General features: G+C 41.5%; 4 protein-coding genes and 1 long non-coding RNA gene across 9 annotated transcripts in view; 2 read left to right on the top strand and 3 right to left on the bottom strand.

Annotated features, from left to right (window-relative positions):
• The window catches only part of LOC143110200 (pleckstrin homology domain-containing family G member 3-like), a 72,226-nt gene extending 71,910 nt beyond the window's left edge, over nt 1–316 (bottom strand). The window contains exon 1 of the mRNA XM_076273083.1: nt 53–316. The gene's annotated coding sequence lies outside the window, so the exon portion shown is untranslated. The remainder of the gene's footprint in view (nt 1–52) is intronic.
• An 8,707-nt stretch (nt 317–9,023) lies between these two features.
• Nucleotides 9,024–13,223, top strand: LOC143109436 (retinol-binding protein 2-like). Of its 2 annotated transcripts, XM_076272170.1 has the most exons (4): nt 9,024–9,173; nt 11,334–11,512; nt 12,186–12,287; nt 12,668–13,223. In XM_076272170.1, exons 1-4 carry the CDS (start codon nt 9,101–9,103, stop codon nt 12,719–12,721), a joined length of 408 nt encoding a protein of 135 aa, XP_076128285.1. In that variant the 5' UTR covers nt 9,024–9,100; the 3' UTR covers nt 12,722–13,223. The 2 variants fall into 2 exon arrangements, with proteins under 2 accessions (XP_076128285.1, XP_076128284.1); XM_076272169.1 differs by lacking the exon at nt 9,024–9,173 and having other exon boundaries at nt 11,026–11,512.
• A 1,546-nt stretch (nt 13,224–14,769) lies between these two features.
• Nucleotides 14,770–26,597, bottom strand: LOC143109374 (kunitz-type protease inhibitor 1-like). Of its 2 annotated transcripts, none has more exons than XM_076272087.1 (10): nt 25,872–26,597; nt 25,499–25,656; nt 24,968–25,109; nt 20,669–20,830; nt 19,555–19,593; nt 19,233–19,358; nt 18,975–19,025; nt 18,556–18,726; nt 17,963–18,022; nt 14,770–17,273 (listed from the first exon to the last, which is right to left on the bottom strand). In XM_076272087.1, exons 1-10 carry the CDS (start codon nt 26,269–26,271, stop codon nt 17,086–17,088), a joined length of 1,497 nt encoding a protein of 498 aa, XP_076128202.1. In that variant the 5' UTR covers nt 26,272–26,597; the 3' UTR covers nt 14,770–17,085. The 2 variants fall into 2 exon arrangements, with proteins under 2 accessions (XP_076128202.1, XP_076128201.1); XM_076272086.1 differs by having other exon boundaries at nt 20,660–20,830.
• Nucleotides 26,598–28,690: 2,093 nt separating this feature from the next.
• LOC143109616 (uncharacterized) lies at nt 28,691–32,036 on the bottom strand. Of its 2 annotated transcripts, none has more exons than XR_012983916.1 (4): nt 31,427–32,036; nt 31,292–31,348; nt 30,723–30,781; nt 28,691–29,547 (listed from the first exon to the last, which is right to left on the bottom strand). It is a non-coding gene; the product is annotated as an uncharacterized LOC143109616 (long non-coding RNA). The 2 variants fall into 2 exon arrangements; XR_012983915.1 differs by having other exon boundaries at nt 31,476–32,035.
• Nucleotides 32,037–47,880: 15,844 nt separating this feature from the next.
• The window catches only part of kidins220b (kinase D-interacting substrate 220b), a 38,609-nt gene continuing 14,596 nt past the window's right edge, over nt 47,881–71,893 (top strand). For both annotated transcript variants that reach the window (XM_076273028.1, XM_076273029.1), the window contains exons 1-18: nt 47,881–48,043; nt 58,563–58,718; nt 59,275–59,373; nt 60,008–60,106; nt 60,792–60,890; nt 61,641–61,742; nt 61,921–62,019; nt 62,156–62,353; nt 62,721–62,819; nt 63,090–63,188; nt 63,492–63,590; nt 63,896–64,073; nt 64,507–64,671; nt 65,029–65,208; nt 68,313–68,478; nt 68,673–68,824; nt 69,340–69,629; nt 69,956–70,096. In XM_076273028.1, coding sequence (XP_076129143.1) covers nt 58,587–58,718; nt 59,275–59,373; nt 60,008–60,106; nt 60,792–60,890; nt 61,641–61,742; nt 61,921–62,019; nt 62,156–62,353; nt 62,721–62,819; nt 63,090–63,188; nt 63,492–63,590; nt 63,896–64,073; nt 64,507–64,671; nt 65,029–65,208; nt 68,313–68,478; nt 68,673–68,824; nt 69,340–69,629; nt 69,956–70,096 — 2,397 coding nt within the window. In that variant the 5' untranslated portion in view covers nt 47,881–48,043; nt 58,563–58,586. The remainder of the gene's footprint in view (nt 48,044–58,562; nt 58,719–59,274; nt 59,374–60,007; nt 60,107–60,791; nt 60,891–61,640; nt 61,743–61,920; nt 62,020–62,155; nt 62,354–62,720; nt 62,820–63,089; nt 63,189–63,491; nt 63,591–63,895; nt 64,074–64,506; nt 64,672–65,028; nt 65,209–68,312; nt 68,479–68,672; nt 68,825–69,339; nt 69,630–69,955; nt 70,097–71,893) is intronic.

Genomic DNA, 71,893 nt, shown 5'->3' on the forward strand with positions numbered 1-71,893 from the left:
AACTAAGTGGATAGACGTTAACGTTAGTCACGTCAGATACTTTGTTACTCACCAAACAATGGTTCGAAGTTTACCGATGACAGCCCCCGATGAAACTCCAAAAAATAACTGTTGCATTTATATTGCCGACTCGATAATTCCACGCGTCGGCCCGTCAAGGATCACAAAGTTACGTGTAGAATCCTAGCAGTGATAGCTCTTTTACTTGGGCTAAATGACAGTCATACTCATCTAAGCACCCTCTCAAAAATGCACGGCTTTTTTCAAATGTTCCCACTGCGCATGCCCACAGAGACTGTGGCTGGAGCGTCCGGTTTCGTACCTTCGTACCTTCGTAACTTTCTGTGTAGTTGAATTCGCGCAACAGAGAGTAAAGTAATAACCTAACCTCTAAGTTGTATTATATGCCATGCGTAATGACGAGAAACTACTGTAGCCTATATTGCAACCAATGCATGTAGTCTTGGAGCTTATTTTAAATGAAAGGAGAGGGTGGGTCAAATCTCCCTCTTTTCTGTGGAAGACCATTTTTTGGATCTCTCTCTCTTTCTCTCTCAATCTCTCTTTGCGTGTGTAATCTGCTTTAAATTGACTCATGGAACTTCTCTCCGCAGCCTTGCAGTGAACAACTCAAGTGATTTAGAGATGCCAGTACATGACAGCAGTCAAAAGCGTATTTTATTTCCACTTTTACATATGTGTCTGTTACTGTTCCTGTCTCTGTTGATGTTTCAAACTTTTACACACAGTACAATTTATATGGTATGCTTAAATAAAATCACACATAAACTGCAAAGTTGCAGAATAAATACTTTATTGCATACCAAATGTCCATCACCACAGCAATCTGAAACAGTGCATTATTGCCCGATGAGTCACACTTAATTCAAGAATGCACACAATACAGTCAGTCTCGCATCCTGCAACACACTTGCAATAATGGCAGTGTTGTTTACGGGGTAACACTATTTGTAAGATCTAATTTAGGATTAATTGATTAATTAATAAGATCAGGGCACATGTTTACACTCAATCTTGTTAGTATTATTTTTTCCGGTGGTAGTCCAACAAATAAACTTGACTATAGTGATCACAGTAGAAACACACCTTTCAGTGGTTAACACCGAAAATAATTTTGGAAAAAATAGTGAAAAGCTTTGAGTATAGTTCTTACCGCTGCGCTAGCCTCTCCACAGAAATCAGTCTTGAATTGGTCTTAGTTTGCATGTTGTGTGTTTTCCCAATGTCTTATTTACATGAGTGGTAAACCATGCACAGATCCATTAATCATAGGGCCACAAGTGGAAAGTTTTAGCCTTGGCGTCCCCATGCTTTTGTCCAGGTCATGGCTGTGACAGTCATACATCACAAATTATATTTGATTAGCCAAAATTGCCTGCATTTGGTTGTGGGGTTTACAGAGAGCTGACAGCTGGTATGTTGCTAGTCAACACACATAAAGCAGGCTGGCAGGCAGGCAGCACTCTCTGCAGTGTGTGTGCTTTGTGTCTGCTGACCACTAGCGAAACAGAAGCAGATGGAACGACTTGACTTTGTGAGGACAGTATACTTCTGAGGGGAAAAATGGTGGTAAATGTTAGTTACAACAATGCTTGCTTTTTTGTCTGAAACCTTCTCAGAGGTTGACCATACCTGCTTTCATAATTTGACATCTGAATCAATGCCCCTAGGCCTGATAAGCTTTTTTAACCACATTTTCTTGTTTCCAAGTGTTACATGCAGCAAGAAACCTCTTTCCAAAAATGTAAATCCCATTCCTGTACATTTACTCCTGATACTGATATAAAATGCATATATTGCATCAGCCAAATGTAATGTAATGTAATGTAATGTTATATTGTAGTCCCACATACTTGACACAGTAACAATAGGTCTTTCTTGTACAAAATGATTTTATAATAGAAAATGAGTTACCTTAGCTATGTTTATGCTATGCTCTGATACACTGGAAATCATTACACTGGTCATAATTAAGAATGTCTACGTCATTCAAAGTATTTGATGATGGATGGGAACCAGACACCAAACCACAGCTCCATCAGTCCTACATCGCCCTCTAGAGTATGGAATGAGTCATTACACTCTGACCTCCATTTCAGACCGTGAAACAGGCGCTTTTGTTCTGACACCAGCCAACGCTCTCAAGACTCCAAGTTTGTCATCAGTAACATGATCCTCCTAGAGAGTGAAGAATTGCTTGTTCAGAGTTAAACAGATAACTACTAATAAAAAGATGATGCAGTACACAAATTCATGATCAAAAGAGTTCAACTACATGCAAAAGTTACTTACTTACTTACAATTTCCACACAGGGGTGGCGCTATGTTGGACCCTATGAAAGAAAATAATTTTGGGCCTCCCCAAAACCTAAACCACCCACAAATCTAAAGCACCCATTTAATGACCCACCATTTGGTGATATAGCTCTAAGCTTAGTGATGTAGCTGAATAGTCAGAAGTAGGCCTATGCATAAGTGTCATCTCTCATATTTAGCAGAACATGTGCAAGACATAGCAAGACAATTTTGAGAAAATCCTCAAAGTTCAGTGGCATTTGACATTTTGGTCAACGTGTTTTCAAACACCAGTAATGTCCCTCCTACTCTGCAAAATGTCATCACACAAAAGACAAAGATCTACCATATGCTAATGCTATTACCTTTCACTACTGAAGTCCATTAGTATAAGAATTAAGTAACTTAATTAAGTAATTAAAACAGTGATCATTTCAAAATCCAAGCAGCATATGCAGGACAAGGGAGGACTTGGGCCCAGTTGTTCAAAAGTTATTTGATCGGATCTCGGCTATCGGATTGGATCCAATTTTGAAAATGGGTTGTTCAAAGGGAAAAAAAAATTCCTCAAATCGGATTGGATCACATAATCTAATCTTGTTTTTTTTTTTACCTGGATAAAATCTTTACTTTGTGTTGTTCAAAACTTTGAGTTGGATTGGGATACATTTGATCCAAAAAAATCAGATAGCCGAGATCTGATCAAATTACTTTTGAACAACTGGGCCCAAAAGTTTTTATACCTGTTTTTAGTCAACTTTACCAAAGGTGACAATAATTCTGGAGAGTACTGGTATGTCAGAAATTGCTGACAGCTGCCTTCCAGTGTGAGCAGTAAGGCCTACATTGTGAGCAGGGGTGTAGTGGTAAAATAAGAGTTGGGCAAACTATGAAATCCGTGATCACGGTAAGGTGGACTGTGCCATGCGATACCTTTTTTTAAAAAAGGCATTCAGAACATTTTTGATGACGGTGGAGGTTATTGTCCAATGTTTATATCAATACCAGTGGTATTATGGTTCCTAGAGTGTTGATGAGTCTACATATTGTGAATGTGGATAATACAGTGTGATTTTTGAAAGTTAAAAGTTGCAATTGGTGAATAAACTCTTTTGAGAGGTGGATAAACTCTAATAAGAGGTGGATAAAGTCTGTTTCTGAAATTTCAGAGGTGGATAAATTGTGTTTACTTGCGTTTAGCCTCCACTACACTCCTGATTGTGAGCCCAGCAATCATGATCCGAATTGAAATGTGTAGTGTGAGTTACCATGTTGTATGCAACAGACAAAAAATACACAGTGTTTGCCTGGCTTAGGTGGGACTTGCTGTCGAAACAGTATCTCCTAATTAAGCATGTTTGTGTGATTTAACACAATCATTTGGTTCTCTGCTCCAGTGGCATACATTTACTTTCCTTTGATGGATTGATCAACAGGCTTCATCGACAACGTCTAAATGGCGGACTTGTGGTTGTGTTGTGAATGTGGTTATGCTCAAAGGTATCAAGCTAAAGAGATCCATGCAGAGCACACACTCACACATGCATGCACATGCGCGCGCGCACACACACACGCGCACACACACACACACACACACACACACACACACACACACACACACACACACACACACACACACACACACACACACACACACACACACACACACACACACACACACACACACACACACACACACACACACACACACACAAGCGCACACAAGCGCACACACACACACACACACACACACACACAGTCTCTTTCTCTTCTCCTCCACATCACTCATTAACTCATTAATCAGTAACTTGTTCACCCACACTCTTTGCCTGTTTTGATGTGTGGTGTTCTCTGCAGCCTGAGTTGAGTTTTGATAGGCTAAATGTTTGAGATAAAACAGCGGATCTATGAAAGGTTGGCAGAAGGATTTCATGCTGTCTTGAAAAAAAGTATTTTGAGTGTGTACAAAAATACAGTATTTTATTTTGATGCATGGGCGTGAATATTTTGTAGTTTATTTTGATACATTGTATTTGGTATTTTTTTTTTAAAATGCATTTTGATTTATTTTTGCCAATCCCTGGTCTCCAGGTAAAGGCACACTTCTTATACACTGATTATACACTGCAAGATCTAATACATTTGCACTCAAATATACCCTTTGACATAATCTTTTCACTGTAGTTTTGGACCCAGCCCATCTTGAATGCTGCCAGCTGATCTATTGGAAAGAAGTGATATACTTCAAATGTGTGTAACTGTCAGATAAGATACTAAGATAAACATTATATAAGATGCAAATGTAATCACTCCTGATAGCTACTGGCCTGGACTCCCTTTTCTAATTGAATTTGTATTCTTTGAAAACCACATCACTCCTCACCAATTGATAGTGTATGTATGAATGAATGAATTAATGAAAACTTTATTGAACAACAATCCACAAGAAGTGCTCAAAAGGATAAAAAAAAAAACACCATAAAGCTCAAATGCTTGTTTCCACTGTGGTCCTTAAGATGGAAGGAGTGTAACAACACATGGACTAAAACATTGAGGACAAAGGGGAAAGGGGTCAACTAATAATCAAGACAAACAAATACAAAAAACAATAAATACAAGTCAAGCAGACACACAAACAGACAGTACAACATTCCTAGTACTTCAAGGATCTTTTGATTTTGTTTATGAGTTTAATAACCATTTTTTAATTGAAGATTTAAAATTAAAGTAGGAGGAGCTCGACAGTTTAAGGTAAGTCATTCCACAAGACAGCTGCCGAGTACAGGAAAGAGTACTTTCCCATACGGCTGTATGACTGTATTCTGTGGAACTCCCCCTGGTGGAGTAGTTGTGCGTGTCACTAATTTTAGAAAAGTAATTATGACCGCCGCACAGCGAAGTGGCAGTCTTAAAGGTTTAGTCAGAGTCTTTTCTCTTCCGAAAAAGATTCCCAGGACACTGAAAGACGGGGGTGCATGAAACTGGGTGGGCATGTAGCCCCACAAGGATGACACGGAACCATTGTTTTTTTTATCCGTTACCCCCACACACACACACCCGCAAGACTGGACCCCCTGAAGGAGGGTAGGGCGGACACAGTTTTCTGTGAATATCTCGAGAACCGTAGGGGCTAGGAGGACCACATTTTTTTTTCTATGTTGGTCTTAAGGGGTCAACCTATCCCATAACCACTCATTTGATGTATAGTGCCACCTAGTTACAAATGAAAAAGCAAAAATGAGGTGTTGTAATCGCAGGTATCTCTGGCTGACAAGTGTAGGATCATTATGAATGATCGCAAAGTTTCATGGAATTCCTTTCATGGTGGACAATACAATAAAAGAATATATGTGTACATTTAGTGACTGTACACTACACATGCAGATACATAAAGAGCTAAAGCAGATACATTTTAACACATAAAGATACATGCACACACATGCAGGCACACATAAACACACACACACACACACACACAAACACATACTGACACATACAGGTATGCACACACTCACACACATGCACACATGCACACACATAAACACACACACGGATAAACACACACACACACACACACATACATAAAGACATACGCACACACATACACACACAGTAGACATGCAGGCATACGCATGCACATACGCACATGCACACACACAGGTACGCACTCACATGCACACACACAGGTATGCATGCACAGACTCACACACACACACACACAAAGACGCACACACACATAAAAACACACACACACACACATGCAGGCAAGCAGACACACGCACGCACGCACACACACACACACACACACACACACACACACACACACACACACACACACACTCACACACACACACACACTCACACACACACACCATTACCCTAACACACACACTCACAAGCAAACATACACACACACACACACACACACATGACATGCAGGCAAGCAGACACATGCACACACACACACACACACACACAAACACACACACACACACACACACGTGCAGGCAAGTAGACACACACACACACACACACACACACACACACACACACACACACACACACATGCAGGCAAGTAGCCACACACACACACACACACACACACACATCCCATTACAAAAGCAAACGCACACATACACACAGAGTAGTGTGTAGTATATTGGAGTAGGAGATGGAGACAAATTGACAAGCGTGATTTATTTTTGCGGAGAGAATGTGCAGGACTGAGCGGCGGTCATATTTTGTACCACTTTGAGGTACATCTAGTTACATAAATACTTGAGTGCCAGGTTATTTTTTATCTTATAAACTAAACACAGTTTAGGTTGGGGAACTCTCCTCCACTCTGCAGGGTTGTGCACAATTCGAATTGCAATTCTGCTTCCTGTTCGCTACCTCAATTGAAATGCAAGTGAAATTCAAGAATTGAATTGGAATTTAAGAACCAGTTTCAATTCAATTCTGGAATTTTGCACAAGCCTGCCACTCTGAGCCACCTAAGACTGGAGAAATGGTCAAGATGTACAGGCATAGTCAAAATGGCATTGAACAAGAGCATCGGCCAGGATTTTTAATGTGTTACTATCTAAGAGGCTGGATATTCTTGCCGGGAACTTAATCCTTTGGCTTACTTTTGAGATAACTCTTTGGGCCATAAACTCCCCTGATAGTGTGATGTCCAGTATACAGCCGAAGTAGGTGACCGCTTCCTTGGCCGTGATTTCAACATCACCTACGACTACCCTAAACCCCAAAGTCCATATGTTGTCCCTTCCACATCCACCACCTGTTCTCTGCCAACAGGTATGACCTCACCCACTGAAGAGATGTAGGAGCAAAACCCAGAGCTTTGAGTTTGATCAAAACCGTATCAAAGGCCTTTTGATACTGAACCGTATCAAAGGCCTTTTGAAGGTCTATTAACACCATGCCACAAAGTGTAGTCTTGTGGCTGATAGGTATCACGGAGATATGATTAAATAGTGACTACACTTAAGGTACCATCTACTGTACATGTTTGCAGTTGCTATGTTTGGTGATGAGAGCACCTGTTTATGTGGGCTTACTTTGAGTTAAGAAATGCCTGAAATTATTAAATACCTTAGCTAGCAAATCAGAGGCTATCAAAAGCTCTCTATGAAGAATGATTGTTCCCTGTTGTCAGTACAACGTATTTACTTGATTCTGTGATTTCTTCCTTTTGTTTATGCGGCTGACATCTTTGCTCTTTTATTCTTTATCTGTATGGGAAGCACATCTGGGAAGCAACCACGGGGATAATGCACCTGGCAGTCTACCACAGTCTGTGTTAATATAATCTTGCGCAATGTGCACACTGCTCTTCTGTGTCTAGTCATCGGTGGAAGTGAACTTTGATTCAATTCTTGGATTACCGGTTGTTTGAGGTAATCGGTTCCATGACCAACAGGTGCATCTGGGTATCATTGTCCGATTTTGTGTAGGTAAAGCTGGCATATTAAGACCTAATGCCTAACACCTATAACTAACCTTTGATTAGAAATTAAATTTTTGTTTTATACCAATGCCATAATTACTTCAGGTTTCTTCACAATTTAAATGCTTTTATGTTTAGAAGTACCACATTTTTGTTTTATCTTATTATAATGGTTTAATGTGTAAATGTTCATATATTTCTCCTGAATCAAATTTTTCCTTTATGGAATGTTTTCTATGTTCTACTGGTCCAATAGTTCTGGTATTGCTGTGCTTACATTATTCTCCCAGAAGTCCTGTCCTGGGATGTTTGACATTGGTGTAGAAATTTGTCTTAATTTATCTGCTTTTTGTTATAATATATATTTATAGTCAATGGTTCAAGACCTGCAACAGTCTTTTGTGTGGCTATGTTGTCAGGCTGTGTTTGCATTTGAACAGCAGCCTCCCCTCTAATCTAGCTACCTCCATTAAGTGGGTTCAAAGTTCAGTTGAGGTGTGCTAGTTAATTAGCACCAATCTAAATATCTATATCTGTAAATATATTTGGGAGAGTTGGGGCTGCTTGTTGTGGTGTTGGTTTGTGAGTGGTGAAGAGGAAACTGATTGAAGACACCTTTTTTATTATTACACCTTTTCTTAATTTCAGATTTCCTGATATTTATAGAACGTTGTTCTTCAGAATACTTGAATTTTAATAAAAGTAATGTATGGAGCATATTTGTATGATTAGCAATGAATGTCACGTGGATTAATGTCTCACTATGTCTCTATGTTGCTGATTTGTGTCTGTTATACAGGCTGTGAGAACAAATATCCTGGACATTAAAGACAATATTACTATATCTAAATGTTCTAAGTTTACAAGTAATGTTCATAGAATTAGATAATTTGTCTGTTTGACTGATTTATAGATTCCCCTCACTATCCTCTGTCTTTTTTACGCCTCAGCCTTTCTCAATTATGTGATCATTAGTAGACATAAATAAATCTCTGTTCTTTCAGAGGGCAATAACAGTGCTATCAAAAGAACTCTGATCCATAGTTCAAGCACAAAAGCACCGACACCCAGACACACACCCAGACACACACACACACACACACACACACACACACACACACACACACACACACACACACACACACACACACACACACACACACACACACACACACACACACACACACACACACACACACACACACACACACACACACACACACACAATCTTATAAATAGCTGAAACCACGAACCTTACCCTACTATCTTCAAGCCGAGACCAGGGACCTTCTCACTCTCAGACTCAACCACACACACACAGAAGCAAAAATGCCTGCAGATTACAATGGGCGCTGGGAGATGGTCAAGAATGAGAACTTTGAGGGGGTAATGAAAGCCATCGGTGAGTTCGTTTTCTCTATTACACACACACACACACACACTTACTTACTGAGGCATGTTTCTAGAGTCTGGACATACATTCGTAAAGGGAGAGTAAAGGATAGAGAGAGAGCAATAGACTGACAGAGAAAGACAGAGAGAGAAACAGAGGGCTGGTATTTTAAAAGTTAAAAAGTTTAGTCTACAGCTGATTTGGTAGATATGTATGGGGCTAGTGATGGAAACCACCATGAGAGTAAAAAACCTTGAGTGTTGAGAAATAAGACCACGCCAGTTCAAAGGTGATAGGTCAGTGTCTCGTCAGAATCTTGTGACATCTAAAACTCTTATCACTGAGATAGTGTGTGTGTGTGTGTGTGTGTGTGTGTGTTGAAAGAAAGAGAGAGAGATTAAATAGGGCCTTGCAACACATATAGCCACATATTAAAAAAAGGACAACCCAAAAAAGAAATACTGTGCATTGGCAAAGGTTAAGATAGTGTCTGTAAATGAAGGACTTTTTAGTGCAATTGAAATGCTCTATTTGGTCTTTGGTATTTTTACATTTGGTCATTTGGCATTGATTATCCGTTATGACAGAGGGGGGAAAAGTACAAAAATATTGTACTCAAGTAAAGTACCAATACTTTGATGAAATATTACTCAAGTAGGCCTACAAGTTAAAGTACCGTTCTGAAAACATACTCAAGTAAAAGTAAAAAGTAGTTCATTTAAAATGTTAAAATGCTGCAGCAACTCGAGCTAGATAAAACTCGATTGTTTCAGTTTTTGTTCGTACCAACAGTACTCGGTGACCTTGAGAAATGGAGATCTATGTGGAAAAATCACCAGAGTTCTCCTTTAAGTTTGAACAGTAGTTGATTTTCAAAGTTAGCTGCACTCATCCTTCGTCGCTTTGCAGTGAACAGTAATCCAGCACAACTGAAAAGCTGCTCACAGGCAGCTGAGGCAGGCAGGCCCATGTTGAGTTGCAGCATTTCAAAACTTCAAAATCTTCCAGGAAACGGCATGGGGGCCATTATCTGGAAGTGAAAGGAACATCACTGCATACTCAACTGGCCATGCACAGGATCTCCTCACAAGATTTCTGACCAGAAAATCAGAAGGATAGTCAAAAGAGTAGTCCAAGAGCTAAGGACCACTTGGAGAAAGCTCCAGAAAGACTTGGAAGCTTACAATTGTTATAGAGAAAATTATAGGTAATGCATTCCAACTCCATACACGCTTACCCGCCACGACTCCATTACTGACCCCATTAAGATCAGGGGATCAAGACTGGGCGCCAGCTTGATTCATACCTGTTGTAGGCTACATGCTGATCATTGTCACTGTAGTGGTTTCGGGCGTGATTTTTTTCTCTCCCTTTCTGTTTTCGATAGTCTTAAAGTTAACTTTTTTTTTTTTTACTCAAGCAATGGATGGGATTTGCGATGTAGCAAAGTACAATACTTCACTCAAAATGTAATCAAGTAAAATTTAAAATATCGATTTTATGAACTACTTAAAAAATACAAAATACAGAGAAAACCTACTCAATACAGTAACGTGAGTAAATGTATTTCGTTACTTTCCACCTCTGCATTACGGATGTGTTTTTCATATGGTATGGATACCATTCATTGCTACTCTCACTCTTATTAATTTTCCAGTATTCAGCAACATCTAGTGTCTGGGTCAGTGTGTGTGTGTGTGTGTGTGTGTGTGTGTGTGTGTGTGTGTGTGTGTGTGTGTGTGTGTGTGTGTGTGTGTGTGTGTGTGTGTGTGATTCAATAACAATGTTTCACTAGTTCGCCCATTGGATTGCTTAGACTGAGTGCAGAGAATAGAAAGTTTGGCTTGGTAGCTGGCCATGGTCCTAGGATACCAATAGCGGAGATCACATGTGAGTAATGTGCGCTAACAATGGATGAAGGGTAATTTAGAGCTTAGAGCTAATAATGAAATCCAGGAGCAGGGGAGGAGGTGGGAGGCTTTGCAACTCCAGTGTGACATAATGGGCAGTAAGGAGGGTTTTATTCCCTACAAACTTAAACTTAAGTGGGTTGAGTGATGGCTGTCTATCAACCCTATATGGGCTCCTCCCGAACTTTGTTCAGAAAACATAATTTATTTATGGATGGGGCTTTTTTTATAGGTGTATTAACACATTTCTTTTTTGCAGACATCGACTTTGCAACACGCAAAATAGCAGCTCATCTGACACAGACTAAAGTACTTGTCCAGAATGGAGACCGTTTCGAGACCAAGACACTCAGCACCTTCCGCAACTATGAGGTCAACTTCACCGTTGGAGAGGAGTTTGAGGAACAAACCAAAGGCCTGGACAACAGGACGGTCAAGGTGCAATACCATGTGCTGAATCTATCATTGTGTATATCCATACTGTTTAGTTACTTTTACAAGTGCTGCCTTATGTAAGGGATAATGTATAGAACGCCAGTCATTATCCGAAAATAAGTCCCTTCAGGGCGAAGCAAGACTTTTTCCCCGATAATGACAGCATTCTATACATCTATTCCGTATAACAGGACACCTTGGCGGCCATTATCCCTTACTTAATCACAAAAAAGGGAACAATCAAGGTACAGTTCTATTAGGACATGTTAGTGCAGCAATAGGTACTATTCGCATAGAATAAAGTGCCAGTTCAAGTGAAGTTCAGTCAAGAAAAGGAGGTATAGTCAGAATAGAGAAGGTTGTGCTAAGTGCTACTTTAAACATGTAGTAGCCTAATACTAGGAGATTGATTGAGAGGGACGTCCCTACTCTGGTAGGAGATGGTAGCACAATCACATAAGTCACATAAGCACATATCCTTGTCTAATCAGTGTCTACATCATTAGATTAGATTAAGATACATGAGATTAGATGATAAACGCACACCATATGATCTCAGATAATAGATATTACAAACAATTCACATAGAACCGTATCTAAAATAAGTAAGTGCATATATGCGGATATGTTGTGGAGTATTTTGTTTCTTGAGTTGTCTGTGTCTGTGTGTGTGCAGACACTGGTGAAGTGGGATGGGGATAAGCTTGTGGCCGTGCAGAAGGGAGAGAAGGCCAATCGCGGCTGGACGCATTGGATTGAGGGAGACATGCTATACCTGGTAGGTCAACGCATCTGTCAATCACTCTGAGCAGCCATTCATTACCACAGACCACACACCAGATGGGAACATCCTCACAGAACTTGCAAATATGCAAACATGCATCCACATGGTAACACACACACACACACACACACACACACACCATACAAACATAAATATACCTAAATATCCATAGAAACAATAGAAATGCATAAATAAACAAAGCAAGCAACTACGCTCCGATTGAAACGTTCCAACCATGTATGAAACCACATAAACTAAGAATAAGTGTCTGAATAAAAAAAATGGCCTCCCAGATACACACTCATGGGGGCGTAGATATTTTCTATCAATCATGCTTATGTGTACATGTGTGCGTGCATCTGTGTGTGTTACAGGACATCACAGTGGAGGATCAAGTGTGTCACCAAGCCTTCAAGAAGAAAGAGTGATACCTAGGCCTTGCATCATCCAATCCAGCCATCTTGATGATGAAACCCATTGTACATTTAATTAAACTGAATTCATATTAAACTGGGTTCATGTGACTATGTACTTGCATAGCTGTGTATACAGAATATGGACTATATTTACATAGCTGTGCTGGGAAATGAATGTTAAGCTGTGTGCTGAAATGTGAATAGATCAGAGTCCTTAAGTCAGAATCAGAAACACATCTGCACATACTGATATTAATTTACTGTGAAACATCACACCAAGGGCCCTATTTTGGCGATCAGAAATGGATGGTCAGAGGCGCAAAGTTTAAAGACATTGAAGGCGTGGCCAGTCCACCATCACATATTTAATGGTGTAATTTTATGATCAAATGCTGGGCGCAAAAGGGTTGTTCTTATGTTTCTTAACCAGTCATGGGTGTGTTTTGGGTGTAACATCCTTTAAACCAGTGTTTCCCAAACGTTTTTTCTGGCGACCCACTTTTTAAAAATGACAGACCATCGCGACCCATTACCCTGCAACCACATATATTGTTTTAGGCCACAGGTTCTCCAACTTTTCTATGCCTCCCCCAACCATACATTGCTATAGGATCCCTGCTTTGAACACGGTTGTGTTGCATTTTGAGCACCATCAGCGTGAAAAGTTGGAAATGACTACTGAAAAGATACGTTTTAATGCGCATCCGAGAGTAGGGGAAATTCTCGCATGTTGCGCAGTCCTCATTCGTCAGCATAGTAAGCTGTTCCTGTATTTCTAAAAAAAAAAATTGTAGGCTACGTTGCGTTGCAGACAAATGGGTCCATAACACTGTGGACGTCAATTCCAATGTAAACAGCAAATAACTAAAGTCGTTATATTGTATTGTTGTATTATATTATATTGTATAGTCGTTATATCAGAACAAGAGGCGTTTGCGCAATAGCCGGAAGAATGCGCCTTTACTTTGGAGTTAGCGAGGTAGAAAACGAGAGGAATAGTGTTTAAAATGCCCATTTAAATTGTAGGCTAATATAATGCACTGTTGTGCATTTTAAATCAGAAATAAGAATGTGAGGAGGTTATTAACTTTAAAGATTGCATCTGCAATCGAAACTGTATGCAAATTGAATGGCCTTATGTCCGGTCTATGGATGTCTGCTTTAGTTGACAGCACGGTCACTAGATTTTAATCGGTAAAGTTGAGGAGCTGGTATCTACTAATGTTCGTGCAAATAGGCGGATTCATGTCCCTTGCAGTTTGCAACTGCGAGGTACATGGCAGGCGCCCCATAGAACGGTTTCATTTTGAGAGGTAGATATCCATGTCCCCTCTGCGATGCGTTCGTCCCCCAGTTTCATGCGCCAGTTTCATGAGCTTTTATGACAAAACCGTGACTGTGGTAGTTAACAATCTACATCCTAATAGAAAACTGTTAGCTTTCCTGGTATCAAATGACAAATGGTATCAGTTAGGCCTATAACACAACATAAATTGTGCTGGCGACCCAAATAAAATCTCCTGCGACCCACCCGTGGGTCGCGACCCAGACTTTGGGAAACACTGCTTTAAACCAATGAGAATGACATCAGTCATTCCCTTTAACAGTAAGCAGCACAACTTCAAACAGCACATCGGTACTTGCACGCGAGACCATATGGAACAGGGATTCCACTGAACCATGCTTTACTAAAAACCTGTATGTGACTAGCAGAGTATAACCTACATGCATCTGCACTCACCTATTATTTAAACTTATAGGCAAAGTGGGCACAAAGTTTAATAAAAGTGGAGCGCATGGCAAAAAATTCCCCACTTTATTGAGTGTAGATATAAGAAGATAAGAATAAGCCTTAAGTCGTGCTTTGCGCCACCTTGCGTCGGGTGCACGATAGGGCCCCAAGTCAAACACTGAAAGGATATAAATAATGATCAGGCTGGGCTCTACTGCCCCCTTCAGGACACCTGTTAATCATGTGAGATGCCACCTTTCTCCACAGAGTATTCAAAACGTGCATTAGCTGACTATAGGCAAAATAAGCGGAAAAAAAAATATGCTGATTGTATTTGATCATAATTAATTTATTGATGAATTCATGTGTGATATTATTTACAATTATAAATCAGATATTTGATGTACTATATAAATATTTCACCATACCTCCTTTAAAAGGAGGAGGAATAATTGTTCATATTCACCAAATGTATCATAACACAAATAATTCAATCACAAACTTAGTGAGAAAATAATGGAGCTCTCTAAATGAAAACACAGCAGTAAAAACATCAGTGTAAAAATGAAACTCTGGTGTGTGTGTGTGGTAACATGGTGTACACACATCATGACAACAAACCAGATTAAGTGGAAAATCTATGTTTTGTTTTTTTTTACCAGTATTCTCAAAGATAAAAACATATGGCTTGGTGTTGAATCGCAGTACTTCATATTTGCCCGAAATGTTTTTTACTACATAAGAAAATGTGTGTGATATACAATATGTTATGTACAGTTGTGAGTTCCCTTATCCTGAGCAAACAGAAACTGATGAAAGCAATGACAAACATTGCCCTGAAAGTCAGTGCACACTATCCCCTCTTACATTATCCCTTCAGCAGTGAGAGAGAGAGAGAGAGAGAGAGAGAGGGAGAGAGGGAGAGAGGGGGAGAGAGATGCCTGATGCTGACTAACCTTGGCACCATATGCAAAACATGGAAATTTTCATTTCTGTGCACAGGTAGCCATTGTAGGAATGAGGAAGTTGCTGCCATCAGATTATTAAATTGGAGCAACAGCGCTTCTTAGAAAGACTTCTAGTTAAAAACTTGCACCCACTCACACAGCTGCATACACTCAAACACACAAAACCATATAGATGCTTATATATGTGTGTATATTCCTCTAGTCCAGGGGTGTCAAACATACAGCCCTCGGGCCGGATGCGGCCCGCTAGATGGTTTAATCCGGCCCAGACTTGTAGAGAATACATTTCTGACGATGTCAAAAAAAAAAATCTCTAGCCCATTCCTGTGAGGAGTTATGAATTTTCAAAAAAATAACCGAAATGCTCAATTCAGCCGCTAGGCGCAGCCAAAAAACAAAAAAAAAGTTCGGAGTTGACTGGTCCTGTGCTGTCAGTTTGGCTACATTGTCGGGAGAAAAGCAGGCGTTGCGACAAAATTCAGAGACAAAGTGCAGCCTGCAAACGGAGGACAAGATGTTTGGGCATTTTATTGTATTTTGCACCAGGAAGTGTTGTGTTGTAAAACACTAAACTTGGATCATGTTAAAGTGTGGTTGTGCAAACTGTCAATTTAATCAGGTCGCGAGGTCTGACTCACCGTCAGTTTGACTGTTTTCTTAGTGATAATGGCATTCTGTCTGGCTTACCATACCACGCTGTAGTACGGTGGTTAAGCCGAGGTGCCGTACTCAAGCGTTTCTTTGAACTACGAGAGGAAATTGGACAGTTCTTGGAGAAAAAAGGCAGACCAGTAGCAATTTAAATGCCCGGAATGGGTGCAGGATCTGGCCTTTACTCAAGCGTTTCTTTGAACTACGAGAGGAAATTGGACATTTCTTGGAGAAAAAAGGCAGACCAGTAGCAATTTAAATGCCCGGAATGGGTGCAGGATCTGGCCTTTATGGTGGATAGCCTATTACACAGCACCGCCACCTAGCCTACAAAATTATTTGATCTGATGTAACCTAATCATATCAGTTGATCGTATTGCTCATGCACTGCTAACTTATGTTTGTTAAATTCATTTTATTTTTCATACATTTGCACATTTACATTTTTAAGGCAGGATGTTAACTTTCTTCATAGCTCCCACTTGAGTTTAGTGTGGTGAGTTGGTTCAGGTGGTCAGATGTAAAAATGTAGGCCTATCCACTCAACTATAAAAATAAACCAGTTGTTTATGAGAGTGAAATGCATTTTATTTCAATTTCATTGGCCTCTCTGAATAAATGTGTAATAATCTAATATATCCCTTGTGATTATGTAGGCTACAAATGTAGGCTGAAGGGTAAAGCATAGCCTACTGAAAAAAACTAAGCTGGAGATTTGGAGTTGTCAAAGAATGTTTTGCAATTATTTCACTGGTCCGACCCACTTGAGATCAAATGGGCTGTATGTGGCCCCTGAACCAAAATGAGTTTGACACCCCTGCTCTAGTCCAATTCAAAACTAATGAGCACACACAGAGTGAGAAGAATCAGACAGCCAGCACAAATCGTGCTACAACTATTGTGCATTTACTTGCGTGGATGACACACACTTTCTCTCTCTCGCTCTCACACACACACACACACACACACACACACACACACACACACACACACTTAACATTTGAGTCCCAAACCAATGTAGCCTCTCAGACAGGCTTGGTAGTAGCCTTGTAGACCAGGTGTTCGGAGTCATCCGTCAGTGGGAGCTGGGCACCGTTGGTGGCCACACGCATGTGCTGACCCTTCTTCCTGCGCTCCTTCAGGAAGCAGTAGCCCAGCAAGGCCAGGATGGCCAGGATGCACACACCCAGCACCACTGCTATGGCAACGGACCCTAAACACAGCCAGCCATCACAGAGATGTCGTTGGTACAGTTAATACACAGAGACCCATTCAACTGAATACAGCTAACAATGGTATTAAATTGCAATAGCCTATGATTAAATGTAATGGAATATTCAACTAAGGTAGACTGCTGTTGTTCACACTAAGCTATTTATGGTTACTGATATACTCTGAGTCTCTGGCCCTCTCTTAGTGCCAGGCATAGTGAGCTGGCCCTAGGAAGAAAAAGTTTGGGGACCACTGGTTAAGACATACAGTCCCGACTAAGCCTTTAAATAGATTACCAAGATGTTAATTACTGAAGACTTCTATTCTAGACAACTAGTCTAGAATAGGAGTCTTCAGAAATTCCAGTCAATTACTCATGTTGCGTTACACTGGTGACTCGTTTGCCTAGACGTGATAAGCAAGGTAGCCCCACTGACAAAGCAAACACAAAAGTGTTAAGAAAGTGGGTTAAGGGTTTTTTAAGAAACGCACACACAAAGGTAAATATTTCCTTCCCCCTAAAGATTACTTATTTCACCACCAGTGTCAGTCAGTTGACTTAATATTAGGCAAATATGCTGGGTTGTCTGAACTCAACTAGGATATTTGATACAAACCAAAATAAGTGGGTTTCATAAATCCCACATTGGCAAGAAAAGCAAATCAGTGTCAGATAAAAATGGCTCTTACCTGACTGGGTTTCTTCTTGCTCATGACGCTCAAACAGCCCTCGAGCAAAGACATCAGTTTCTGGAAGAAAGTAGAATAAGAACGCATGGTAATAACAAAATTGGATTCTTTAGCAGTATGTGACAGTTTGTAGACTTATATCATGTCATCATGTTAACACCAATATGGTACATTTGTTGATGCTGAGTTGGATGTGAAAGATGTATTTAAATTGAGAGTAAAATATTTTGCAACAATATTGATGGATCAATCATCTACTTCAATCAAACATTCAGATGAAACACACATTTGGGTTTGATCTTCACACAGTTTGTAGGATTCATAACTTGGGACTTTCCGTTGAGTTTGATGGCTTTTATTTGACTCTGACAAAAATGACCTTCTAACCTTAGCCTATAAAGAATAGGGGTGTCCCACTATTTTAACTCTAAGGGGAATGAGTGAGAATGCAAAACAAAATCTAACTTGGGTGTTTTTCAGTGGGAATTAAACAGGACTTGTGTGAGAATGAGACTCAGTAGAAGGGTCTGTAATTCTACTTGCATGCCTTGGAGTAGATGACTTCATTTGTCCAGGTGTGTCCAGTGGCCTACCTGTGACAGATTTGCAGCGGTCCATGCAGTCATCCTCTTGCTCAAAGTTGTTGTCATTGCCGCTGCAGCCCCCGTAGTTGAAACGATGGCACTTGCGGCTGAGAGGGTCGTAGTACCATCGGGTCATACTTGCTCGACACGGGCCAGTGACCGGAGGTTCCGTGCAACGAGCTAGGGAGATCCAAACATGAGATGCATAATAGGAAATCCAATCTTCACACAGTTATTTACTTGCATTAGGATTTCATTTAGGACATTAGAATTTGATACAATGTCTGTGTGTGTCTGTGTGTGTCCGAATGTGTGTGTGTGTGTATGTGTGTGTGTAAGCTGTTTTGGAGCTTATGGTGTTAAGTCAAAGTTAAAAAAGCAGCACAATGAACCAGGTGAATAAAGTTAGTGGAACTTCATAAACACACCTTTCCATTTGTTCAAATCCACGTCCAACAGCCGGGTAAGAGTGTTATTCACTGGAGATGAAAGACAAAAGACAAAATCAATCAATATCAAGATTTAGTCGATTCAATCATTGTGATTCAGACCAATACAGCAATTAATTTTAGTGATTGATGGAGTGTGTGAGTGTGTGAGTATGTGAGTGTGTGAGTGTGAGAGAGTGTTTTTGAGAGAGTGTTTTTTTTGTTTGTGTATGTGGTGTAGTGTGTGCGTTTCCTCACACTCCCTGCAGTCAGCCTCGTCTGAGCCATCACTGCACTGGGCCACTTCGTCACACTCCAGAGTCTTGTCCAGACAGCAGCCGTTATCACACCTGAACTGCTCCGCCTGGCACATCTTCCCACACACTTCACACAGGGTCAAAGTAAAAGAAGGGGTACGTTGAGTTTGTGTGTGTGTGTGTGTGTGTGTGTGTGTGTGTGTGTGTGTAGATGTCACCATTCACGATATACATGCACTTCAGAGATCCGGTGAACAGTGAATTTATATTCCACGGTTAATTCAATCTTGTGTCTGAATATTGTGTCTGCTTTTTGAGCTCACCTTCAGTTGCTGGAGCGATACCCCTTCCAGATGCAACAGCTGTAGAGAGAGACAGAGAGAAAGAGAAGCCATACAGCTTCATATTAAATAGTTTAAATAACTCAGTGCTTCAGCAAGACAATGACGCATACCCATATCAAACCTGACCTAACTCTATTTCTGCCTGTTACAAACATACACATCAAACAGACGGTTCAAAGCCTGAGAATGGTCTGACATTTATGCTCCTGCCGTTGTAGCGGATGACAATCCAGTTAGGCGGGGATCACATTGGAAATAACAAAGCAGCAGCAGCAGTAATGCGTGACGCAATGCTCCGACCATAATAGTGCAAACGCAGTTCTATTTCCTTCCTAAGTTACACAAACGGTCTACGGTCGCGTTATGCTTTGAAAGCTGAATGGAGTTCAACCACAGTTTATGCCAGCCTTTTAATGATAGAAAAGAAAGATGAAAAAAAGAGTTGGATTGCAACTGCATAGCTTTGTTTGGCTGTCTGTGTATCTGTATTGTGTGTGAATGGGCTGTGTTTAGTTCAAATACATGCAAAAAACGGTGGCAATTCATTTACTGTATTGCATGTGTATTACATTATCTATGGGATAGAAAGAGAATACGCTGTTTTAGTTAGAGTCAGAAAAAGAGAGTGAGTGAATGAGTGAGTGAGTGGTTGGTTAAATGAGTGAGTGAGTGAGTGGTTGGTTAAATGAGTGAGTGATTGAGTGGTTGGTTAAATGAGTGAGTGAGTGAGTGAGTGAGTGGTTGGTTGGTTGGTTAAATGAGTGAGTGAGTGAGTGAGTGAGTGGTTGGTTAAATGAATGAGTGGTTGGTTAAATGAACAAGTGAGTGAGTGAGTGAGTGAGTGGTTGGTTAAATGAATGAGTAAGTGAGTGAGTGAGTGAGTGGTTGGTTAAATGAGTGAGTGAGTGAGTGAGAGTGGTTAAATGAGTGAGTGAGTGGTTGGTTAAATGAGTGAGTGAATGAGTGGTTGGTTAAATGAGTGAGTGAATGAGAGGTTGGTTAAATGAGTGAGTGAGTGAGTGGTTGGTTAAATGAGTGAGTGAGTGAGTGAGTGAGTGAGTGAGTGACAGAGAGAGGGAGGTACCTGAGGCACCTTTGCAGGCATCAGTGCACTCCTTCTCGGACAGGTAATTGTTGCGGTTGGCCTTGCATCCACCAAACATGAACTCCTCACACTGGTCAGTCACAGCATTGTAGTTCCAGCGGGGGAAGGACCCGCGACAGGGGCCCACTTTCTTAGGGGCCAGACACTGACCTAGAGACAAACACATAAAATATACAATTAAGAACAAATAAGCACACATTTAGAATACATTGCACACAGTCACACACACAGACACATACCAGTGAAAGCATATAAATACACAACATGCCCAAGCAAAGTCCTTTTAGACAAGTCCCCCCACTGGGCGGCCATCTTGGAATGCACTTTGGCCAGTTATCGGGCAGCTATTTTTCTATGTCACATGAATGGGGAGGCATACAGGATGGGGTGGGATAGGTGTAGACAACAGCCATACAACTGCATTACAAACTAACCCCATGCATTTCTATGGACGATTCTTTGAGGGCTGTGTCTCCTCATTAAAAAGTCTCTGGCCAAAGAACCAGGATGTTGTTACATCAAATGCAATTATTGTATTTCAACCTTAAAGTAAAACCCATACAATTTTAACTCTGAAAAACAATGGAAAGAGCCCCTCCCCCCCCCTCCTCCCCACATCATTACCAAAATGCCAACAATCAATCTGGATCATTGACACTATTGATTAATGATTGATGATTGTTATACTGCTACTCTACTCCGTCATATCCCTGAATGCCCTCATTACGCAACACAAACAACAGAATCTCCACTTTCAAACTGAACAAGTTAAGCCTATTATGAAGTCAGGGCCATAAAACACTACCACATGGACAAGGTAAATTATGTTAGCATTGCCACACACACACACACCCACACCACACCCAGTCCAGGAGAGGTACACCGTGCCAATGTCAGTGCCACGTGAGGGAGACATGACATGGGTGTGGCTAAAGACGCAAGGTGCCATTTGACAGAGATATGACAAGCGCCATGGCAACCTGAGCAGGTAACAAACATGTCCATCCATACGGCTTTGCTCCTGGACAGCTCTCTGCTTACACAGCCTGTGCAATGCGTGGCCACCTACACCCAGCCTGGTCTTCGGAACATCTACATTTGCACTATACTGACTATGTAGTGAATAAACACCATATGGTTATTCACTAGTGCAATATGTAGTGAATAAACACCATATGGTTATTCACTAGTGCAATATTTAGTGAATAAACACCATATGGTTATACACAGTGCACTACGTAATGAATAAACACCATATGGTTATTCACTAGTGCAATATGTAGTGAATAAACACCATATGGTTATTCACTAGTGCAATATGTAGTGAATAAACAGCATATGGTTATTCACTGGTGCACTATGTAGTGAATAAACACCATATGGTTATTCACTAGTGCAATATGTAGTGAATAAACACCATATGGTTATTCACTAGTGCAATATGTAGTGAATAAACACCATGTGGTTATTCACTAGTGCAATATGTAGTGAATAAACACCATATGGTTATTCACTAGTGCACTATGTAGTGAATAAGTGGATGTTTTGAACACAGGGCTGTTCTCACCGGTGAAACTGTAGGAAACATCCGACAATGGCTAGACAATGAGTCTGTCTGATTACCTGAACACCTGCACACATCTGAACATGACACCAGACACCTGACACAACTGAGCTAAGCCAGGTTTGAGTCATGTCATGGATGAGCACAATCCCACATGCAGCAAGGGATCTGCGGGCAAAACCAAATTAAAATGCAAAACCAACCTGATTTGAGTCCATGGAAACAAACCATTCCCATGACATTAACACTAAGTTTCTGAATTCCAAGGTATAGATCATTGCAGTTTCTGTCAAGCAAGGGGCCTTACAAATCTGCCCGCTTGTTATTTTTGATAAGCAGAATTGAACCCATATCTAAGAAGAAGCATTACACCTATGAAAATACTTCTTTAAGTGTTTCAATTCCATGGTATAAGGTTGGTCATAACACAATAACCTTGTCAAGCAAGGAAGCATTGCAAGCCTGTTGCTTGTTTGCTGATGTGTGTCACTTCATGCCGCTAGCCATGTTTGTTCATAACATGAAACAAAAGAAGAAATGCAATTCATATACACTTTAGCACCATGAAAAACTGACTACATGACTAGCAGATATTTGTTTATCAAAGTGAAAATGAAGGTGGATTTAAAAGTGATCAACAGCAACCATACTTTTAATGTTGTACATTTACATTTGCATTATGTAATCCTAATAGTAAAATCTACCTAATGAATAAAAAGATGATAAATGTTTGCATTTAAGGTTGTATCAGCGATTTCAGGCCCAAAAAAGGCCCAAACATAACTGATCACATTAATCTAATCTTTTCTAACAATCCAGTTGTCTGCCCCGTAACCAGGCCATCAAAAAAACGCTACAATTGCTACCAACAAGGCAAACTCAAAAGCAAAATAAAGTATTTCAACCAATAACGAGATGCGTGTTTAGGAGAGTTTTAATTGCACTGGAGTTAGGGGGAGGGAGTAGCGAACTAGCTCTCTGTTTTGTTTGAACATCAACAGAAGTGACGTATACTCGCTATCACTAATACAATCTTTAACATTCAAGCAAGCTGGCCATCCTGGCTGACTTCAGAGGAATAACTGCCCCTCTCTATATTCAAGCTACACTATATATAAACACCTGGCTCTAGTGATCCACTATGGTGTCTCATGATAAGAGTTTTGAAAGCGTGCCGTCCTTCACAAAAAATAATATTTGTTTATTCATTTTTCAATCCTAAGTATGTATTTCCTTTATAATTGTATGTATTGTTAATACTTTCTTATTCGGTCCAGTCGGGGTGGGATGGGGTGGGCCAGGAGGGGGGGACGTTTTGTGTGTAAGAAAAATAAAAACTCATGTAACTGTACTGATGTGTCTCTGTTTAAAATCTATATTTCTCAACATTCCAGCGAGCTATGTGGTCATTAACCTTTACAGTAAGAAACCCCTTTAATACTTGTACACCATATGAACCTGGGACCACCAATGAACTTTGCCTTCCTCTCCCAAATCTTCTCTGGTGTCCTTTCACACATCTTCCTTCCTTCTCTCTACCTTCTTCTAATCTCTATCCCTCTCTCTATCGTTCTCTTTAGCTTTACCTTTATCTCAATCCATCATTCTCTTCCTTGTATATCCACATACAGGATACCCTTACCAAAAGAAAACACTCTAAGAGACTTCCTTGCATTTCTGGCAGGAATGTCCATCGTTCTAACACACACACACACACACACACACACACACACACACACACACACACACACACACACACACACACACACACACACACACACACACACACACACACACACACACACACACACACACACACACACACACACACACACACACACACACACACACACACACACACACACCCCTTCCTCAGCCGAGACTCCTCCCACAACTAAGCAAAGGTGCTCAGCCTCCCACAAGACAACATGGCAGCTCCAGATCTATCAAAACAAGTTAAACCTGTTCCTACAGCGGCTGAGGTGTGGGAAAACTACCGGAAAGGGTGGGGAACCTCCCTACGCAATCACAGAGCGAGAGAGAGGGACAAACACAAACACACACACTCTCTCTGAGTCAGTGACCCACCTTCTCTCTTACATGTGAGGTCTAGGTGTGTGGAAAATTTTAACCTCGGTATTGGGGACTTTTACAGACTGATGGTGTTCACCTACAGACTGACCTCCACCGGTCAGCATCAACTGCCATGTGTGCACGTCTGTAGACCGTAACAAACACAAGAAATCCTCCCACGCTACAACCACCACAACAATCTGGAGACATGTCCACAACATGCCCAGAGTAGACTTCTTTTGTAGACATAACATGTTATCCAAACAGTCAAGCAAAAGTCACGCTAAATATGTTAATTCATCTTAAACAGGGAATTGTAGTGCCCTTCATTAGAAAATGTGGTGTATTCAGACAACCCCTTGCATTGATTATTTTAACACTCCTGATTTAGTCAATAAAGGGTGTTAATTAGGGTGTTAAGAGTGATTTGATTCAGTCAACTGGGTGTGAAGGTGCAGGGAGGGACTGAAACCCTTAAGACAGATAGGCCAGACCTAGACACTCGATTGGGAAAGAGCATTCTAGAACATTACATTCATTCTAGAATATTACATAATTTGAATTAGAACCTTAGAATTAGTTGTACGTTCTGGAGTTCTGGAATAGGCCTACTGAGAACTCAAATATATTTTAAAGCGGAATGTACTCACCCTCAGACTGCTCAGGGGTCAAGACTAGAACAGTGACCTGTGCAGTATCTGTCTGATCACTGGTGTCGGTGACCTTCAGCTCAAACGTATACACACCGGGCTTCAGGTTGGACAGCTCGATTTGGTCCTTTAATTTAGTTTTCTTTATGAAGGGGGTGGATTGGGGTGGAGAAAAGACAAACACTAAATGAAAACATCACCCAAAATGATACAATGATGGTCATGGTTCTCAATCCCATCATTACCTACACAGATGTTATTCAGGTAAACTACCACAACCATGACAACATAACCAAAATGATACAGTCCTGACTTCATGAGTGACCCCAAAAATATGTAGCATGGCCGGTGACACTTCTCCAATGAGTAAATGAGAATCAAAACATTACACAGTGGTGGTGAAAAATTATGTCACTACAGTGTCACACAATGTAAAACAACAACTCCCACTATAGTTATGCACCTTACCTCACCTCCTAAATCACCAGTTATGAAATAAGATAAGGCTTCCATCTACCATAGCCAACTCACCTGCATCTTCACAGAAGGGTCTCCTGACACCTGGCTCCACATGTAACTGATGATGTTATCGTCATCCCAGCTCTGGTGTCCATTTAGGGTGACTATTTCATTGGGCTGGACCACCATGTCCTGCCCCGCGTCAGCGATGGGATGCTTGTCATCTTCACCTGCAGGCATGATAGAACTGCGTTTTTGTTTCTGAGACAGTCTGATTCTGATACTAATAAACCCAATTCTGAGTCAGCTGACAGGACAGAAATAACTAAATAAAATAATCTTAACCCAGTAAACAATTCAGACCACTACACGTTCTGATAAAAACAAGTTGAGATAAACCACTAGTCACAATAACTAGTGTTGCACTATCAGTTCGTTCACTAACCTGGGTCAGTTGTTGGTCCATCCAGGTAGTTGTCATAGACGGAGTCAAGGATGTAATTGATGAAGCCATCCTTTCTCACAAATCTGCACACATACCTCTGCTTGTACAAGCAATCAAAGAGGAAACAATCTGGAAGATCCTGCTCGACGCCAGTTTTGTTGATCAATGCCAGGTTACAGTTCAGATCTCGACAACAGGCAGCGACACATTCCTTGGGGCTCACCTTCAGCGCATCAATATATGTTGCTCCCTCCTTCACGGAGTCGACCGTATTTAGGACAAAGTTGTCTTGGCCTTTCTCAAATGTCTTGGTACAGCTCTGGTCTGTGACGTCTGCGAGACTTTTCTGCAAACATAGTAGGAAACAGCTCCATATCACCACAAGACGCGTGGAGACCATTTTAAAGTCTTTGAATATGCCCAAATAATTCCAATATCCCGTCTTAACCAGACGCAGCACAGTTTGTAGGTTAAAATATTACTCTTTGTTGAGAAGCGCTTCAAGATGATACTTCAAACGTTTTCACTAGTAGCAGGCGCTTTAGTTTTCTGTTTTACACTGGATTGTACAGGTCCAGAAAGTTGATCGACAGTCTGTAGGTCTAGCCTACTTCCAGGCAGCCCGATTAAAATGTCTGTTAAAATGTTGGTTCGTTCAAGTGAAATTCTGTGAAACTGGTCGGTTTCAACTTCCACACTGGTGTGATTCACTCGGCTCACGAGTTTCTGTACATATGACGGGGGCGGAGATTAAAGCACTTTAACCAGCTGTTAAAAGCGCAGGTGTGCCGGGCATACCTTCAACCAGGAAGTCACCTGCCCAGAGTCCCAGACGCAGTGCATGACGCACAATCGAGAGAGCAAACACGTCTGAAATCCAACGTGAAAAGGGTTTTATTTGTCCTTTTACTGTCAGTATCTGTCCACAGAGGGGTTCATGTCAATGAATTATGTGGGAGGTGAACCTGTCTCTACAATTAATTAAGGCTTCCCACAAATGTCTAGACTTGATCTGTAGCGTATAGCCAGCCTTTCATGTTGCGGACCCTTTGGTGATCTGAAAGAAAGATACATTTATGATGAAAGTTGTTCCCAGTTAACCACTGTCAGGTCGGGTTACAAAGATTGTCTTTCTAAGACAGCCTCTTTTCTTCTCACACAGACAGGTCTATTATTGAACTGTGGTCTAAATCTAGACTAATGACGGTATCCTTGTTGGGTTGGGGTTTTTTTTCACAGTTAGTATACGGGAGATGTTGCAAGTTCTAAATCACGATTTAATTCCATCAATTTTGAATCAATTCATTGATCAGGTCATTGTGTCATTTTGACAATCAATGTTATTATTCAGAGGGAATGGAAACTCTGCCATCGCCTTTGGATTTCTGAATACTGCATCATTTGCCTAATGAAGATGCACATGTTAGCTCATATAGGCCTACACAGACATCCTTAAAATGTGTGTGCCAACCCAACACCCTCATTTCAAAGTTGTCAGGTTTCGCTAATGACTTTCACCAAAGACTTTCACTCTCACTGCCTTGTAATTTGCCTACTGAAAACTGAAAACAGCAATATTGATTGTGTCATGTATTTCTGATGCCATATTCATATTTGTCTGAAAATAATGTTTGATGCATTACCACAGACAAGTAAGGTGTCATGATCTTGTGTTATGCTGTTGGAGAAATATAAACCATATATATATATATATATATATATATATATCTGCTGACTTATGCTGACAATTAAGAAAAGTTATTGCACTGCTTTTAAACCTAGGCCTTTAAGTGTTTTGTCTATTGATTTAGTTTAGATTCACATGCATGCTTATTGTATACTGTTTTGGCTCGCATGTATGAATCTTCTGTTCTGTCTGTTTTGCTGTTTTGGTTCACATAAATTTAGTTATAAATCTCATGTTCTGTATATTATTGTGTCTTAATCTACCCGGAGGCCCGGAGTGTGTAATCGGGAGAATCGGGAGAATTTCCGGTGGGCCGCTTCACTTTTGGGCCAGTCGAGGGGAAAATATTGACATTTGTCACGTTAATCTAAAGTTGGCTACACACGTTCGCATTCTATGCCTAACACCGCAGCCTCTGCATGGGTTGTTCTCCCCTCCCACACTGTAAACCCCAACAGGTTCAATGAACTCAAAATATTTGATGAAACTGATTAGGCCTACCTCAAAATATTTAGCTATGTTAAAAAATATTTTAAGTAATTTCTACTTAAAATGAGACTTTTTTTAATGCTCAAAATCTTTAAGGACAAGGATAAAATTAAAAAGAATAATGTGAAATAGATGTTTTAAGTTATTGTTACATTAGTCAGACAAGCTCTTAAGACTCCAAATCTTTGAGAAAATGAACAACATTAAAACAAATAATTTCAACAAACAAACATTTTAAGGTAATTACTACTCTAAACTAGAAGTTATTCACACTCATTGTTTTAGGAAGTTGATGAACTGAAACATAATAATTTGACAAACAAACATTTTAAGTAATCACTACTTAAATCGTTGATAAGATCAATGAACCTGATCATTTTGAAACCATTGTTAAAACTAACAAAATTGACACTGGAAATGGAGTTGATGTTTTTAAGTTATCACTCCTAATATTATATTCATGTTATCACCAAGACTCATTTAGTTTCTCAGACCTTAACATTGTCACTTCAGTCTGTTATATTTTTAAGTTGACTTCACTCTATTGAAACACATTTTTTGACTGTTTAGGTTTACTATTTACCTCAAAATCAAAAATATTTTATTTGTATGAATCAAGTAAAAAACTACTCAAAAGACAATGTCAATGCAGATTCCATTTATTTAAGAATTCCATTAGAATTCTAACATAACAACATCCCCAGCAATGCAGTTAACAGAAAACCAAAGAAATAACCTTTTACCACTTCAACAAAGGTAAAAAACTCAAATAACAAAATAATAGTCCAACATAAATAAAAAGCGAAAAGCTCCATTGCTTGCTTGAGTATTAACATGCTGGCAGTACCAACCATGAGATTTGGAAAACAGACTGCTTCATCCATCATCAGCAATTTATTTTTAAGGCTAAGCAGCAGTCTAGGAGGTAACCGCTTCAGGTCTTCCAAACCAATTATAATTTTTTGAATGTGTAGGACAATTGCTTTGGATAATCGAGATGAAGTGCATAAATTAAGCCAAATAGCAAAATTAACGTCTCTGTCAACTCTGCTATATCACACAACAAGAACTATAGAATGGATAGCAGGACCAAACACAAGGGAGTCTGTATCACCAGAGACAGTGAGAATAGCTACAGCTGCATCCGAGAAGTCTGGCAGGTCAATTTCTTCTGCCTGAAGAACATGACAGTAATTCGTTAATGAGTAGAGTAGTCAATGAAAAACACTACATGTGTATTTAATACAATATGAAATACCAGTGAATGAAAAGTTCAGGTAAAATTCCCAAATATGACATTCTTGGTGAATTACTGTAGTATGATTTAATTGCTATTCTGGTGGCTAGGAAGATGGTTGTGGTTGTTGTCTTTTGGCTGCAAGGTAGTATCAAAGGGGGCTGAATAGAAATAGAGATGTATAGAGAAGATCCAGGAAAATCCAGGAAGATGGGAAGGGCCTGCAGAGTAATTTTCCTTCTGCTGTTGACATTGACGTCTTTCTAGAAAGACAGAGGGATTGTGGGGTAATGGGAAGACAAATCAGCAGAATATTAATCCTATGCATATATTAAATAAGACTAGGGTGACATGTAAATACAAGATTAACTCCTTCACGCTCCTGATATGCAACCTCCTGCTCTGTCTTTCTATGAAATCGTGAGAGATGAATGTTCAGTGCATTAATAGACTGGAATGAGCAAATGCATGAGTGGTGTATGCATGGTAATGGGCTGACCCTTGAAAACTGACTGTGATTTAACTAATAATGGCAAAGTAACTGAGCCTGTGTCTCGGAAGAGGCGTCACATGACCTGCATAGCCAACACATTTTGAAAATGCCACATAAAATAAGTCTAAGGTGTCACCCCTTCTTTGATACAAAAACATCACTCAACCCTAGCCTTTGTGTATCCCTGGGGAGAGATGCAAAGGGATAACATTAGGCTAGGCTATTCTCATTGGTAAATAAATGCTTACAAAATATCACTATAACTTATAATAATATAGGCTACACGTTGGCTACATTGTGACACTAGTAAATGGAGGACAAGTAAGTTATCACCAGAGAATGTCTAATAAGGGGAGAACCTCCACTCTCGGGAAACTTCCGGTTTCTGAACGGGTTGCAGTTCCTCTTCTGGTTCCACATGAGGGAGCTCACGAATAAGTGCAGAATGAATGGAGGTCTATGGAGATGTACCCCTCAAATCCACTTTTTTTTCTCTGGATATAATTGTTTGCCCAGAAATGTGAATGTTGCATGCGAAAGAGGGTGCAGAGAAAATACAGACCGCTGAGTATTATATTTTTTGAGTCACTTATTTGTTCTAAAAAGCCTTTCAAAAGTGTCAATGACGTCATTCATTAGCAGAAAGCTAGTGTGTTGTGGGCAACCTGTGACCTAACCTGTAAGAAATCGAAAGGACGTAAGTACTCGTTCATTCAACTTTTGACCTATAATCCATATTGAGCTTGCAGAAACCACAATCAAATCTTCGATTTTTCAACGACAACCAGGTAAAGGAGACACATTTAGCCGTCTAGCTTCATAGACCCCTATTGTTTTTGCACTTTATTCGTGATCGCCCCTAGCGGAACTACAACAGATTGCAGGTACAATGGAGTTAATAGGGAGTGATCCGGCTCTCCGTAAACGGGCTCTGTTATCACTTACCATGGTGTGATGGTGGTTCCTTGCACAGAACTGAAAACATGTCACACAGCCATCTGATCCTGAGGGGGGAAATATTATAAACAGTATTATTTCACTTTTTTGCACAAAAGTCAGTCAGACAGTCTCTTCATCTCTCTCTGTATAGGCAGACCTATCAGAGTCAGACGTTGCCACTGATCATACTTAGGCTATTGTCAGTAAGTTCAGAGCTACAACTTGGCTTCCTATTTGTGTTAACAAAACTGGAATTGACGTTAATATAAGACATATGCTATTGCTGCAGGGTTATTATTCAACTATGGTACTCTTTGACCTGGTAATTTTCAGAAAATGTAACATCTTTCAGTAAAAATCTTTTTGGTTAATTATCTACTCTTTCTAGAAACTTGCCCTAATAGTGGCTGTAAAGATTTCATATATAATATAATATATAATATAATATAATATAATATAATATAATATAATATAATATAATATAATATAATATATGATGAATAATATATATTTTTGACATTTTATTCCAAAAGTCTAACTGTCATTTCCAGTATAAGTATAAGTATACTCTTTACCTTCCAGTGATCGTCTGGGAGGATGGATTTCGTACATATCTTTCTGCTTGTTTGTAGCTGCAAATAAAGAATGACATCAAATCTCTTTTGTTCATCAAATGGCATTCAAATATGAAATGTGGGCAAGATAAATACCCAAAACAGCTTTTCCATTCAAGTCCAAAATTATATGTTCATTAGAGACCTTCTTCAACTCCTCCATTGCTCGTTTATTCAGGTGTTCATTATGGTGATGAAGAATGTTGCGCATGAGAAATATGTGGCTTGCTGGTGAAAGTAAGTTCAAAAAGTAATTATTTTTCCGCATCCCAGAGAACAATTGCTCTGCAACCTGAGAGTTCAGCCACCCACAAAGCTCAGGAACCAGTCTGATGAGTCGAAGGGCATCTCTGTCATCTTTTGTGTTAAACTGGTGAAAGGTGTCATATAAAGCATAGTGCTCAGCAGAGCCAGTGGAAGGATGACCATCAGCATCAGGAGGGTCCTTTCTGCTTTGTAGCCATGGCAGCTCCACCTTCAGATCCCCCGTCTTGGCCAACGTAATGTTCTCCAGTGTGGTAGGTGCTAGTCTCCCTTCATTTGGCCTGAAGGGCAACTCAACAGGCTCCCGTAGGTTGGTGTGGGATACCAGTCCTCTTGCAAAATCATAAATAACAACATTGTGGAAATGTTTGAACGACAACAACATGTCGGCATAGTTACGCGGGCTTTCAGCCCTAAGGTTGAATTTCACGGAATTCACCACTCCACAGGGACACATGATGACCGCCCAACCACCTTTGAAAGGAAACGGACATGTCAGCACACACAGATCGACAGTGAAATATTGGAATAACTTTCAACCTTCCACAGCTTCCAAACCTGTTATGCCGTCTCATTGTTTGTTTGTTTGTTTAAGGTCATTTCCGCAACTAGGCTATTTAATGGCCAAAGCATTGTGTGTTGCCGTCTCACTGAAACAATGGAAGTATTGTTTTTAAACTTACCAGATGCTCCCCAGACTTTTTCCAAGACCTTGTTATAGGTGCTCCTCGTTTGCATCTCCTCCCTCAGACAGAGAAGAAGGTCCATTTTGGAGCCCTTGCTATCCATGCCACAGTCCTTCACAAGTTTGCGCAAATCTTCCACCTGAACCATATAGACAGAGCAAGCATTTTACATTGTGAATGAAGGCAGTCTTTACAGCTTTGCGACAAGTTACTAACACCAACATGAAAATGTGTACACACACAGTCTATCCATACTATTTTTGCTTACACATTACAAAAAGTGTACATTTACTACAAATTCATCAATGTACAAAAACACAAGAAAGTAAATTAAGTATTTTTTTTTTCACATGCCGTAAGAAATACACAAATAAAATCACCTTTAACTTCATCAACTCATCTGAAAGACGTTCTTCTGGTACGTCAATGTCTGCTTGGCTTTCATTAGGCTTTGAGGCTTTGATTTTAGCATACTCTGTGTTGAGCACCAAAGCACTGTCCCTGGTCCGAGGGCCAATCCACGGAGCCCATTTCGCATAAGATGGTACAACACGAAATGGGTTGTTACTGTTGCCTGTGACATAATTAAAAAGTGTCTCCTCACTAAATAACAGATACATTTCAGAAAACATTCATTGACGAGCTTACAGTTAAGAGTGCATGGCTGACCACACAGTCTGCACTTGCTTTTTAAAAACCCGCGACACACTATTTCCTCAGATACAGACCGCCAGAATTCCTCTAGGTCAACACGACCATCAAAGTCAGGTGGTGGATCCGCAACATCACTCACTGAAAATATATTCATGAGGACATATTCAGAAAGGACACAAAATTGTGTCTGTCAAGGAAGATCTGATCATCAATACTAACCTGGCATACTGAACACACCCTTCTTGTGCAAATCCATAATCACTACAGCTGGGTGGTCTCCACAGTTGACACATGAGAAATTGTAGTCATGTGCTGACAGGGCCTCAAAATGGAGATAACCATGCAAAATTGCATCATGGCTGCCATATTTTTGTTTGTTGGTTTGCTCCAAAATGTCCAGCTGCCTGCCAACTGCTGTGTGATTCTGTAACAGAAGCAATAACACATGAGAGGCTGTGAGTTATGCTCGTTTTACCACAGCTAAGGGGTCATCAGGCACCGAGCGGAGCAGAGCTGGGTGCAGTTACACCCCCTTAGCCGTGGTAAAATCAGCATAACTCACAGACTTAAGTGGGTTATTGCGTTCCTAAAACTGATACCACATTAACCTGGCATGGTTTCATTACAGGAAGAAAGAATAAAAGTAACCTGCACTGATTGACGTAACAAAAGGCATAGATGAATAGAGAGAATCATATGATCGTCAAAGTTATGAAGCCCCTCAGTCCATTCCTGATGTCGGAAGAAGTTCCCACAGACCCCACACTTTTTACAGTATGTGGTAACATCTGAAAGATAACAGACAGGGTTCTTGCAGGTTTCAGTAAGTTAAATTTAATACCTTTTTAGACATTTAGATATTTTCAAAAAATTCTATGGGCCCCATCTTGCACCCTGGCGCATGGCGTAACGGTGTTTCTTCAACTCCAGTCACTTTTGACCTTTCAACTTTAAGAAAATTAATTATCTCCGGTGTTGCAGCAACATCTAGGTTAGCAGCATTATAATGACATTCTAATGTCTGAAAGGCTAATGATTAGCCTATCGGCTACCTGAAAAGTTAAGCGTTTAAACTAGCATTTACAGTGTTCTATTTGATGGTGTATTGGCCCTGACTAAGTACGTGTGATATATAAACCACAATCCTTGTTGATGAAAGTACCAATGTTCGTCTAGAAAGTTTTTATTCACATTAAGATTTTCGCCATAGGCAGTAAAAGACTCCGCCATCTTTGTCAATAACTTTCACTGAGAAAGTTTCAAACTATGATCATAACGGCCTTTCCACCAATCAGAGGCATCACTGTGGGATTGTTCAGGATTGTGGGTAATGAAGTACTTATCCAAGATATTGCGATTAAAAGACATTTATCTCAAAACAAGGTTAGTGCCCCTTGAATTTTCACCATCTATATGAGCATATACAATCGCTTAGTACATCCTACTCAATTTGAATAAGCTTTTGACGAGTGACAATGCGCTTTAGGAGGTCATGATAGGGCCCTAAAGCTTCATACAGGGTTCCCATAGCCTAGGACAAACTGTTCATACACACCTCCCAAAATCCCTGTGAAAGTAGCTATTTTTGCCTTTTGAGTGATAACAATAGGCTCCGAAAGGGGTACTTTGCATTGATGGCAAAATGTCTCAAGTGGAAAAAGGTGCCGAGGGAAGTCTACTGTCTGTGGCGTGGTGACTTCTTTGGGCAAGTCCGATGGAATGGTTTTGAATTCAAGCATGTACTTAATTAGTGAGGCCAATGCCTTTCCCTCTGGAGGATATTTGTCTTGGTTCTGTAATTGTTCACTCTGTGTGGAAATGGTATTGATCCGATCATCAGTGTTTTGAGTATTCTTGAATAGCCCTTTATGTGTGTGGTTGAAGTGCCATTTTGCTATGGCCTTGTGAGGGCATGACCTCCTCGGCTTCAGCATGGACAGTGCCAGACATTTTTCTTTTTATCATATGCTACCATAATCCTACCCAACCTGGAATAATATGATATGTTTGGTTCAAGGATAGATATATGAATTTGAGAAGCATCGTTGCCCAATTCAACAATTTTGCTGAGCGGTGCCTTCATACACTCAGCTTCAGCACGTCTATCCAGACACATTTTTTTTGTGTTTTCGGACAACCATTTCTTTTGGACCATGTCACTGAGTATATCATCAGTAAGGATTGTGTCACAGTCAAGTGACTGAGGGCTATAAGAAACAGATTTCAGATGTGCACATTGAAAACCCATCACCCCACTTCTCTGTGAAAAGTCCAAAGCTCTCTTGCATTGTTCCAGCTCACACCGGAGACGATGTTCCACTCCCCAGGTGCATCGCTGGACATGGATTGGAACACAGGGTCCAGAGAAGCCTCTTCTTACAGCAAAAATACCCCTACTCCGGTCAAGGCAAAGAGAATCGAGATAATGATTAGAATTGACATCAGGCACGGATGAGCTGTGGCGTCTTCTCATGTGAGTTTTGATATTTTTTTTGTTGAGAACCATGTTGCACAAAGTACAAGTTGTTTTTTTGGGCTGTGCATTCAAAATAGTTCTCTTGCTCATGTCCGAAAGAGCCATGACCGTGGGGTATGACGCTGGAGGTTTTACAGGAGTGGGGCCTTGCGGACCACTTGGAGACAGGCTGTGCTGGCGGCAGGATGAAGAGTGCGGACCGAGGCCTTGTGGACCATTTGGAGACAGGCTTCGCGGGCGGCAGGATGAAGAGTGCGGACAACTTGGAGACTGGCTGTGCGGGCAGCTGGAGGAAGACTGCGGATCATTTGGAGACAGGCTGTGCAGGAGGCAGGAGGAAGACTGTGGACTGGGGCTGTCTGGGCACTTTTTCAGATGATTTTAAAAAAAAATTGTCCGAATGATTATTTTAGAACAAAAACAATGATAATGGGAAATTTTCTTGGAACACTCCAGGTGACACTTGTAGATTTTGTAACCTACCAAAACAAAGTAAAAAACAAAAATAAAAGCCATTCGTCATTTCTACTTTGTGTTGTGAGCAAGACTGCTCCACATGATAAAAAACGCATCTAATATTATGTTGATCACAACTAACACAGTCAAAGGTTTTGTTTGTTTATACCATGAAATGCACTGAGAATTACCATTGTGCTTCACAGCCGACCGTTAATGTGTCTGCACATGAGCTACCATAGAAGCGTAACTGCCCCGCTTAAAGCACACACAGCACCCATGTAAATTTTTGTCAACAGTAACAGGTTGCATGACTCCTCTGTCAGGACAAATTGTGGCATGGAACTGTAATGACATGGAAAGAGAAATATGTTAGTGGTGCAAATGATGCAGGCCATATACACGGGTTTTGGGATATTGAACATATTGAACATTCTCTAACCATTGTGATTTTGAATTGGTACAGTTTTCAGCACAAAACTCATTGTATTCTTTTCATAAAGAGCACTGCTCTATGCTGTTCTATGGTGCTTTCTGCCTCTTAGTTGCCCACGCATGTTTTCGTGACGTTGCATAGAAATCCATGTATGGACAGGCGATAAATTTTTGGCCACACCCTTATTGGAAAAACCTTTATAAGGGCTCCTGCCGCAAAGAGCCCTTATAAGGGCTACTAGAAAGCCTACTAGAGCCACACCCTTATTGGAAAAGCCCTTATAAGGGCCCCTGCCGCAAAGAGCCCTTATAAGGGCTACTAGAAAGCCTACTAGAGCCACACCCTTATTGGAAGAGCCCTTATAAGGGCTACTAGAAAGCCTACAAGAGCCACACCCTTATTGGAAGAGCCCTTATAAGGGATACTAGAAAGCCTACAAGAGCCCGCCGGAGAAGGGAGAGGAGGCGGGGAGCGGTCATCAAGGCCTGGCGGAGGATGACAACGATGGCATGATCTTCGTGGCCGTGGTGGGAGAGGACCTCGGGCCGGCGGTGGAAGAAGACTACGTCGGAGGCAGCGACCTAGCCGGGCGGCCAGCAATCCAGGTCGGGGAGGGTCCGGAGCCTCTGCCCCCGCCAGGGGAATTTGTGCGTGCGCTGGCGGCCCACCTCAACGCCCAGGCTGCTGGTGTGCCCGAGGCGATGTCCCTTTGCTGCCGGGGCGATCGAGGCTGCGAGGTGGAGAGGCAGCCTTAGGGGACGCGCCTGGTTCGTGCCTGAGTTGGTGTCTGCCTTCTTGGTTGGTGACGCGGTGGAACGGATTCGGAAGGATATTTGTCTTGGTTCTGTAATTGTTCACTCTGTGTGGAAATGGTATTGATCCGATCATCAGTGTTTTGAGCATTCTTGAATAGCCCTTTATGTGTGTGTCTGAGCGTCGGACTAGTGCACCGACGTGGACTACAGCAGTGAAGTAGCGATTGCCGAGGACGACAATAGCTTGTGTTGGGGGGGCTGTGTAACGTCGGTGCTCCTGGACTAAGTGCTACAACTGTGTTACAGTGCATGCTGGGATGGGGGGGAGAACTGTGGGGTTGTGCCTTTATTTTACTGTTTTAATGTCCGGGTTTTAGTGTAGCGTGTTACCCTTTTAGTTCTTCCTTGTGTGTGATCCTTTTTTGTGTGGGTGGCTGCGTCCACCCCTGTATGTGTAGTGTGAGTGTGTTTGACCTGCCTAGTGTGTGCTGTATTCGATTTCTGTGTCTCTGCCCTTGTTCTTAGGAATAAAGCTTGCCTTGAACGAAACTTTGGCTCCTGACTCATAAATGTTACAATACATATAAACAAAATATGTAAAACCTAAGCTACTAAATACTGTTACATGGACCCACTAATTACTATTCAGGTCACAGCTGTTCCTATGTATGGTTGACTAAGATGCTTTTGCATGTGTTTTTTGAAAGTAATTTTTTTAAAATTTATCTTAGTTGAGTCACTTAAGGTATCCAAAGTGCATAATACTCCATTGTACTTGTACTCAGTTCTAATAGTTCAACATATAGTTGGGTCATATATAGCAGTTTCGTGACCGTGGAGAGCAAAGCACATTTCCAGCTTGGCTGACGGCAGCCATTTTGGATATAGGGCTCTCACAAAATTTCCCCACATTTTTGTGAGGGGCACCCCGGCTAATTTTTTTCTTTAACCTTTATAGATGACAAATCCAGTGAGAAACAGACCTTCCCTCTCCACGGTCACGGAACTGCTATAGATGACCCAACTAATAGCCGTGCAGCTGGGTTACCGTCAAGAACTTGACGTCCGTGCAACCCCCTAATTCTTTCACACAAACATACGGATATTAAGGGCGTTTTTGGGAGGTAACCAGGAGGTGCAAACAAACGCTGCATAGCCATTGAGATCACATAGTAAGGAGCTGGCTCAAGGGCTATTAAAGTTTTTTTCTCGTGTTTAGTTGTAACCTGAAGGCACAGTTTCTATAGCCATACATGCGTGTTCACTTCTTGCTCCTTGGCTGTAACGATAACGAGCTATTTGACGCTAAACATCTCGGAGGTGTCAAATGTTGAGTTACTCTTTTTTAGCTACGATTTTTTGACATTAAATCACTCCTATGATGTATTGCTATTGACTATCCAAAGTAAAATGCCTGTTTTGAAGTTAACTGATGGTTAAATAACCAAATATCCGATTATGCACCTCCAAGTGGTGTGTGGCGTAGGTCTGTGACGCGAGTTAGTGTGAAAAAATTGAGTTTACAGTCCAAAAATGGTCTTGAAGATTATCTGCAGGGCATGAAATAATGGTGGGATTCGAAAAGCAACTCGCTGACTTAAGTTTAATAGCCTCACATTCCACCAACGCTTTCTTATTTTATGTTATTATTGCGTTAACGGAGCAAATAGTCGAAAAACCTTTCAACACTTGTGGTCGGCTAAAACTCCGGTCTAGCAGCTAACGTTAACGGTACCGATCCACCTGCACGACACTTCTTTTTGTCGTGTCGCATTCCACTCTAGCCCTTTGGGTGACGTCAAGCGACTTTAACGCGCCCGCAAAGCATTCCGGGAAGGCAGCGCTGCATTTGAAATAATGTCGCGCGTCAAAAAGCTGGCCGATGCCCATGTCACTCCCTGATGTGAGTCGCTACCGGATGTGAGTCGCGCATGCGTCACTTTGATACTTTGCGACTACCAGTGCTGTTAGCCACAGAATAATGACATTAGCCTACACAGCAGTAATGTATTATTTAGCGTAAGGCATCACATTTTCACGGCATGATCTCTAATGTCAGTTCTAAATTAGAGGCTGAAGTAGCCTGCTAGCGAGAGACTTCTGTAATATCAATAAAAATTGGCCTACATAACAAAGTTTGTTCACTGCTGGCAAGTAAGTAAGCAATCAAGCACAACAAAGGCTGTCACTTGAATGGCGTTTGCTAACGTTAGCAATCAAACAATCTTAGATAGCTAAAACGTTTTTGAAACAGAAAAGTTAATTATTTTATGGATTTCAGTCGGATCCCTTGGCGTTATGCCGTAAAACCTATCAATCTGAGCATGCGTGACTCACATCGGGTAGCGACTCACATCGGGGAGTGACACCCAGCTTTATGCAAATTAATCTGTTGAACGCGAGGCGACTCTCCAATGAAAGGACGAGTTTGTAGGTCCTTTGTTCTACCACAACGGTGCCTGTGAAACTTTGGTTCCGCTTACCAGACAAATAATGTTTTAACGATCTCTTCCACGACCACCTATAGTCCATAAAACAAACGAAACTAGGATTTGGATGAATATATTGACTGTTGGTGTTTCTGGGGAGGATTTGAGATTGCATTGAGTAGTTCAAATAAAACAAGATTTCGAAATGGCTTGCATAGTTTGTTTAGGCTATTAATGTGTTGTATACTGTTAAGTACATGCCTAAAATTGTGGTCCATTTGTGGAAAAACACTTAAGATACGTTAAAACGAACTGAATATGAGCTGGTAACTGACATTTTAAACGAAACGCCCACACACGAGGGGAGGCAGTGCGACACCATGCGTACCGTTACGGTACCAATCCACTTGCACGACACTTCATTTTGTCGTGTCGCATAGATGTCGCGCTGCCTCCCCTCAAACTAATAGTTTGCTGGATAAGTTAACAAAGTTACCAGTGAGAGTTGCAACACATGGAATTAAGAGGAAAGAATAGAAACTATTTATTTTCAAACAAAGGATATCTATTAAGGCCTGAACAAAATCTCTTTCCACTTCAGGAAACTAGATGTACCGCAGAGCGGTACAAAATATGACCGCCGCCCAGTCCAGCACATTTTTTCCACAAAAAGAAATCACGCTGAAAGGCCTATATGATTCTAACTGTCTCACTAAATTGCATTATCCACACTCAATTCTCACTGGTATCTGCTAGACAACAAGTACCAAAACATGATTAGTTCATAGATTTTACACGTAAAATTCATTTTATACAACCCCACCTCCATCTTGCCTGTTCATAATTCTGAGAAATTCTTGATTGTTTGTGTTATGTTATGTGGGTGTGTGTGTGTGTGTGTGTGTGTGTGTGTGTGTGTGTGCGTGCTTGTGTGTGTGCCTGCGTATGTGCCTGTGCATGCAAGCGTACATATGTCTACTGTGTATGTGTCATACGTATGATTACTGTGAATGTATGTGTGTGTGTGTGTATCTGTTTGTGCACATGTGTGCACATGAAATGGGTTAACATGACCCCTGGAGGCAAACATACGGAAAAAAATGGTCATCCTAGGCCCTACAGTTCTCAAGATATTCACAGAGAACTGTGTCTGCCCTACCCTCCTTTCGGGGGGTCCAGTCCAGCGGGGGGGCTACAGATCAAAACGAAAAATGACGGTTCCATGCTATCCATGTTGGGGTACATGCCCACCAAGTTTTGTGTACCCCAGTTTTGTGTCCCGGGAATCCTTGTTGGTGTACGTCACTAAATGTACACATAAATTATTTTATTCTAAGGCCCGCCATGAACGAAAGTACACAAAACTTGGCATGCATTCGGAGGGTGTCATAATGATCCTACACTTTTAATTTTGTGCAGTTTTGACCTTGTCAGCCAGAGATATTGTGGTGAAAACACCTAATTTTTTGCTTTTTAATTTTTAATTAGGTGGCGCTATACATGAAATAAGTGGTAAGTGGGTTGACGTGCCCCCTTAAGACCAACATACATAAAAAAGGTGGACCTCCTAGGCCCTACGGTTCTCGAGATATTCACAGAAAACTGTCTCCGGCCACCTACAGGCCAGTTGGTGTATAGTAACATAAATTAATTTATTGTGTGGCCCCCCATGAACGGAATTCCACAAAACTTGGCGTGCATACAGAGGGTGTCATAATGATCCTACACTTCCAATTTCGTGCAGTTTTGACTATGTTAGGTCACAGATACCTTCAATTACAACACCTCATTTTTACTTTTTTGTGTTTAACTAGGTGGCGCTATACATGAAATGAGTGGTTATGGAATGGGTTGACATGGCTCCTTGAGATCAACATACAAAAAAAAATGGTCCTCCTAAACCCTACGGTTCTCGAGATATTCACAGAAAACTGTTTCTGCCCTACCCTCCTTTCGGGGGTCCAGTCCAGCAGGGGGGCTACAGATCAAAACGAAAAACGATGGTTCCATGCTATCCATGTGGGGTTACATGCCCACCAAGTTTCGTGTACCCCGGTCTTTCAGTGTCCCGGGAATCATTGACAGAAATTTGGGCATGCGAAAAAGAAAAAAAAAAGAAAAAATCTGACTAAACCTATATGACCGCCGCTTCGCTGCGCGGCGGTCATAATTACACAAACTCAGCCAGCTGCTAGCTAGCTAGCCAGCTAACTAAACTGTTTAAATTATTACAATTTCCCTCGGGATGACTAAAGTATCTAGCCTATCTATATATCCATCTATCTATCTACCTGTGCACACACCTTGGAAACTAGATGATAATGATGATGGTAGTTGTGAAGTAGCAACCAAAGTCTGAAGTACCATCCCAGAGGCTAGCTACTAGTGTTTCTTCTTCTGCTGTAACGTAGTTAACGTTAGGGCTCTTACAGAGTCAACGCATCGCTACGCATACGCGCCCGCAAGGCTACGCATCGCTACGCTTCGGCCGCCATTATGCGTCGATGCGTAGCAAAATGTGTCATCCCAGTTTTTGATACGCGACGCACTGACGCATGCAATACTATGCGTTGTCGGTGGGGGCGACACTGCGAGTATTGTACATTATGTCAAGTATATGTTATATTTACAGAAGAAGGTTTGAATACAATGGCCAGAGAAGAGGAAAAATTATGCAAGCTTCTCTTTATTTTACGGTCTATGGAGCTCCACATTGTAGGTTACATGCTATTCATTGTGTATAGCATGATTGTCACTTGGAGGAGACTTCAGACTTGTAGATAACTTACGTTAGTATAGTTAGCTAACCGCTGCTAACGTGCTAGCATCGTCACGTCAGAAAACCATGGGGCTGTGCACATGTGTTAGTGTACATTTATTCACCATATATTAATAACGTTTAAGTGGCTCTGCAATGTAGGCTATGTTTCCGTTTATTTACAGTACCATGTTCCTTACATGACATGACCCAGTGTCCTTGTAACATGCAGTCAATCTAGCACAGCGAATCACACTCACCTCCCGTCTATAGTTTGTCACCCAACAAAGCTAGATATTACTTTTTATACGTGTCTCCATGTCATACTGAGAATTCTAAATTAAATATGATCCGTGGCTCTCCAAAAGAGCCTCTTGGGATGTAACTTTTACAGACAGCTTGAATATCACTCAGAATGTCAGTCACCAGTGACTGCTACCCCCTGTTGCGTGAGCGACGTATAGCATTTCACTTATCGGCCGCGTTGCTTGCGTCCAGCGTGTAAACTATGAAAGGGAGCACGTCGCTCGCGTCGCTAACGTTGCTTGCTCGCGTTGCTCGCGTTGACTCTGTAAGAGCCCTTAGTCTTTTCACAACAGCGACACCTCTGTTCAGGAGAATATTGCAACTAGTGTCGCGACCACCACGCGCGAGTATAAATGGTTACGGCGCTTCTGTAACGTCACATTGTCGTGCTACTGGTCGGGTGCGTCGAGTATGTGGCGCACTTTACTGTGTTCTGATACCACAGGTTTCCCGCCACTAGCTATATAGGCTACGCTTTTTTGTTTCACAGTTCGCTTTTAAGATGCGTTCATTCAGACCGCTTATATTAAGTAGCTCTTGGGGGCCTGGTCCTGAAATAATTCATAGATGATTGAAAGTAGTTTTTAGAGTAAAGCGTCGGCTAAATGCAGCGGGCACCAACCTGATGTTTCTTCCAACGTTAAACAGTAGAAGGCTATAAGCGGTCGAACAATTCGTAAATAATGTTAAACAGTAGCACAACCACAAGTAGTCTGCCCCAGATCTAGAGTTCATTAAGCTTGTAAAAACAAAACATTCATTATTGTCCACTTCACTTACCGACATCATCTTCTTTTACTTTTACCTACTTACCGACATCATCTTCACTTCTAACTTGCTTCTGTCTTTGCCTTCGAATATTCACGCGAGCTCGCGTGAACATTGATAACCGCGAAAGAGGAAGATCTCGCGTGAACCGCGATTTAGAAAGTACAAGACACGCCTCCTTCTACAAGTTACGCCTACTACAAGTTACGCCTCCGTCTTGCAGGACGCAGACAGACCCTTCTCCCCCTTCCCGCGCCCTTGGGTAAAGAACACTTTGCAGTGTCTTGGAGCAGACGCCCCGCAACTCCACTTCCAATGTCACTGATTCCGACAGATAGGCTACGCCCGACACTTCTGCTTTTTATCTGGTGGTGGTGGAGTTGACCGGACATCTGAGGCTTCAGACGTTACCAATTTATCATCATCCATTGCGTCTGGTCTCTGAAAAAACTTTTAAGGGTAGTCTGCCTGGGCCTGGCCATGTTTGAACCGCCTCACTCATTTGTTTGTTGTTTAACATGGACGTTTTAAGCGTGCGCTTCCTATTTGAAATGCAGCATAGGCTATGTGTTGTTTAATAGCTTACTTTTTTTTTTTGGGCTTTTTATGTCTTTAATTATAGGACAGTGGAGAGTGACAGGAAGTGAATGGGAGAGAGAGCAGGGGTGGGACCCGGAAAGGACCACGGGGCGGGAATCGAACCCGGGTCGCCGGCGTACGGTGCAGGTGCCCCAGCCAGTTGCGCCACAGCTGGGGCCAATAGCTTACTTTTCAAACGGTAGAGCCTGTTCATTTAAAAACATAGCCAGAGGACGTATAATATAGGCTTACATATTAAGGCTTATTCTCAAATTCAGATTGCGTTAGGGGACGGGATTATTGGAGATATTTAATTTTGTCGGACATTTCATTTTTTTCCCGGCCAATGTCCGGTAATTACCGGACAACGGAAACCCTGGTGTGTGCGTGCGTGCATGTAGGCGTGCATGTAGGAATTTGTATAGGTATTGACGAAGAAAGAAGAAAGTGTCTGTAGGGATCACGTAACATTACCAGCCTTTAAGGGTAAATCGCGCTGATTTGAAGTTATCTACAATAACTACCAGTAAGCCGCCGCCTGCAGCATAGCCTTTTTGTAGCGCTTTACTTTTTGCTATTAAGAAATCGTTGTCATGCTTTTAATGTGCCACTGCTAGCTTATTCAGGATGACTACATAAACATAAATCTAGCGAGATCTGTGGATCTGCATTGTATCTTCACAGGCTAATATTCTTATGCGAATAGTTATCATTTGAAGTATAGCTATTTTAATCCGGCCCGTGACACCTTCACGGAAAACTACCGCTGTTATTTAGACCTAGACGGACACACGGATCTCCACACCCATTCGTCGTGGTGGAATATCTCACAAACTCGAAAGAAATTTCATTCAAGAAATTCAGCACATTTTCATCGTATCACAATAATGCCGATAACTGTGATCATTTTGGTTACTATAATCAGGATGGTGGATGATGGAATCCTCCAGCCACAGTGGCAGGTGGACAAAATATTTAATTTCCATCCCTGGTGTATGTGCGTGCATGTGGTGTGTGTGTGTGTTTGTGTGTGTGTGCATCAGTGGCGTAACTATAGTAGGTGCAGCAAGTGCAGTCGCACCAGGGCCCGTGACCTCCCGGGGCCCGTCGCTACCCCCGCCCTTTTTTTTTTTTTTAGAACTTTAGAATGTTAGAGCACGGAGAGTGAAGCGTCACTTTGACGATCTATCGGAAGATGAGCGCTTAACCGATGCAGAGAGATACTTCAAAGTGCAGGTCTTTAATGCAACTCTGGACATCATAATCAGTCAGCTCTCCCAAAGATTTGCAAGTATGCGGGAAACTTGTCATGTGTTTGAGTCTTTACGTCCTATGACCCTTCAACTGGCAGGTGATGATGAACTGCTTGAAAAGGCAAGACGTTTGTCAGACCATTATAGCAGGGACATTGCACCGAAATTCCAAACACAACTCCTCTCATTCAGGTCTTGCTTTAAAGCAGAGATTTCACAGAAGTCATCTATTTTTCAACTTGCCAAAATGCTGGTGGTAGATTGACAGTGTAACATCCACATTCGGGCTCATGTTGTTTCTGACATTGCCTGTGACTGTGGCAACAGCTAAGCGATCTTTTTCCAAACTCAAACTTATTAAGACCTATACCTATAAGCAGCATGGGGCAGGAGAGGCTCCGTGAGTTAGCTATCCTGTCCATTGAAAATACGAGAGCCAGAGCATTAAATTAAAATTGGGAACATCGTTGACGATTTTGCACAACGAAAGGCTCGTAAGATGCCCTTCTTCTAATGGCCTAATTCACGCATATTGGGGATTGTATGCATATGAATGATTTTATTTGGTTTCTGGACGGTTAAATAAGTTAGGCTACATTAAGTTTTGTTTCTGCGCAGTGCGAGTTTATAAGCAAGCAATACGCTTGCAGTTTCAGCAGAGGGTTGAAGAAGCGCATTGAGTGTTCCCATAATTCCATGCGAGTTGATGTTAATGCAGTAATATTAGATTACCCTGGCCTGCAGGCTGTTAATAAAATTATTTTTTTATATTTTTTACATGTAATGGATATGTAGTCGTGTGTTTTTTATTTGAAATTGTAATCTGTAACTACTAAACTACTTCGGTGCCTCAGGCCCTTTGCATAAACAATTGAAGTCGCCCTTAATGTGTATTGCATGTATCAGAGCTAATTCATCCTGGGCCAAAATTTGTCGGTATGGGGCCCGCTTAGCGCTCTCGCACCTGGGCCCACCATTGGCTTGTTACGCCACTGGTGTGCATGCCATATGTGTAGCTGATATGGCCCCCCATGAATTCCACAAAACTTGGCATGCATTCAGAGGGTGTCATAATTAGATTCAACTTTAGATTCATCTTTATTATCATTGTGCAGAGTACAAATACAGAGAAAATTGTAGTTTTGTTAAGTTTGTGTAGTTTTGATAGCCCTGACAGCCACTAGGGGCGCGTTTAGATTTCTAGGCTATAGTTTTGAACCTGTCAGCCAAAAATACCTGCGATTACAATGCCTCATTTTTGCCTTTTCGCAATTCCATGAAACTTGGCATGCATTCAGAGGGTGTCATAATGATCCTACACTTCAAATTCTGTGTAGTTTTGAACCTGTCAGCCAAAGATATCTGCGATTACAATGCCTCGTTTATGTTTTTTCATTTTTTACTAGGTGGCGCTAAACCTCAGATGAGTGGATATGTGTTGACATGGCCCCTGGAGACCAACATACATTTTTTTTAATAAACTACATTTTGGTACAAGATATTTACGGTATAGCAAGAATAACAGAAATTGCCTTAAGAAATGTGAAGAAATCTTATGAAAATTGTCAGCCCCATTGCTCAAATTTATGGTCATCTAATGTCGAATGTCAGAGTAATTGCATTCAAAAACCTTAATGATACACAACAATTTATAAAGGAACGAAGTTTAAAAGAAAAACACGTTATATCAGATGGAATAGCTGAATAATTGGTAAGGAAGTACACGATTATTTGACGGGCGCTTATTTTCTAATAATATAGAAATAGGCTATATTATATATTGCATGACCACCAGATGGCGGCATGGCACTGCACTTAGGGCCTTATTTGGATGTTATCAAGCAATAAAATGGCATCCTCTGGTGGTAGCGCAGCGCAATAGTGCCATTAAATATTTTATTTAACATTAGTGAGCTATGAGATCATTAACCTTTACAGTAAGAAACCCCTTTAATTATTGTACACCATATGAACCTGGGACCACCAATGAACTTTGCCTTCCTCTCCCAAATCTTCTCTGGTGTCCTTTCACACATCTTCCTTCCTTCTCTCTATCCCAATCTATCCCTCTCTCTGTCACTCTCTTTATCTCTCCTTTTGTATCAATCCATCATTCTGCATTTCTGCCAAGAATGTCCATCATTTTAAAACACACAAACACACACACACACACACACACACACACACACATGGACACCAAACCCCTTCTTTGGCCAAGATTCCTCCCACAACAATGATATTCAGTAGCCTGCTAAGCGAAGGTACCCAGCCACCCACTTATGAGCATAACAAACAATTAGGCATAGGCATATTTGTGTAAACAAACTATGATTGTTAAAAAAAATTTTTATTGTGTCTTATCAGATCTATTGGCAGTCTCTCATTTGCCCTTTACACACAGTAAAGGTAGCTTTATGTACTTTGGACCATATTAGAAAATAATTGCTGAGCAGTTGTTTTTTCCTGCTCTCTTTTAATTTGGACTGGTGGAGGCTAGGCTACTGACTTTTCACAAATAGGAATTACCTTACGAATATGTTTATAAAGTTCTACAAATTATGTAAATTATTGTTTTGCAGACACCTGCTGATAACAGTGGCCTTTAGCCCTACAGTTTTTCCCATGTGAAACATTGCCAAAGGAGTCCATCCTGTTATTGTCCTCTGTTGTCACGTCACGCCCGTGTCGTAGGCGTTGAAGTAGCCCAATGAGCACAACGGCAGCAGGCTGGAAAGAAGAGGCTCTGCAACAGTCTGTGGCGCTATTCTGTCTCCCAAGATGGCTGATGCCGAGGATGGGAAGTGAAAATAGGCTATCTATTTGAGCTCACGAAAAAGACTCTAGGGCGGGAATCGTCGATTTAAGGAAACAGTGTATTTTCTCTTCATTCAAGGTAAACATCCCGTGTTGTTTCGAGATGAAATTCAGGAGACGGGTGTGGAGCGATGTCAGTGCTAGCTTGATTGACAGTTTGTTGGCTCCGCTCTGGTTCATGCAAATCTAATGTCAGCTAAGTTAGCTAGCTAGCTAGCACACAAGTGCGGCTGGCTATCAGCCATCATAGCAAGAGAGATCGAGACATTTAAATGACTTATAAATATTCACTGTCCTGTTTTAACTATAATGTGATGGTAATTACTGTATCGTGCTGAGAATACTATCTGCACACGATATCATGCACGTTAACGTATCCCTTGTCTGATTATAAGGGATTCCGTCGGGGTCCAGACACCCTTATCGCGTTAACATAGGGTCTACTTACAAGGTAGTCTGTATGGTCACAACATTATTTTGACTCAGATAATGTTATGCTTTCCCGAAGACACACACTCAAATTGGTAAGGTCGTTAAAAGGGTCATCATGGAAGATATTTGCCCGCTTCATGCGCGTCCCCGTCGGAATGTCTGAGCGAGTCTCCCATTACCACTGAAATAGGATGTGTGGACTTGTTATCAAAACAGTCATAAAAATTAAATGACACATCCTGCAGTTGTTGTTTGTGCAACCCTATTAATTATCTGAATTCTGATGAGTTGAGGCTGATCTCCAGACCATAATGTTAAATCATTTTACAATTAAGTTCAATATAGGCTACACATCGGTGAAATACGTTGTAGGCTAAACTAAATGACAGGCTATAGGACGTGTACTAGGCCTATACCGTCATTTCGTTTATGTTTGAGGTGGGATATGATGAAGAACAGCCGAATCAAGTTCAATCAAGTGATTTGGTGCGACTGACTGGCTGCTGACCGACTTATGTTGTGTAACATAAACTGTTGTGAATCAGTCAATGTAGTTATGGCAGTAGGCTAGGGTTTTAGCCAAAACTGACATTAATAGATATAATAGTCAAACATTTAAGCATTTATTCGAGATAATTTTTTTTCATATTATTAAATATATTAATGTTTGCTTCTATAATTGATTATTTTTAAATAATATTTCTGTGCCAGTGGACCAAGATTGTTGACCCTCTTGAACACAGTCTACCATTATCATCTGTAATGCCTGTATCTGATAAACAAGCTTGACAGTGCACCATTCCTGGTCTGGTAGGAGAGGGTTTGGCTAGACAGTGAGACACACATATCCGTCCACCCTCACACAGACACCTTTTTCTGTTCTATCTGAGCATGTGCCAGAGAGACTAGGCGTTAGCCACAATGCATAAACCCTACAGGCATACCATAGCTTGTCTGCCTTACATTTTCAACTGTAATAGACATGTAGGCCTGTTCACCTACTTAGATCTTAAGGACACACAGATTCTGTATTCATTCTTGAAGCAGATGTGAACATACGTTTGGATGTATATTTTGTGTGTGTCTATGTGTGTGTCTGAGAAGGTGTTTGCTTAGATGCAAGGCTGCCATCTTTTCTTTGTTGTTGTCTGTGTTCAGTGATTCGTGGTGAGCTCTGTTTATCGTCTGTGTGTGTGTGCGCGCACACGTGTGAGTGTTGCATGCTATTTAAATGGCGTTATTAGACCCAAATCACAAATGGATTGACAAGTGGCATAAGCATTATTCAAGCAGTCCGAACAGAGAGGGAGAGTAGGCTAGTGACAAATGGTCAGAAAGGGCTTTAGTTTTTGAGATACCCCTACCGGAGGTAGAACTAAACCCAACAATGTTTTTCCTCATCTCTAAGGTCTCCCATATATGAAATGGATTCTTGGCTTAAAATATTTTACTGCTAAGATTGTTAAATTAACAGATATTGTTATACACCCCAAAACCAAAAAATGACTAAAATATAGCCTGTCCGTATTGGAGTTAAGGCATATAAATTAGTGCAGATCAATCACACAAGCTCTGAGAACTTTGAAACCTGGCATGTTTATAGTCAGGAAGTTGCTTTACCCACTAGAAAAGACTGGATGTGAATATCTTGATGTATGGAATGAATAGAGACATGTAAACACATACCTAAAATAAGCGGGCATGCAAAAAATGAATATCTATATCAGAAATATTGCTGGCTTGCGTCTACAAGTGCCCTCTTTACGTTCGTCCTAATGCCTGTTAGTTGTTTGTGGATAGGCCTATATTTGGCGTTGAAAATGGAAACGTCTTTAGACATAAAACATCGATTTTACAATCGATTCAATGAACACTTATGTCTCAAAAATCGAACAGGATTTTTTCACAAAAGTGACAGCCCTAATGTAAACACATACCTAAATAATGAATATCTATGCAGAATGTTTTCATTTACTTTGTAGTTGTTTTACCAGGGATTATCATAGAAACACATATGATCGCTTATGGGAAAGGTGGGGTTGTTCTGAATCCAACAATACCAAATATGTAAATATAGTATGACAAATCAGGGTGTTCTGTCACTCAATGAGGTGTCCAACATGAAAGAAAACGTATCACTGGCAAAATACAGTCTCAAGTCCAAATCACATTATCAGTGGTGAGAAGAATGTTGACAAATTCATTGTTACTGCAAGGTAAGTTACATAAGGCAGTGGTTCTCAAAGTGGGGTCTGGGGACTCCTTGGGGTCTGCGACCCATAGCCAAGGGGTCCGCAAAATCATTTGCTTGAAATTATAAAGTTGAGTTTTATCATTTTAAAAATTAATATCTATTGGATGATGCCCCTTTTCACCCATAAAACAAGCAAATGATGTCTATTTGCTCCTACCCACATTTAACTTCACTGAAGAACCATTCCTACTACTGCTTAGCTTGGCTTATTTGTTAGCCAGCTAGCTGATGAATATGTAGGCCACAACTTCAGAGAATACAAATTACATGCTTATTTTTTACGGTTATGAGGGGGTCCTCGGAAAATGTTCTACCCCCAAAAGGGGTCCTCGGAACCAAAAACATTGAGAACCCCTGACATACGGTAAGTGCTGCTCTATATTTACTATATTTAATAATGATACATTTCATATGTCCCAGTTTTAAACAATTCATATGAAACACAGATCCAATTGAATCAGGTTAAAGGAATTATCCGGAGTAAAATGCACTTTAGATCGGTTTACGGATGATTGGGGGTCCATACGTTGAGTTGACATCAAAATCATGTCATTCGGATTTGTTTTGAGAAAGTTCGATTGGTGGCGGCAAAGATGGCAACATTTCCGGAAAGGTACTGGCTTGATGAAATTCATTCTGGACTCTATTCGACCACATAAAGACCTCGGGATACTTCGGTTTGGCTTTAGGGACCCTCTACTCACTACCACGTAAGTGTTATGTTGTTTGGAACTGTAGAAGAGGTATAAAAATAGCGTTTTACGTTGAGTTGTAGCGGCGCAATTGAAATGCCCCGCTCACTTCCAGGCTACGAGTTGTGACTGAAAACGGTACAATCGAATTTTCTCAAAACATCCGAATGACATGATTTTGATGTCAACTCAACATATGTACCCCCAATCATCCGTAAATCGATCTAAAGTGCATTTTACTCCGGATAATTCCTTTAACATTGGGATGGAACACCTTTATTAAAATATTTATATGGTCAAGTCATTACTGAATAATGGAAAATAATAGTGTTAGCTTTTGTCTGTCCAGACCAGCAGTGGACAGAGCCTATACACTGCTTACTTCAGCGGTCCCTAACCACCGGGCCTAACCGGGCGTAGCCTACGACATGAGTTTAAAAAAATGCATGCAAACTAAACTAAATTTAATTCGCAATAATGTCACGTTTTTACATGGCATAGGCCTATATGCAGTTGTTTGATTGCACGCATGTTTGCATTATGCAAGGTCTATTTTCTTACGTCTGTCTGCCCGCCTTCAACACTTTTACATACAGTAATTGCCTTCAGCGCTGCGCAGCCTCAGGTCAGCTCACTTCACTTGATCAGTTCTTGGCGAACGGTAGTGTCACACGAAATTAGCTAAACTGCTAGAATGAACAACAAAAAACAAGCATCTTTAGCAGGTCACTGGCAAGGGTGTTTGAGTTGCAAGAGCCGCTGCAGAAATTTCTTACAGAAAAAAGTCACCGTTAGCTGCACATTTTAGTGATGAGGATTACCTGTGTGACATTCGGGTTGCTTAATGACCTCAACCTGTCACTCCAGGGGAGAATGACGACTGTCTTTAAACTGGCAGATAAAGTCGCTGCATTTAAAGCCAAGCTTGATTTGTGGGGACGACGAGTGGACCGGGGTGTATTTGATATGTTCCAAACAGTAGTGGGGGTTTTGGCAAACCAATGAGTGGGTCCGCAACCCATTTGTCAATATCCCGAATAGTCCTAACTTGTCAGCGCATGAGGAAGAGCAGTTGATCGAAATTGCAAATGACGGTGGTCTTAAGAGTGTGTATAAGGAAACCTCTCTGGCGGGTTTTTGGATCAAAACCAAAGCAGAATATCCCGAGATAGCCGTAAAAGCGCTGAAAACGTTTCCCACCACGTATCTATGCGAGGCCGGGTTTTCGGCAATGACTGCAACTAAGACCAAATTGCGCAATCGACTGGACATTTCAAACACACTGAGGGTGTCACTGTCTTCTATCACCCCCAGATGGAAGCTTCTTGTTGCAGGGAAACAAGCACAGGGCTCCCACTGATTATAATGCACGTTTAGTCCCCATCTTTTTCCCGCTGTTGTTGCAGGTAGTGTGTGCTTCACCTCACTGTGTTGGGATAAATGCAGAGACCAAATTTCCCTCACGGGATCAAAAGAGTATATATACTTATACCTAGCCTATAGCCTACTTATTTTGCGAGAGAGACGCTCATGGCTTTCTCCAATGCTTCATAAGACGCATTCAAAGTTTTGACTTTCAATCCAAGGGCGACATATCGGATGCTTTCAGGACAATTTGCTTTTGTTTTAAATTATCTAGTAACCTTCATTTAAACGTAAATATGTGCTTGGTAGGCCTAATCAAAAAGACAATAATATGTGACATGCCCATGCCATCTATTGCCTGCTTAGAGGAGTTTATTAGCCGTTTTCAACACCTTTATCGTGCGAGAGGGACGCGCTTTCTCCAATGCGCCCACAGGCGTTTCACATGAAGCATTTGATACGTGTCCATAATCGCGGCAAAGCCCACCGCGGCGCACATAGCCCATGTTTTGTTCCCATATTTTGTTAAGCATGTTCACACTTATAGATGTAGCTTCAAGTTGTTCAATATTCATAGTTCATATTGTTCAATTTTCACTTCTTCAAGTTCACGTTTTTCACAAGAGATCGTTACCTTCCTACATAACTGGAGCTAGTTCTTTTCAAGTTGTGCATGCACAACACATATGGAACATGGAACCCCCGAACCCGCCCCCGCCGGTCCGTGAAAAAAAATAGGAATCAAACCGGTCCATGGTACATAAAAGGTTGGGGACCCCTGGCTTACTTCTAACAGTTAGTTGTAGAAACTACTTTCCCTAGCTAAGAAAGTACTTAGCCCTCTGACCAATGTTGCATGTGTAATTCAACTTGATTTGCATTTCAATGAAAATTCTGAAATGTATATATTTTTTCCTTTTCACTAGTCTTTTGAATTATGGAGAATGTCTTACAGGCATTGGATCCAAAGCTTTGTATAATTTGTGGGAAACATTTTGAAAATGGCAAGAAAAAAGTAACCTGACCCTCGCCAGATGAATTTCGCTCCGATAGCTCCACTCATCCATCTGGAACCGATCCATTGAAGTGTTGCTTCAGAAGGCTGGGCCTAATCAAAAAATGCTTGCATATGATTGAATAAGCCACTTGTCCGTCATCTATTGACGTGCTACTTCAACCACTCACATCGAAGCCAACCCGTGACGCTGATAACAGTCTCACGGTCGCTTCTCCACTATGTCACATCTATGAAACTCCCGCCCTGCGTCCTGATTGGCTGAACCATAAAGTTGGTTGCAGAAATCACTCTCAATGTAAGAGGTCCCAGATGGATGTGAGTGAAGCTAGGCGGAGCTAAGCGGAACGAAATTCATCTGGCTAGGTTCAGGTTAAGAAAAAAGATCCCTATGTCCGAAACCCCACAGTAGAAGGCCTCCAACGCATACTTACCCTTGCTCAGCAGAGAGAGAGATGGTGATGTCCATAAAACTCTGGCTCCATATACTGAAGACATTGATAAAACAGTATTGTCCAAAGATATGAAAGTGAGGACTCAATTATTTGACTGATAGCTATGACAACATACTAAAGACCATTGCTGAGCAAGAAGGTGTGTCCATTGTTCAACACAAGAAATATAGATCCTGGAAACTAAAGGAAAAGCTGATACAGCATTACAAAGACAGGCTTGCATTTGTTCTACGTCCAAGATAGTAAGATCTGATCTGCTCAGATAGTATGAGCATATTGTGCACTGAGGGAAGCTGCTAAACTCACAGAAATAACAGTGGACTGAGACTACACTTCCACAGACAAGTCAAGTCTTTCCGAAATCCAAATATTACACAGGGCTGCAGACATATTGAGAAAAAGCATGGGTCAGGTAGAGCATGACAGTGAGTAATATGTCAGCAGTGACTGTCTATTATGTTTCCAATGCAGCAAGTATGTACCCAACATCCTGTATGACTTTGTGAACTGGTGTGTTGATTAACATGCCCACAGAAATTACCAAACGTGAAGATGACCCAGCTTCAAAGGAGAATCTGTGTGTTATCGCAATTTGTCATGATCTCATTGAACAGAGCGGTCACATCCGCCAATCACACTGGGACTTCCCATTTTGATACATCATGAGTTTGGTAGTAAGACAGTCATCAATGAGCTCAGTGCAATGGGACACTGTTTCCTATACAGAAGTTAGGCACTTCTCACATCTGTTGCAGCAGACCAGATATCAAGGACAGAGAGTGGTGTCTACATCCCAACTGGCCCCACTGGAGTTGCTGAACATGGAATTTTTGATGCATCCATCAGCAACTTTGACCAAAATGAAGACACCCTGGATGTGAAGCGTAAAAGAATGGACAGAATGTACCTGTACCAAATGTGTTTAAGGTGGTGAGGGACCTCTGAACCTGAGGGAACCTGTGCTAGGCATTTATCTGCTGTGGAGACTTGGCCTCTTCGTTACAAAACAGACGTCATAGCACGAGTTGTACACTTCCCAACCAGTCTTTATTTTGGTAAAAGTTTTCGATGGCTGCATCAACAATTCCTGAGAACAGTTGGGATGTGGACACCACTGTCCTTGATCTATATTTCTTGTGTTGACACACCTCTTGCTCAGCAATGGTCTTTAGTATGTTCTCATACCTATCAGTCAAAGAGTTGAGAGTCCTCACTTTCATACCTTTGGATTAATGTCTTCAGTGATCTTAATAAAGGCTTTGGTATAGACATTGGTCTGCTTTTTTATTCTTTTCTATGGCTTCTGCTATATTTCATTTAGAGATGTAATGTGCAAGGCATTTTATGATATTTGGTATCGTATGCAAAGAGATCTGGGCATGAAAGAATTCGAAGATGTCCATCTTCATCAAGCCTTTCAGAAGCTGCCCGAAGGACCTTGTCTCTGGTACTTGCGACTGTTCCAGTTGAAATTGCTGTCAGAGGTTCTGGTTTAGAGCTGGCTTTCCCACAAATGAAACAATCTCAGTATTTGAAATGATGATGTTTCAGCCCTACTCAGCCTTCTTGGTGCAGATGTGCTCTCACTCTCAACATTTGCAACTTGCTGCTGCTCACTGATTTTTGTCTTACTGCAGTAGTTCGCTCTACATGATACATGATATGAAACTTTGATTTTGGAGGAAATATTATCTGTATATGGAGCCAGAGTTTTATGGACATCACCATCTCTCTATCTGCTGAGCAAGGGTAAGTGCGTTGGAGGCCTTCTACTGTGGGGTTTTGGACATAGGGATCTTTTTTCTTGCCCTTTTCAAAATGTTTCCCACAGGCTTTGGATCCAATGTCTGTAAGACATTCTCCATAACTCAAGAGACTAGTGAAAAGGAAAAATGACATACATTTCAGAATTTTCATTGAAATGCAAATCAAGTTGAATTACACATGCAACATTAGTCAGAGGGCTAAGTCCTTTCTTAGCTAGGGATAGTAGTTTCTACAACTAACTGTTTAGCTACTTATAGGGGTGAAGTAAGCAGTGCAGGCTCTACTGTCCACTGCTGGTCTGGTCTGGACAGACAAAAGCTAACAATATTATTTTCCATTATTCAGTAATGACTTAACCAAAACAAAATTCAAGTGAATGTAAATATTTTAATAAAGGTGTTCCATTCCAATGTTAACCTGATTTAATTGGATCTGTGTTTCATATGAAATGTATCATTATTAAATGTAAATATCAGCACTTACCTTGCAGTAACAATGGATTTGTCAACATTCTTCTCACCACTGATAATGTGATTTGGACTTGAGACTGTATTTTGCCAGTGTTCCGTTTTCTTTCATGTTGGACACCTCATACATTGAGTGACAGAACACCCTGATTCGTCATACTATATTTACATATTTGGTATTGTTGGATTCAGAACAACCCCACCTTTCCCATAAGCGATCATATGTGTTTCTATGATAATCCATGGTAAAACAGCTACAAAGTAAATGAAAACATTCTGCATAGATATTCATTATTTAGGTATGTGTTTACATTAGGGCTGTCACTTTTGTGAAAAAATCCTGTTCGATTTTTGAGACATAAGTGTTCATTGAATCGATTGTAAAATCGATGTTTTATGTCTAAAGACGTTTCCATTTTCAACGCCAAATATAGGCCTATCCACAAACAACTAACAGGCATTAGGACGAACGTAAAGAGGGCACTTGTAGACGCAAGCCAGCAATATTTCTGATGATTTATTGGCGTGAAGTTTCGTGCACAATGACAAACAGAAGTGCAACATTCTCGAAAACCAGTAAGCCGAGTGGACTGCCATTACATCAGTGACATGACTGCAGGCTTCAACGTAGCTGTGTCTGTGTTTATTATTAGAAATGTCAAACAAATTTCGCCTACGTAGAACTCGATTGCACAGTTTGCGTAGCCTACCGCTTTGTTCTTCTCCATAGTTTGATATACCAAAAATCCGAAGTACTTCCACATCGAACTCCTCAAGTTATTAGGGCCTATCACTCGTCTCTCTACACGTCGCACAGGTTGATCGCGTTGTCCTCCATTTTTTGGCAAACCACGAGCAGCACAGCAGCTGATTGAAACAGCTGTTCCCGGTGCTTAAACTTGGTGGGAATTTTTTTTTTAGCTTTCGCAATGCTTACTGCACTTCGGAATTCTTTTATATTCTTATATTCTTGTTTGTGAATTCTGTTACATCTATCTTTTTTATTTGTTTATTTCGTTTAAAATGAATAGTGTAAATATTTGGTTAAAATCGATTCCCTATTTTAGTTTTCGAAACTTGTGTTGTTTGGTCCAATCGATTGTGCAATCGATTTTCGAACGTATTCATTCCATACATCAAGATATTCACATCCAGTCTTTTCTAGTAGGTAAAGCAACTTCCTGACTATAAACATGCCAAGTTTCAAAGTTCTCAGAGCTTGTGTGATTGATCTGCACTAATTTATATGCCTTAACTCCAATACGGACAGGCTATATTTTATGTCATTTTTTGGTTTTGGGGTGTATAACAATATCTGTTCATTTAACAATCTTAGCAGTAAAATATTTTTAGCCAAGAATCCATTTCATATATGGGAGACCTTAGAGATGAGGAAAAACACTGTTGGGTTTAGTTCTACCTCCGGTAGGGGTATCTCAAAAATGTGGGGCCATTGTCACTAGCCTAGAGGAGAGTTCTAATTCTGACAGTGAGAACACCTGCTCCTATGGTCCTTATCAGTCTGCATTCTGCATTTCACTGGTGACATTTGAAGGGCGGACCCCCCCCCCTCTCTATCTCTCTCCCTCTCTGTCTTTCTTTCTCTCTCTTCCTCTCTCATCCTCTTCCCATCTGCATCTCACTCTGGTCTATCTATTTTGTCTGACAGCTGGCACGCATCTGAATGCCAAGTTTCCATCCTGACATTTAAAAACAAACAAATAGCAAACTGACTGGAACTCCGTCTATACCCACTGGCTGTATGTGAACTCTGTGTGTGTGTGTGTGTGTGTATGTACTGTAAGCTCTTATCTGTGAGAACAGCCTGTCTCACAGTCTGTATGACTGTACTGCTGACAGGGGCTCTACTGAAAACCCCAGGGATTCTTCTCTCCAATGAGTCCCAATCTGTTTCATTCTGAAATAGTTCCCCCCTGAAACCTCTTTTAGATAAAACTAAAGGAAAAGGTTGTGCTTTTTTAAGTGAATTATTTGAATATTTGTATAGGCTACCACCATTGAAATATGGTGTTGCATTATTAAGCGAGCATGGTGAAATCCTGGAACTTTGTCCTCCCCTTGTTGCCGTGGTAGCATTGTGTGATATCTCTGTTGCTGTGGTGACTGATGTGGAGCTGGTCTTCCCCTCAGTTGCACAGGTGTTGAACCGTCACCATGGACACCACCACGTCCATCAAGATGACCACCATGGCCATCCAGAACCTCTTCAGCTATGTGGAAGAGGAGAATCTGGCTGCGCTGAAGGCACACCTGGACAAGTTCAAGGAGGTGGACGGCCGCAGTGATGTAAGCATTTGCACACACACACACACACACACACACACACGAGGAGCAGTATGAGAAAATTAAGAGAAAAAAATAAATTAAGATTAAATGATTTTTAAATCAAATGTATGTGGTAATTACATTGAAAAAAATGACATTGACATTGAATTGATGCCTGGATACGTATCCATGGCCAAGCAAACTTGCTTGTTTTAAAAGAACACAGACACATTTTGTCTGCTGTCACATTTGCAGATACATATTTACAAATTATTACAAATGATATACATTATTACAAGGAGGCTTATTGATTTGCAGTTGGATTGGGCTCAAAGGGTCTCAGGCATGTTCCCCATGCACACACCTCATCTCTTTTTTTCTCCAAACAACATGTCTTTGTAAGCTTGGCCTTGAAGCCTCATTCATGTTGCCAAATGCATCTACACAAGCATATGAAATAGCTCCAAATCAACAACATGCGTATGCAAGTGCTAAGTGCAAGAGAGTATGAATGATATGCTCTTTCTTTCTTTCTTTATTTCTTTCTCTCTCTCTCTCTCTCTCTCTCTCTCCACAGAATGGACAGACTCCTCTGATGCTGGCGGCGGAGCAGGGAAGTCTGGAGATTATCCAGGAGCTCATCAGGAGGGGAGCCAATGTTAACCTGGACGATGTGGTCAGTCCACACACACTCTCTTCCGCACACACACACACACACACACAGATACACACTCACTGTACATACACTCACCCTCACATGCACATAGCCACATAATGAGACACTCTCTCTGGAAGTAAACACATTCCTCCCCATCCTCTTTGTTTCACACATACACACACACACACTCCCATACACACACTCACACATGTACACACTCACTAAAGCCAATTGACATACTGGCTGTCTCTTCTACCCAGCATCCTCAGGCTAGTTCCACAGGTCTCCTTAGCAACACTGCTCTTTTATGTGCCAGTTTCCATGGTGACCAGGGCTTCATATTCCCCTGCCTCCCCTACCCACTTATCTCTTTCCCTGCCCCATCCCCCTCTCCCTCTTTCCCTCCCTCCCTCCCTCCCTCCCTCCCTTTTTTATCCCTCTCTCACCTTCCCTGGAGACCTCCCTCTACCTCTCACACGCACATACTCATTATTTCTGTCTTTCTGTGTTGTTGTATCTGACCCCCTGTTTCTCTCTCTCTCTCTCTCTCTCTCTCTCTTTCTCTCTCTCTCTCTCTCTCTCTCTCTCTCTCTCTCTCTCTCTCTCTCTCTCTCTCTCTCTCTCTCTCTCTCTCTCCTTATTCCTTGTGCAGGACTGCTGGTCTGCTCTGATCTGTGCAGCAAAAGAGGGCCATGTGGATGTGGTCAAGGAGCTGCTGGAGAGCAGTGCTTACATTGAGCACAGGGACATGGTAAAGATGCGCGCGCACACACACACACACACACACACACACACACAAACAAATAATAATGTCGTCATATTTGCAAGTATGCAGCTCAAACTGCCCAACAAAAGTAGAAGTGTCTTTTGTCTATATATGAGAGAAAATAAGATGTACAAATCATAAAAAACAAGGCACACACCAACAATTAAGATGGAGAAACATAAATAAAGTTTAAATCAAAATAGTATTGAATAAAATTTAAATGCATTGATATAAACGATATACACAATATGTGGCATTTAGTACCCATTATATACATGCATAAATTTATACTTATACATTCATATGCTTTTTAACTATATCTCATTTATTGATCATGGCATTTACTTTATGTGAGATAAACTTGACATTGAAATGAAGTACTAATGGAGATCTTCATCCAGATAACCTTTGAAATGTGATGCTTCATTTAAAGTGAAGTGTATGATGGCATGTTTTTGCAGAATAGCAGTACTGCTGGCTTATTACCGGTCTCTCCAGTTACAGAACGTGTCCACTGTGTACAGTTGAAACATTGGACAGACAGTCATTGTTGACGTGTGTGTGTGTGTGTGTGTGTGTGTGTGTGTGTGTGTGTGTGTGTGTGTGTGTGTGTGTGTGTGTGTGTGTGTGTGTGTGTGTGTGTGTGTGTGTGTGTGTGTGTGTGCTCCAGGGAGGTTGGACTGCGCTCATGTGGGCAGCCTATAAAGGTCGTGTGGAGGTCACTCAAGTTCTCCTGGAGAATGAAGCCAATCCCAACACCACTGGACATGTAAGAAGCATATGCATAAACAATACATAAACACAAACACAAACAAATGAACAAACAAGCAAATAACAGAGTTGTTCATACTGTCATGTATTAGAAAAACAAGGAAAGTTGCCATGGTAATGTATAATGGACCTTATGCACGGAAGGCTCTTTGTGCTGCTCATTAATTTCCGGTGGAGTGTTAACGTCTGCAACGTCTCTCCTTGTGTCAATTAATGTAATGACTAAAATGTGATGGGTTCTGATTGGCTGTTAGCTTTTTATCGTTCTCAAAATCGCTGAAAGTGATCCCCAACAATATCATTCTTTATGTTGTTATCGTTATAGTTTATGTGTGAACGTCGTCATTCATATTACGAGAATGATGTTTTTTATAGTTATCGTTATAGTTATCATTCTTGGTGTGAATGAACCCTAACTGTGTTGTAACTGTGTTGTTATATTCTGATTTATATTCACTCTGACACTGAATATCTTGTTTGCCCAATAATAAAAATGTTAAATCCTTCTACGTCATAACGTGTTGATTCACTAGGTGCAACACCCAACCGGGTCGGTGTAGACACTAATTACATTAGCAATAGCGGTGGATACAACACACCTGGCTCCACCAGAAACAAATTACCTGCCTAAAGAGCCTTGAATGCATAAGGTCCATCACACTCAAATAGGGTCCTCCCTGAAACCATTCATTCTTGTCTTCAAGTTCCTAATGTTCCTTCACGTTCTGTCTCTCTTGTTCTGTTGCAGCAATACAGCGTTTACCCCATCATCTGGGCGGCGGGGAGGGGCCACTCTGAGATTGTTCACCTGTTGCTGAAGCACGGGGCAAAGGTCAACTGCTCAGACAAGGTGAGTGTGTAACCCCCTGCATCAGAGAACCTTTACATCTGAGGCTTGAGATTTTGAACCAGGGACCGTTCGGACATTTCATTCCAGACTAACTCGCCTTGGTGAAATTGAAGCCGTTTGGTCTAGTTTGGGCTGCTCTGATGGGCTGTGATATTGACTCTCTGTGTCTCTCATTCAGTATGGTACCACTCCACTGATTTGGGCCTCCAGAAAGGGACACTACGACTGCGTCATGCACCTGTTGGAGAACGGGGCTGATGTTGACCAAGAGGGGGCGGTATGTATCATCTCAAGAGTAATGGAATCTAAATAGCCATCTAGGTTTGCAAAAGCCCTAATTCAAAAATGAAGTGGCGTCAGTACTTTTTTTTTTTTTTTTTTTAAATACTCACTGAATCGTCCCTGTCCTGTAGAACTCCATGACTGCTCTGATCGTGGCAGTGAAAGGGGGCTACACAGAGGTGGTGAAGGAGCTTCTCAAGAGGAACCCAAATGTCAACATGACTGACAAGGACGGCAACACGGCCCTCATGATCGCTGCTAAGGAGGGCTACACCGAGATCGTCCAGGACCTGCTGGACGCTGGCACCTACGTGAACATACCAGATCGGGTGAGCAATCCATGCTCAAGACACACAGAACAAGATTCTTAATCTCTAAGAAATTATACTCTGTCATACTCTGAGATTATACATAATACAAGAATGCATGATACATATATTGCATATTCATACTCATTTAGAAATATTTCCACAATACCTCCTCATTATTATCACTTATTCACCAGGTGCATTATGTTTCTACGTATGCCCAGGCGAGATACCTATTTGATGATAGCTATGTGTGTAGTTTTCATGTAATCATTATATTGTGTGTGTGTGTGTGTGTGTGTGTGTGTGTGTGTGTGTGTGTGTGTGTGTGTGTGTGTGTGTGTGTGTGTGTGTGTGTGTGTGTGCGCGTGTGTGTGTGTTTTCTCAGAGTGGTGATACAGTGCTGATCGGAGCGGTGAGAGGAGGTCATGTGGAGATTGTGCGAGCGCTGCTGCACAAATACGCTGACATTGACATCAGGGGCCAGGTAACACACACTTACACACACACACTTCACACATCCCCTAGCCCAGTTACACACACACACACACACACACACACCCTAGCCCAGCTGCACAATCACTCACTCACACACACACCATAATCCAGCTACACACTCACTCACTCACACCAAACATACACACAAACATGCACAAACAAGCCACACATGCCTGCATACCTCCCACACATACACCTTGGACATGACTCAGTGTCTGGCGTCTGCTCTGACTGCTCACTCTGTCTGCTCTTCTCTCAGGACAACAAGACTGCCCTCTACTGGGCGGTGGAGAAGGGGAACGCCACCATGGTGCGGGACATCCTTCAGTGCAATCCCGACACAGAGACCACCACTAAGGTACAGTACAGCGCTGGCTCATCAGATTCCTCCGCTTCATGGGTGACGGGGTGGTCTGACACTTCAGACAACACAGTCATAATAGACATGAAAACATTAAATAGACACAAGCCGTAAAACCATAACATATTGTAGAGAATACATTACAAGATAACATTGTAGCTTGAGTAGTCTCGGAAAAATAAACTAAAGCTAAATAGTTTTATTTCCTGAGCATTTTAAAGCTTAATCTGAGTTTGCATTTGTTAGCTTTTAGTGTAGGGTTTCATACCTGTGTGTGTGTGTGTGTTTGTGTGTGTGTAGGATGGAGAGACACCTCTTATAAAAGCTACTAAGATGAGAAACATTGACATTGTGGAACTGCTGCTGGACAAGGGGGCCAAAGTGTCTGCTGTGGACAAGGTGAGGCTTCACCATCAGTTCAGTGTTTACGTGTCTGTATATTACATCAGATGTGTATAGTGTATTTGTTGTCTTCTCTATCATTAGTGATGTTTGTGTATTGTATTGATGTGCCGTATTGATCTTCTTCTGACCCATGGAACTCAAAGACACCCGCAAAAGATAACCTGACGAAAGCCAAAACCATAAACAATTAGTAATAATTATAAATAATGAGTTCCCATGGTTGTCGACCTCTAGTCTTCTCCGACGCACCTGTGGTCAATAGGTGTCCAAAAGTCTTTTGTTTTGTTTTTTCCCTCCAGAAAGGGGACACGCCCCTCCACATTGCCATTCGCGGGCGCAGCCGGCGCCTGGCGGAACTCCTCCTGAGGAACCCTAAAGATGGCCGCCTGCTGTACCGGCCCAACAAGGCCGGGGAGACGCCCTACAACATCGACTGCAGCCACCAGAAGAGCATCCTCACCCAGATCTTTGGCGCTCGTAAGTCTCCTCTGGGTCCTCACACAAACAAGCACTGCTTGCATTCAGTAATGATGTAGTGGAGTGGAGCTCTGTAAATTAAGACTTAACTTAATTGTAACTTAAAATTATTTTTTTAATTAAGACAGGGAAGTTGCTTTTCTTTGAGTAGATCAGACCTATTGATGTTTTACCCTGAATGCATAGAAACAGAAAAAAAAACACTACTGTGAACACAATTAAATCGATTAATTAAACCTAAACTGATTAATTGGTTTCTATCATTTTTTTTAAGGAACTGACAAAATAATCTGCTGTAATCGACTATGAAAATAATCCTTAGTATCTATCCTTCTGTGAAGATGATGGCAAGATAGCACATTAAAGAGATATCTTTACCTCTCTAGCTTCTTCTCTCTCTCACCCTCTCTCTCTGCATCCCCCTCTCCCCCAGGCCATCTCTCCCCCACCGAGTCGGACGGGGACATGTTGGGCTATGACCTGTACAGCAGCGCCCTGGCCGACATCCTGAGTGAGCCCACCATGCAGCCGCCCATCTGCGTGGGCCTCTACGCCCAGTGGGGCAGCGGCAAGTCCTTCCTGCTCAAGAAACTGGAGGGTGAGAGTCCAGATGCACGCGGGTGTTGAGTGCTCTTCTAGAAGGTTCTGTAGGACGGTCTGCTAAGGGCCCTGATCCACTTAAGTCACTTTTGGGCACTGTATTGAAATTAACATCCATCTTTTCATGTTTGACCACTGTATTGAAAGGAACATCTCTGTTGTCTTTTTCTCTTCAATGTGAGTGATCTGTACTGTCAGCATTTTTTAACTATTGCTCCTTTTTTTAATTTATTTTTTATTTACTATAATTCCTTGCTTTTGTAAAGCACGAATAATTACCCTTGTGTATGGAACGGGCTTTATAGATAAACATGCGTCTCCTCCATCCTCCTCCTACCATCCTTCCCTCCTGCAGATGAGATGAAGACATTTGCTGGCCAGCAGGTGGAGCCGTTGTTCCAGTTCTCCTGGCTGGTGGTGGTTCTGTCTGTGCTGTTCTGCGGCTCCGTGGCTCTGGTCATGGGCTTCACCGTTGACCCCAAGCTGGCCATTGCCGTGTCCCTTAGCTTGCTGGCGTTGCTCTACGTCTTCTTCGGTGAGCCACCCCTAACAGCACGTCCTAATGGCACGCGCGACTCGAGCGCCTGATTGTTGTGTTGAATCCTGATTGAATGCTCCATACTGAATTTGTTAAATAGGTCGTCCTATAGCATCACGTTATAGCAGAGCAACACGAGTGACAGAAAGAAAAATAGAAAACAGGGCATCCGGCAAAAGGTTCTGCTCAAAACATCAGATCGCATCATGCTGCCCAGTAAAGCTTCTCTCGCATTCAGTTAGGATATTAGAATTGAAAACAAAGTAATCAAACTGATGCTGCCGCTGACACTCGCTCACGTTGCATGCAATTAGGACATGGTGTACGTACACACTGACAAAGCAATTATTTGAGTTATTTAAGTTATGTCCCATTTGGGGCATGCCGTTGGCCTGGAACTTATCAGTATGCTAACTCAGATCCAGTATAACTGTCAGACGGTGTTTGTATGCTCATTCCAGCACACTTTTACGATACACTGAAATGGCAGCCAGCTGGTCACTGAAATGTCGGTGGCCGTTGCACCACTGTGAGAATCCAAAGTGCATGTAACTGTGGCCGCAGATGAAGATGTGCTTACTGTGGACTGTGGACACATGCATTGGTGCTTATATGTACCTGACGTCAATACAAGTCTGATATCATTAAGCCTAGATCAGAACACAGCTATAGTTAGATGCATGACCTTTATTTGATCAACTCACCCTTCCAGCTATAATTTGAATCCAGAGCTGGGGGTATTCCAGAAAGCAGGTTTACTGGCTTACAGTAACTGGGTATGTTGTTAACCCAGAGTTAGCGGTAAACCTGGGATTTCAGTTCCAGAACGCTCAAATATGATCAGGCTATGTAAGTAACTATGGTAACATAGGCTCTGAATTTAACTGGGTATGTAAACCCAGAGTAAACGGTAAACCTGGGATTTCAGTTCCAAAAAGCTCAAAAATGATCAGGCTATGTAAGTAACTAGGGTAACATAGGCTCTGAACTTAACCTGGTAGGGGGTAGGTTTTGTTCAGGTTATGTTCAATTTTGTTCGGTTATTTCAGTGCATGTTCAACCAGGCCGCTATTATTACACTTCTCACACAATGGCGTTTCATTTTGACGAAGGTCCGATTGACAAAGAAGCACAAAATCATGTAATATTCATCCGTGCAATTCACCGTGAGAGGGCGATAAGACCACGACATCACATGATAGCCTATCCATTCTAGCGCTAGAGTTTTTCAGCTGAATCCTAAATATAGGCTAGCCTACTTGAAAAGCATTCTCCATCCCTACATTACGCATGGTGGATTAGAATAGAATCAAATAAATCTTTAATGTAGGCTAGCTAGCCTACACCATAGTGGACATTTGTCTTTGGCTCACCAGACAGATGGACAAACAACATCTCAGACACATTGAAGATATAATTAAAACAAGTACAGTACAAAAAAAGGAAAACATAGAAAATGAATAAATACGTTTAAATATAGACTATAACTAACAGCTCAGCCGGGTATGCATGTTGTCACTAAGTTTGGTTAAGAATGCTGATGGCATTTGGGATAAAATAGTTTTTTAATAGGCTACGCACGCTCTCCGACTGGGATTTTTTGTAGTGGTGGAGACGCAGAGCATATCGGCAAGCTGTCGGTCGGTGCGTAAAGTTTGCCTTGCGCTAAAGCAGTTCCTGCGCAACTTAATTTGTTTTCCTGGACACAAACCCACGAGGATCGATCATTAAAGTGTAGTTTTACCAACTGGCAGGTCAGCATCACTTGTTAAGTTTTTCAAATGTACACCGACGATAGGCTGTCTTAGCTGGTGAGCTTCAATTAACGGGCTTTGGCTTTTTCAGAATGTCTTTTAAGGTCGAATGGATAGGTCATATAGGCCACTTATATTTTTGGATGCTCTCTTAATGGTGTTGGTGTTTAAAACACATTTTTATTTTAATAATTGCCAGATGATATGTGATGATGCTTCACATCTTATCACAAACGTGGAGGCAAGATGGCAGGGCCAAGTAGGCCTACACAATGCCAGGAATGATGTACTGGGAATCTAATTTGAGCAACACATTTCAACAGGGTGCGTTAGGGCAGGCCTACACTCACCTTACTAGAATATTATCAGATCCACTACAGACTAATTCATGTGTAGGCTGTAACTTAATGTTATACTGTATGTACAATTACATGGGAACTTGATGGGTATGCTACTGGGGGATAGAGGATAGGCTACCCATGCCTTCCGACATTCATCACCCTTCCGATGCTGGAGCGCAAAGGTTTAACTTGGCCCACAGCTGCAGAACTGCGTTAAAATAGAAAATTACATTTGGGATTCTCAAGGAGTCTATGGCCCACTCAATCTGTGACAAGGTAGGCTAGTTTAAGAAAGCATCATTCAAAGCAGTCAATACAATACGTAATGTCCACTGAATTATTTAATTGTGCTTTTGACATTAAATAGGCTATCCTAAACGTACGCAATTTCACAGTCAGTTAGGCTATTCTCTGCCAAGCAAGGTCTCGTTCATTGGCAGACGCTCAAGTATTGCTCTTTTTTTGTTATTACAGTTCTCTCCTCCTCGTAAGCCTCGAGGAGAACTTGCTACTGCGCCTCTGAAAAATACGGTGCTCTTTGTTTCGCCGGTTTCACTCATGGTTTCGACTCTCAATAGATGATGCCTTTATAAGTTTGCCGTGAACGCGCACAACTCTAGGTTATCTAACACAGGGTTGATTGAACTAACTGGTAACCGGTGTTTTGGAACTGACAGCTCGGGTTTAGTCGCCACAGGTTCAGACAACCCAGAGGTTAAGTTTTATCTCAGTGTTTGTTAAACCTCCTTTCTGGAATACCCCCCTGATAACTTTATTATCTGAAAGTACAAAGAACGACATTGATGGCTAAGTTCATATGTTATTGCAGAGGCTATTTGAACCACTAAAGAGTAGTGTTGTGTGTGATGAACCGTTGAATAGCTCCAATGAATGAAATATACTTATGAATGAAATATACTTTTTGGATTGTTTAGTTGTATTAGGTGTGTTGTGGGAGGAAACAGCTTTATGTGTTTGAAGTCTCATTACTGCCCCCTGTCTGCAGTGGTGGTGTACTTCGGCAGCCGCAGGGAGGGCGAGAACTGGGCCTGGGCCTGGGTGATAAGCACACGTCTGGCTCGCCACATCGGATACCTGGAGCTCATCCTCAAGCTCATGTTCGTCAACCCCCCTGAGCTACCTGAGCAGACCACTCGAGCGCTACCTGTCAGGTATATATATATATATATAAATACACACACAGGTGGAAATACACTCCAAGAGGTACAAGCAACATACACGCACACAGATGTAACACACACACAGTACAGTACTGCTGGTCAACGTGATGGTCAGCTCACCTGTCACCTGTATGTAAAATGTCTTCTCAAAATCTGAGAATGTTGTGTCGGTGTTGTTTTCTCAGGTTCCTGTTTACAGACTACAACCGTCTGTCGAGTGTGGGCGGCGAGACGTCCATGGCGGAGATGATCGCCACGCTGTCGGACGCATGCGAGAGGGAGTTTGGCTTCTTGGCCACTAGACTCTTCCGTGTCTTCAAAACTGAGGACTCTCAAGGTAAGAGTCTCTGCCTCTTGGGATGTCCAGTTGAATGGAGCATGCCTTGCAGTTGAGTATGCAGTGTGTAAGGAAAATTTCTTTTCTTTGTCTCATGAGAAATAATTTGAGATCTTAAATCGAGCTTAAATTGGACTTGGGCTGAGAGACAAGGAGGGCTATTTTGTAGCTCGGTCTCAGAACATCACTGCTCTCTGTCCCTTCTCTCCCACTAACCATGATGATGTGTCTCCCTCTCTCTCTCCCTCTCTCTCTCTCTCTCTCTCTCTCTCTCTCTCTCTCTCTCTCTTTCTGTCTCCATGTCTGTTTGTTTAAGAGCTTGGCAAAACATGTATTACCATACATGCCACCACAAGTTAATGGAGTGTTCAGGGTCATGTCATGTCATAGGTGGTTCTGGCCTGTGAGAGTGTCACTAATAAGGAATGTTTTGAATTGACTTGATGTGTTAAAGGGTTGTCTTTCTTTTCCTTTTTCTTTTCTGTCCCTTCCCTCACACCATCCCACCCCACCAGGGAAGAAGCGTTGGAAGAAGACCTGCTGCATCCCGTCCTTCCTCATCTTCATCTTCATCCTGGGCTGCCTGATCACGGGCATGACACTGCTGGCCGTCTTCCAGGTGGACAAGCAGCAGACGACGGTCAATGCCGTGCTGGTTGCCATGGCCAGCGTGGTGGGCCTGGCGCTGCTGGTCAACTGCCGCACCTGGTGGCAGGTGGCCGACTCGGTGCTCAACTCGCAGCGCAAACGCCTGCACAGCGCCGCCAACCGCATGCACAAACTCAAGAGTGAGGGCTTCATGAAGGTGAGGACTCTTGGTCTCTCACACACACCCACACATACATACATACACACACACCCACACACACACACACACACACACACACGTACGCACACACACACACATGCTTATACACAGGCACGCACCCAGAAACATACACACACACACCACCAATAACCACATGCACAGCCTCAAGAGTGAGGGCTTCATGAGAGGCAGGCGTGCATGTGTCGGTGTCACACACACACACACACACACACACACACACACGCCTGTCCAATGTTGAAGAAACACACACAGATAGATAAACAAACCTTCCTTTAAGCCATTGCCACACTCGTGTCCTTTAGGTGTTGAAAAATGAAGTGGAGCTCATGGCGAAGATGGCCAAGACCATCGACAGCTTCACCCAGAACCAGACGCGCCTGGTGGTCATCATCGACGGGCTGGACTCCTGCGAGCAGGACAAAGTTCTACAGATGCTGGACACGGTGAGCTCCAGCATAACAACTAGCACCCAGACCCCAAGGGCTTTTGACTTCAGAATGTTTGCATAGCCAAATCTGCCAAACGTATTACATTTTATTAGAAGACATAAATATATTTAAATAATATTTTTTATAAATTATATTTTTTTAAATAATATGTGGTTACACTTTACTTGAAGGTATCTACATAAGAGCAGTGTTGGGAACATTACTTTAAAAAAGTAATTAGTTATAGTTACTCGCTATTTGTTCCAAAAAGTAACCGAGTTAGTAACTGAATTACTCTATGATAAGAGTAACTCGTTACCAGGGAAAGTAATGAATGAGTGAAATGCTTCATTAAATTAGAGTTGCTTACAACGGATGTCGACAAAGTCTTCGCTCCTGGACATAATGTACACATTACATGCACGTTCTTGCCTTTGACCACAATGAATTTGAAGTAGTGCTTATATCTCCACCTTGAAAATATAAACTTTTCATCGGATTGCTCCTGGCCTTTGCTGTTTCGTTGAATCTCTACTTTAGCTGTTGCGTGTGTGTGTGGCGCGTGTGCTGGCAAGTGTGTAAAAACACTGGCTCTGATTGGCTATCATGAAACATGACTCTGCCTTAGCCAATCATAATCGCTTACGTCGTCATTAACCCACCTCCTCACTAGCTGTGAGCCAGGGGTGCGTTCGGATTACACAGTTTATTCAATCAATGCATAGTAACGCACCCCATTTAACGCCCAGTAACGTTAACGGCGTTGTAACGACGGGAAAAGTAATTAGTTAGATTACCCCGTTACTGAAAAAATAACGTTGTTACCTGCCTTATTCCAAACACTGCATAAGAGTGACATGACACTGTCCTGAACGTGTCATAAACATTATAAACAAGTTATAAATGTTTGACATAACGCTTCTGTCATTAAGTGTCATTTTTTGTTTTTTGTCATGACAAGTTAGGGTTAGAGTTAGGCTTTATGCGTCATGACAGTGTCATGTCACTCTTATGTAGATACCTTCAAGTAAAGTGTTACCTAATATGCTTTCTTCTCCAAGTATTAATCAGTAGCAACCTCTGCTAATCCATGTGCTAATTCAGACCTATATAATGCTAAGTGAGGGGCCTGAAAAGAGACGATAGCAGTCCCATCCTCCCTGTCTTCCTCCTCTCTCTACCCTCCTTGGTGCCCATAATCAGAAAAAGTGATTTGTCTGATTTGTCTGAACCTGACAAGGTGAAGAGAGATTCCTCTGTGGCACAGCAGCCCATAATAGCATTAGCTGTAAACACACCGAGTTATTTATTTCTGCCCATGAGAGCTGGGTGATCGTCATGCGCTGTCATAATGAGTGGTCGGTCTTGAACCCTTTCTGAGGACATCCTTGAGAAAGGGCCCTTTTATCTTGAAAGAAGATCGGCAGTCAGTCTTGGACCTTTACGACCATCATTTATGTTAGCAATAAATCTTCCACTTTGGCATATCACTTGATTTCACAACAGCATATACCTTTGAGAAGGTCCTTGTTTTGTGCCATGACAAACTCAATCTGTCAAAAACCCAAGATGAATGTATATTTTTGAGCTCATATTGACTTAAATGGATTTGTGCCACATCTGACAATGCCAGTCACATGGTATTTCATTTGGATTCACATTAGAAGTCAGCCACCTGAAATAGCACTCTGTATGTAAACTGCATGAATATGAGGTGTTTGTTTTTTCTTTTGTTTTATTTTTATACTCTTTATTTTGTAAATTATTCATTTTGTTTTTTTCCCCTTTTTGGTGTAATTCCTCCTCCCATCC

The sequence above is a fragment of the Alosa pseudoharengus genome, unplaced genomic scaffold (genome assembly GCF_046254945.1).
Source record: "Alosa pseudoharengus isolate Yale_2024_CS ecotype anadromous, Long Island Sound unplaced genomic scaffold, YU_APseudo_1.1 YU_APseudo_1.1_scf_7, whole genome shotgun sequence".
NCBI classification, from domain to species: domain Eukaryota; kingdom Metazoa; phylum Chordata; class Actinopteri; order Clupeiformes; family Clupeidae; genus Alosa; species Alosa pseudoharengus.

Excerpts from the sequence above, each read along its gene's own strand:
- LOC143109436 (XM_076272169.1), top strand. The coding sequence starts at position 11,222 with ATGGCTGTCTATCAACCCTATATGGGCTCCTCCCGAACTTTGTTCAGA. Across the intron at positions 11,513-12,185 it reads TGGACAACAGGACGGTCAAG|ACACTGGTGAAGTGGGATGG; the intron begins GTGCAATACCAT and ends GTGTGTGTGCAG. Across the intron at positions 12,288-12,667 it reads AGGGAGACATGCTATACCTG|GACATCACAGTGGAGGATCA; the intron begins GTAGGTCAACGC and ends TGTGTGTTACAG.
- LOC143109374 (XM_076272086.1), bottom strand. The coding sequence starts at position 26,271 with ATGGTCTCCACGCGTCTTGTGGTGATATGGAGCTGTTTCCTACTATGT. Across the intron at positions 25,657-25,871 it reads TGGACCAACAACTGACCCAG|GTGAAGATGACAAGCATCCC; the intron begins GTTAGTGAACGA and ends TCATGCCTGCAG. Across the intron at positions 19,594-20,659 it reads TGCCTGCAAAGGTGCCTCAG|CTGTTGCATCTGGAAGGGGT; the intron begins GTACCTCCCTCT and ends CTCTCTCTACAG.